Source organism: Lissotriton helveticus, chromosome 2_1 (genome assembly GCF_964261635.1).
Source record: "Lissotriton helveticus chromosome 2_1, aLisHel1.1, whole genome shotgun sequence".
Classification (NCBI taxonomy): Eukaryota; Metazoa; Chordata; class Amphibia; order Caudata; family Salamandridae; genus Lissotriton; species Lissotriton helveticus.
In genome coordinates, this window is record NC_136059.1 from 419,358,863 (window position 1) to 419,430,951 (window position 72,089).

A 72,089-nucleotide genomic window follows, 5' to 3' on the forward strand; every position below is an offset into this window, starting at 1 on the left:
GGCTATAGCGATCAATCCATGCTTCATGAACATGTCCTTATTAGGGGTGCCTTCCGGTGGAGCCGGATGGTTCATCTCTAATAAGCGGTCCGGGCTAAACAGGCTACCGATCAGTGGGGAGAAGACAGACATGACGGCTCGTAATGAGGGACAAAAAGTCAGCACTGCCTATCTTATCACTGTGTGCAAAGACTAGACAGAATATTTCTATTCTACGTTGTTTGCAAGCAGTGAATACCTCATGGACCAATAAAAATAAAAAAACAATTCAGTGGGAAGAATAAGTAGGCTCGCAAAGGTCTGCGTTACCTACCCTTTCACTATCTGCAAAAAGGGGGGAGAGGGGCTCTTCCCTGTTTGCAGACAGAGAATCTCCAGAAAACAGTTTGTGAACAATAGTTCAGTTTCAAGTAATTGATCAGTGGGGGAGAAGGATAGACACGACAGTTGTATTACCTATCCTCCACTGTTTGAAAAGGGAGAGCCTGTTGTTTCTCCGTTTGCAGACAGAGGATCTCCAAATAAATCAACAAAGAGTAATACTAGTATTTTCTGGACAATTCAAATAATCATTTCGCAATTCGTCGTGTTTACACGACCTTACCCGGACCGCATGGACAGTTTCTTGTCTTCCGAATCCAGCGCCCGATCGTCCTCTTTTCCTCGTATTCCTCACGGCACTCCTGATGGTTCCCAGTCAGGACCGTAGATCACTCGAGAGAGGTCTGTTCGGAACCAGTGAAGTTCGGATGATCGGCTGTCAGACGAGGGTCTATCGGACAGGCGCGCTCCCGATCGTTGCAGTCGTTCACTCTGTCGTCAGGACCTCTCCCACTGGATCCACGAGTCGCTGATGGGCCCCACGTTTGGGACGCCAATTGCTAAAGGTCAAGGAACCAACCAGAATAAAAAGGTCCTTAAGTATTGCCCGGCGGTGTCGCCTCTTAAACCCACAAGAAAATAATCAAATGAAGAGGCAGGCGCTGGAGACTGGAAGGCAGGAAACAAGGGTTTTATTCAGCATTTCTCCGGAGGAGAACACATCGGTTCGGACAGCGAGTATCGTCACGAGGTGCTCTGCCCGCATCTCTGAGGCCTGGTCTCTTATACATAAGTTTATTGCTTTATTACATACAACACATCCTTGGCAATGCTTTGATGTACGGAGGGATATCCTCCGAATCTCCCCTTCATACCCGTTCCCACACACATTTACAGTTGACGTCCCCACCCCGGTAACAACAGGTGATGATTACCGCGCAGCTGGACATTCCGCCGATTCATGGAATGTGGGGGTTTGGTCGGATCTCATAGGGTGAGGGCTTTGATCAACCCGGGGATCCTTTGATAAGGGAAGCTTTCTACTGTACGGGGAGGGGCAATAAACAGTATCGGCAGGGCTAGGTGTCGGCCTGGGAACGGGGAGGACAAACGGGCACACAGGAAAAGGGGTTTGCATCAAAAGGGCCTGGGACCATGAAAGGAATGAAGGGAAGTGTCGCGCTGGGAGCAGGGTGGGGTTCCGAGGCAGAGCCGCGCTGAAGAGGGGTTTATGACCCAAGACGTGTGAGAGTGGAAAAGGGGGGGGGGGGTTGTCAGCGCGCGAGGGGTCGCCTGCGAGGTCGAGAGTGAGAGAGACGCTGGCTATCGGCACGGGGCAGGGAGGCCATGTTGTACAAAATGGCTGCCGCTTATGCGCACAAATGGGCCCAGGGAGAGCAAGATGGTGCCGATAATGTTGACATTTTCGGTCTAACCTTTAACAGAGGGAGGCGGCGTCGTAGGTCCGTCGTGTGGGCAGGCGTTGTCGGGGGCCATGGGTCCTGGTGCTGGGCGCGGTCCAGGCGCGGACGGGCTTGCCTTTGGCACGCCTTCGGCGCACAATCGGCGCGCCCGCTGCTCGTACGCATGCACTTTGCCATAAATGGAGAGTGGGGGGGCGGGCGAGGGAGGAGCAGCTGGGAGGCGGGAGCGGGGTGGCGAGGGGGGGGAGCATGCGGAGATGCTGGAGGAGCGGGGTGGGGCCACGGGGGAGCAGCGGCAGGGAGCGGGTTGGGGCAAGGAACAACTGGAGCGATGGACAATAGCACAAAACACTTACAGAGCAAAATACTACAAAACGAAAAAAACGGCAGCGAAACAATAAGAGAGATACAAGCAGGCACAGAGGGACAGTCAGGGACAGGGGCCAAACCTAGACAGGGGCAGAGGTCCTAACTCGGCAGCGGCGGCGGTAGCGGGAGGAGAACGGGCACACTCGGGGTGGGCCACGCGGCAGGAGGAGCGACCGGACTGACCAGGTCAGGTCAGGTCACAGCTCCTTGCCCCGTGAGCCTCGCCTTATCTACCTATGTGGGAGGGAGGAGCAGCTGGGAGGCGGGAGCGGGGTGGCGAGGGGGGGAGCATGTGGAGTGCTGGAGGGAGAGGGGGTGGGGCCGCGGGGTGGCAGGGAGCGGGGTGGGGCTGGGAACAACTGGAGCGATGGACAATAGCACAAAACACTTACAGAGCAAAATACCACAATACGAAAAAACGGCAGCGAAACAACAAGAGAGATACCAGCAGGCACAGAGGGACAGTCAGGGACAGGGGCCAAACCTAGACAGGGGCAGAGGTCTTAACTCGGCAGCAGCGGCGGTAGCAGGAGGAGAACGAGCACACTCAGGGTGGGCCGCGCGACAGGAGAAGCGACCGGACTGACCAGGTCAGGTCAGGTCACAGTATGAAACTTTGTTTACAATTTTGGTATATTTTTATTGTAACTGGTTCAGAATTTGATGCTGCATTTGTTTATCTTGTTTTAGTGGTTTTATATTACAGTATATATTGTATGTATGTCGTATTGTAAGATTCTAAGTAATCAAACAATAAAGAATTATTAACATTGTTGTTTAAATAAGCATTTGTCATAAATCTTATACAGAATATGTATCTCACATTTTCATCATTACCATTGTAAATAATCAATGAATTTAAAGTGATAATAATGTCAGGACAAATGTTGTCAAAATAAAATAGAAAAAATTATGAATAAATGAGATTTTTCTCTCATATTGAATATCTTTATTTACAAAGCATAAAACTGGAAACAAATAAACTTGTGCAGCACTACATCCTATTGGACTGTTTTACAAAACTTGCCTCCTAAACGGACTGCCAAGGGGGAACCTCCTCAGGAAATGGCATCTAGTGGGCAAAGAGCAGGCCCCTCAAGAATCTGTCTTGGGAGGGATGGGTTTGGGTTTCACAAGGGATAAGGACAGGTAAGTGGTAAATTCCTCATTAGGAGTAAGGGTGGGAGGGGTGGGAGAGCGTTGGGTTTGGGAGGCAGAGGGAGTTGCAGTGTTTTTGTGCTTGTGTCTTTTGGTTTTGCAGTCGCATGTGGGTCTGGTGTATTTTGTGTATATTTCGGTGTTCGTTTCTTTGCAGGTGTTAGCTGTTCAGGTGAGTGTGTGCATTTGTGTTTGGTGGGTGTTATTTTTTGTATAAGTGTGCTTGTGAGTAAGGGTGTTCATTTGTATGAGTGTGCTGTTGAGGTGGTTGGTGTGGTTGCGGTGCTTGTGGATGAGGTGGTGCTTGTGGTGGTGATTGTGGAGGAGTTGGTGTGCTGGTGGTAGTGTTCACTGTGGGCGTGCTGGTGGTTGTGGGAGTGGTAGTGGTTGCAATGCGATGCTTGTGGGTGTTCTGGTGGTGGATGTTGTGGTGGTGGTTATGGGTTTGGTGGAGGTTGTGGTGGTTGTGTGTGTGGTGGTGGTTGTGGTGGTGGGTGTAGTATCAATAGTGCCTATAGGCTGTTTGTGTGTCTGCTTGTGTTGTTTGCATGTTTGTATTTATGTGTGTGTGTGAGTGCGCTGCGTGTGTGTGTGTGTTGAATTGGGTGCCTGCAAAAAGTGAGTGTGCTTGGGGCCCAAGTTTGGTCTGCTATGAAGGATGTGGTCAATGAGGAGGATAGTCCTGTAAATGATCTCTGCAGGCCAGAAATAGAACAATGAATGCCTTCAGGTATGCTACCATTTGTTGGATCTGGTAACTAGGGCCCTCTATGGTATGCAGGAGTGCAGTGTGACCTACACAGTTGCTGTGTAAGAAGTCAATAGCCTTTTCACTCAGCGCAGCTGGGAGTGACAAGGGCAGGGGGATGCGGTGCCTGTAGTAAGGAGACCCCAGCCATTTAATGGGAGCGGGCTTGGCCAAGTGGGGGGAGCAAGAGGAAGGGTGAAGATGGGTTTCTGGTGGTGGACATGCAGGTGGTACAGTTTCTGTAGGGTCTGCCTCCACTAGTGATTTCTGACATGTTTAGGCCTCCGAAGATAATGATGATGAGCTTGTAGCTTTTGTTGCAGTCCCCTCAATCTCCGTGCCACTGTGTCCATCAGTGTCAGCAGTCTCAACATATGAAACAGAGTGCCGAGCTGCTTTCCCTCCTTCATGGCCACTGTTCATTTTGCCTGCTCCTGAAGATGCTGAAAAGACAAATACAATACCTTTCTTGTATCTGTGTAAATAGAACAGATCATTAAGTTTTTTCTCAAAATATTTTCACATTTATCAGAACTCACCTGCTTCAAGGTTTTCAAACTTGAGTTAATTTTTATCATTATCTACTCCATGTAGAGAACTTCTTCAGAAACCATTTGGTTACAGTTTAGTAATTTCAAAGGCTGGCTGTAAAATTCCATTGCCCCCGTGGAATTTGCGGTCTGCGGAGAATGGGAATATGTCGAAATGTCCGCGTTCCTTGGTGTAGCGGAGATTTTTTTCATGTTCGCGCTCAGAAAACGCTTTCTTTGCGTGCTGTCGACTTACCGGGATCCCTGCATTCGCCAACGAGTTTTCCGATCCATTCACGTGCACCACGAGATGTTGGTAGCCGGTCGCGCTATCTCGCAAGAGTTTACAATCGCAATCGCGTCATTTGCGGCGCCATTAGGCACCGTGAGAGTCTGAGATAGCAAACACGTCATTCACCACCGCAAGAGAGAGCGTGAGATCGTGACATCCGCAGGAAATGTGGTGCAGCTCGTGATCCTGAACACGCAAAGTTTTCAATCTGGAGAAGAAGAATATCTCTAGCAGCATAAAACCTTCTGTAAATGATGATTTGGATGAAAAAAAACTTCTCAGATTGACATTTGGCTGTCCTTTTTTGTGCAATGAGTCCTTTTTAAAAAAAAAGACTGTTTGGGGGGAGATGGAGGAAGTGCCACAGAGTCTCCAACTTCCTGTTCCTGTGCAGCAGGCTCCTCCCAGTGCTTTGTCCATCTCCTGTTCATTGTGCCTTTGGATTTTTAGCTGGAAGGATCACCCTTTGTGTCTGCTGCATCATTATCACTGGATTTGAGGACGTTTGAATTTGATATTATACAAGTAAGTTGGTGTTGTTGTTTGTTTGATTGGGGCATTGCAGTTGCTGCAACTACAATTTTGGTACTTATCATTATTTTTTTTAATTGTTGTAGGTAGCCAGTAGGCCCAGAGCTAGTCATGGGTAGGTGCTTGATGAAGCAACTGTTGCTTTGGTGTGTGTTACATTTATTTCAAACATCATTTAGGGCATTTATAGCATTGGATTGAATTGCTAAATGTGTTTTTGGGGGTATTTCTGTTTTTGGGAGTGTGTTAAATAAATGCCTTTGTTGTGTGTGTGGTGTGTTGTTGTGTACGTTGCAGACCTTTTTTAGCCCGAAGGATTTTCGTTTTTGCATTTTATTGCATTTAAAAGGCAAAGCAGTGTGGTTTAGAATGCATCCTTTGCCTGGCTATAATAGGCCTTTTGTCAGTACATTGTTTTCCAGGCCTCCTGCTTGTTGCTTGTGATTTGTGAGTGTCCATGTGGCTAGTGGCCATTTCTGGTGGGAGTTATTAGTGTGCTGCTTTTGCCATATAGGCCTGCATGGTATTCCTTTGTGGCCTAGGCTTCTTGTTGTGGACCTGGCCGTAAGGCTGGCGGCTATTTTAAAGAAAGGCAGCGTGCTTTTTGCAATAGGCCTGCATTGTCTGTTTTCAGTTTCTTGTAGTTGTGTGGGCCTGGCCATGTGGCTGGTGGCCATTTTGAAGCCTGGTAGTGTGCTTTTGCCATAGGCCTACAAGCTTGTGTGGCCTACTCTGCCAACATGCCTTTCATCCAGTAGGCTCAGAGGTAGACACAGGTGCATGAAACAACTGTTCCTCTGTGTTTTGCTGAATTTAAACATCATTTAGGGCATGGATGGCATTGGATTGGATTGAATTACAAATTGTGGTTTTTGGGGGTATTTCTGTTTTTAGGTGTGTGTTAAATAAATGCCTTTGTTGTGTGTGTGGTGTGTTATTATGTACCTTGCAGACCTTGCTTAGCCCTGTGGATTTTAGTTTTTTCATTTTATTGCATTAAAAAGGCAAAAAAGTGTGGTTTAGCATGTATCCTTTGCCTGGCTATCATAGACCTTTTGTCAGTACATTGTTTTCCAGGCCTCCTGCTTGTTGCTTGTGATTTGTGAGTGCCCATGTGGCTGGTGGCCATTTCTGGTGGGAGTTATTATTGTGCTGCCTTTGCCACATAGGCCTGCGTGGTATTCCTTTGAGGCCTAGTCTTCTTGTTGTGGGCCTGGCCATGGGGCTGGAGGCCATTTTTAAGACAGACAGTGTGCTTTTTGCAATATGCCTGCATTGTCTGTCTTCAGTTTCTTGTAGTTGTGTGGGCCTGGTCATGTGGCTGTTGGCCATTTTGAAGCCCGGTAGTGTGCTTTTGCCATAGGCCTGCAAGCTTATGTGGCCTAGTCTGCCAACAGGCCTTTCATCCAGTAGGCTCAGAGGTAGCCACAGGTGCATGTAACAACTTTTCCTGTGTGCTCTGTTGAATTTAAACATAATTTAGGGCATGGATGGCATTGGATTGAATTCCAAAATGTGTATTTTGGGGGGATTTCGGTTTTTGGGTGTGTGTTAAATAAATGCCTTTGTTGTGTGTGTGGTGTGTTGTTGTATACCTTGCAGACCTTGGTTAGCCCTGTGGATTTTCGTTTTTGCATTTTATTGCATTAAAAAGGCAAAACAGTCTGGTTTAGCATGCATCCTTATTATAGGCCTTTTGTCAGTACATTGTTTTCCAGGCCTCCTGCTTGTTGCTTGCGATTTGTGAGTTTCTATATGGCTGGTGGCCATATCTGGTGGGAGTTATTAGTGTGCTGCTTTTGCCACATAGGCCTGCATGGTTGTCCTCTTGGCTTACTGCTTCACCCATCCCCTTTGCCAGCTGCAGGTCCCTGAATGATGTGATGAGCAAATAATTTAATGCCAAACAGGGGTCCACTTTCATTACATTTGTATTTTTGCTGCTGTTCTGCCTCTTTCCTATCCTTCCTGAGAGTGTAGTGTGTACACAGTATACCATGAAAGCCCTTGTTGACAAAGTCTCACAAATGGCTACACTATATCTTTTATTTGTTTGTTTGTACTAGTAGTAATTGAACCACAACAACATGCGCAACATTTCACTGATGTTCTTCTCCTTGGTTCTTTGCTTTTAGCTGCACAAAAAGACAGAGGAGGAGGTATCATCATCATCACCTGTTGTATTGCCAGACAGAAGTCCTGCCGTGCACGACGTCATATCCACGTGTGACCACAGACATGTCTGCAACTTGTGGACATGCGCCCTGCTGACATCTGAAGATGATGGGCCCAAAGAAATGTAACAGGTCCTCCAGTACCAAGAAAGTTTCCAGTGAGAAGAAGAAGGAACAGAAGAAGGAAGTGGCACTTGCCAAGACTGGTGTGCCGCCCTCTGTGTTTTTTGGGAACAAAAAACTTACACCTGCAGCAGCGGTGTCCGGTGGGGACCAAGCTGGGAGCAGCACCTCCACATCAGCAGGCCATTCCCACCAACTTAGGCCCAAGCCCATGAGTGTCACAGAGGTAGCCAGTCTACTAACGAGCAGCGATGTTGAAATGTCATTATCACAAAGTAATACACAATCAATACAGGCGGAAACTAAGCAGATAAGTGGGCAGCAGCAGCCACAAGAACAGCAGCAGCCAGCAAGTACAGCAGCAGCTGCAAGGACAGCCGCAAGAACAGCCACAACAACAGCCCACAATAGTAGTTGTTCCTCCTGAAGTAGGGGCATTTCAGGAAGTCCAGGATGTCGGACCACCGGTCAGCTGGTTATTGGTGCGCCGGACACCAGAGCAGAGAAACACTGCCCAGCGCACCTTTCCCCACTGCTGCCGACGCTCCCGGGGCCAGTACCCAGACCCAGGCCGGCGGCCTGCTGCCAGGGTTAAAGAGAGGAAGAACAAGTGCGGCCACCTCTGCCTCACCAAATAAGGCCTGTGCATGCACCCCATGTGGTCGCACCCTTCCGCAGGGAAGGCGGTTGCGGCTGTGGCTGCGAGCAGTCCTGCCCTTGCCTTTTGCCTTCCCTCTGCCTTGTCCATGGCTGTGGGAATCTGGGGGGATGGGGCAGATAAGAAAAGGGAGGTATTGAAAAAGTAGGTAAATGAAGTTATAGTAAAAGAGTAAAAAGTAGAAGAAAAAGTAACAAAAAGTAGAATAAAACTCAAAATATAGAAGCAGGAAAATAGAGAGATATATAATAAATAAAAAAGATTTTTAAAAAGTGTACAGAAACAAAGGATTGCAAACATAGAGAGAGGACAGAAAACCAGGCCCAGAACAATAGAATAGAGTGAAAAACAAGATGGCCGCGCCCATTGCGACCTCGTGGGCAAGTTTGTGCAATATTTTCCCTCGAACACGCAAAAAGTGTTGCAAACACGTAGTACTTGTTCCGGAACAGGAAATACTCAACACGAATGGGCGGGAACATGCAATACGTGACCCGAAACAGGAAATAGGCATCGCAAATGGGCGAGACAAGTGAAAACAAGATGGTCACGCCCATTAGTGACCGCATGGGCAAGTTGGCGACACATTACCAACGCGATCACGCAAAACACATCGCAAACAGGTGAGGCAAGTACTTCCGTCACTTTGCGATATTTCCGCATGTTTGTGGAGATTTTGAGCGTTTTCGCTGGGATTTGCGTAACGCGGTTACGCAATTATCTTCCACCCCTTGTAATTTCCCCATATAGTCCCTATATCATTTATGATCTTTTCCCTTCACCTTTTTAAATTCTCTCCAGGATCAGTTTAATACCTTTAAATTGTTCAGATTTGTTGTATTGAATAGTGAACTTATGTCACTAAAAATCTTATAAAGCAAAGCTACCTTTGAATTTTAGGGACAAATCGGTACAACATCACAGTAAAAATTGCATACATTGATGCATTTCTACAATTTCCTCATGAGTCTTGAGTTGAGCCTGGCTTTGAGTATTCCAGATGAGATACTCCAACATATATGTGACAGAACATTCCATCTGCCAAAGTCCCTTTATATCCTATTTTCTCTATAATTGATCTGTCATCTGGACATAACAAAGGACATTATAAAAAATGTTCTGGGGTATGTGTACACATTCCTGTGTGTCTTTCAAAAAATGTATGCCCATCAATTTTCTTTCTCAAAAATCAGACTGGCTAACTTGCACTTTTGAAAAGGAGTAAGACATCATGCAAATCTGTCACTTTTAACATAAATTAAAATGTATTTTGGATGCAAAACATATTTTTTAGCTCACATGCTCACTATTGTGTCTCTAAAATACCAACTCAAAAATGTGATGTTTGGAACATCCACTGTATCATAAGCGGATTTTATACTATGCCACCTGTTATAGGGCTAACATAACATCATTCATTCACAAAAGTGATGGAGCATGACACCTGGCACAATTATAATTTGTGTCCTGTTTGGTACAACTGTCCCTTATAACATCACAGAAACTCATGTATATTTGTTGTTTAGGAAGGAATGTGTCTGCTTGAAAAAGTCCTTTGGGTGGGATTAGAAATCTGGTGGGATCTTTTTTTACACATCAATATCCATAACAAATCATCATACACCGTGTGCAAAACTTTAACCTTCAAAAACTCTTCTTGTGTGTTGGATATGTGTTAAGCTTAATGTTGATGCCATATTCCGTTTGTGTATAAAAAAATGTATTTAACATGTTAATCTCAAAGAAGAACTTATCCCATTGATGCTACTGGTGGGCTCCTAACTACCCATCTAACTGGGGATAGGCCACTACAAGTATGGGGGCCATTGGAGGGATCAGGGTACGGCGCACATGCTTCTCATGTTGGGAAGACTGGCCTAGATGGACTTCAGCTTTTGGCCCAGCGTCGTAGGTCCTTCCACCTTTTTCTACAATGGATGATGTGCTACTCATAGTCCACACCTTCTTGGCAATGGCCTTCCTCATGGTCCTCTTTTGATGGGTGTTGACCTGTATGGATGCAAAAAAATTAAGAAGAAAAATGTTTTGTGACTTTTTATTAGTCTACATTGATTTATGACAAGTTAGGGAAATCAATCAGAAGCATTTGTAAAAACACCATATTTTCTATATTTTTTTATAAGAATAATATTTTTTCTAGTAACCTGTGAGTACCCTTATCTCTTGTCATGTCCTAAATGTAATTGTCCGGGCCAATGACATCATCTAGGCCTGGGGTCTCCAACATTCTCTATAGTGAGAGCTACTTTTGATCAGTGAAAATCATTGTGAACTTCTGATGGCTAAACAACTTGTGCATTGTTACAAGGCACCCCCACGCCCAGCTTCAATGACTTTAAGCCTAATGTCCATAGAGCCAGATGCTATGTTTTGAACAAACTACTATTACTAAGGGCACTTTGAAAGGTCAGCCATGCAAGTCAGTGAGAAGGCGATCTCTGGAGATGCATAAACATTTGTGGGTATGAATGGAATATATCTGTGCCAGTGACTGGGAGCCTGTGTTGTATGTACTTGAGGCACATACCATACTTTTCGCCATGTGTGGCGCCGTTAACTGAATTACACAAATATACAACATTTTTTTTTACATAGGAGTAATATGAAGTGCAGAAAAATATTATGCAAAAAAGATCGTATAATGGACCGTTTATCTGCACTTTTTAATTGTTCTCATATTAAAAAAGGCCTGTTTATTTTCTTTATACTTATGGCACAGTGTCTACTAGATGCTGTTAATTAGGGGTCTGTGAGTTATAAAGGGGTTGCCCTGTAAACTCAAGGACCTGGGGTCGTTAATAAGTACAGAAGGGGTAGTGGTCCGAGTTGACAATTTTATGTATACACAAGTTTATTACTTTGTACCAAAAAACACCACATATAATTCAATTGAATGGATTATAACTAGTGCAATATTCATAGTCAAATTGCATTTATTATCCACAAGAAATCATTCATTGATAATCTTGAACAGAGAATTCATCATATTGTAATTGAAGATCAATCATTCAATGTAATTGTAGATTCATTACATTCGAATAGTGCTCTCAGTGAAATAGGGAAAGGGAGTGAAAGGTATGTGAGGGACTGGGTAAAGGTGGTGTGGCATTAGGACATCACAGTAAAATCAAAAACGCCTTTACAATCAAGGTAGTATTAATGTTCCCAAATACATCACACATAGGTAAGAAAATATTCATTGCTTTGAATCCTATGGTGTGTCAGGTTGGCGTAGTCTACGTTTCGACCCCCTGTATACTGAAGGGTTAGTGACCCTCAGACTGATCGAGGACTCGCGAAGCACTGACGGGTTCACACAGACGCCCTTCAGAATGATGCCAGATTAATTCGGCAATTATCACCCAGAAACGACAGCACGACCCTCCGTCCTATGCTGCTGCATGAGGACGTACTGCCCAAATTTCTAGGAGCCTCACAGCCCCACACCAGGACGGAACATCTAGTGACCGTTACTTCCATGCTCTCCACCATGTCCTGATGAAGACCCCAACATGAGGCCACACTAACCCTTCAGTATACAGGGGGTCGAAACGTAGACTACGCCAACCTGACACACCATAGGATTCAAAGCAATGAATATTTTCTTACCTATGTGTGATGTATTTGGGAACATTAATACTACCTTGATTGTAAAGGCGTTTTTGATTTTACTGTGATGTCCTAATGCCACACCACCTTTACCCAGTCCCTCACATACCTTTCACTCCCTTTCCCTATTTCACTGAGAGCACTATTCAATGGTAATGAATCTACAATTACATTGAATGATTGATCATCAATTACAATATGATGAATTCTCTGTTCAAGATTATCAATGAATGATTTCTTGTGGATAATAAATGCAATTTGACTATGAATATTGCACTAGTTATAATCCATTCAATTGAATTATATGTGGTGTTTTTTGGTACAAAGTAATAAACTTGTGTATACATAAAATTGTCAACTCGGACCACTACCCCTTCTGTACTTGTTAATTAGGGGTCAGCTGTTTGTAAAGGCAACACTTTCAAAAGGGAGAAGATAGAAATTAAGAGTTATCTTGGGGCCTGATTACGAGTTTGGCGGTAAGGGAACAGCCATCGAAACGGTTTTGGATTCCCCAACGCCTAGTTGGCGGTCCGCCCAGTGTATTATGATGTTGGTGGTTTGCAGAACGAAAGACTGCAGAAGCACTGCTGCCACTGCCAGGAATTAACCCACCACCTCAACAGTGGCAGGGGTAAATCAGCTGTCAGAGGGTGGTGCAGGCACATTCACCACCATCAGAATTATGATTTGGCTTATATTCAAGCTAACCAAGGTGGGAAGACTGCCTTTTTCGACTATGTGGAATCAAAGGAATTGGGGTGCATACTCACCCATTTCTTTTTCTTCTCTCCAATCTCCTATCTGTATCCTTTCCTCCAGTGCCCCCTTTCACAGCAATGTCTTGATCCAGAAGAAAAAGAAATCCAGGAAAGTCCTTTTTGCAGTATTTACTCATTGACTGGATTGGACACATATGGTCTGGACTCCAGCAATAGGAAAGTTCTGGTAGTAGGTATTTTCTCACATGGCTCTACGATTGGCTGGGATCTGCTGATTCCCCCCAGCGCCTTAAGACCCTCACGGGCGAGTAATGGGCTTTTAATTACCCTGATTGACATGTGTAATGCAGTGTACATTAAATACTTGTGCAATCAAAATATAAACACCTGCATCAAAACATATTAAAGAATATTTCCTGCCATCAGAAACACTGCCACTGGCCCAGCGGTGACATCATAATACGACAGGCAGGAGACCACAGCCACTGCAGTCTTCTTGGGACCGCTGTCACAGCTTTATGGTGTTAAGACCACTGAACTTGTAATCTGGCCCTAAATCATTACAGTAATGTTCATTTTATTTTTCTTCCATTTAAAATAATTCAGAAGCATCCTTTTGGTCACAGCTCCTATATTGAGTTGACTAGGACTTTTATTTAAGAGTTAAATGCCTCAGTACTTCAGTTGTTCACCTCTGTGACCCAGCCCTAGCTTGGGGCATGAATGTGACTGAGCACTGCTCATTATCAGGCTCTGCTATCTGCAGCCTGATGAGTATAATGTAAAATGAAGACAGCCTTCCCTTAACTCTGAAAGCAAATTATTACCTTGTGCTCATTCAAAAATGAACTCAAGGCTGTGAGCTACTCTGAAGGTGTATGGGAGCTACTGGAAGCAGGTACTCAGAGATACATGATCTAGGCTGAGTGATTTGTGGGATAATACAAATAGCAAATTATAATTTTTATTTGGTATGTAAATTATAATTACATACCTTACGAGTTTGGCGGTAAGGGAACAGCCATCGAAACGGCTTTGGATTCCCCAACGCCTAGTTGGCGGTCCGCTAAATGTATTATGATGTTGGTGGTTTGCAGAACGAAAGACTGCAGAAGCACTGCTTCCACTGCCAGAAATTAACCCACCACCTCAACAGTGGCAGGGGTAAATCAGCTGTCAGAGGGTGGTGCAGGCACATTCACCACCATCAGAATTATGATTTGGCTTATATTCAAGCTAACCAAGGTGGGAAGACTGCCTTTTTCGAGTCTGTGGAATCAAAGGAATTGGGGTGCATACTCACCCATTTCTTTTTCTTCTCTCCAATCTCCTATTTTTATCCTTTCCTCTGGTGCCCCCTTTCACAGCAATGTCTTGATCCAGAAGAAAAAGAAATCCAGGAAAGTCCTTTTTGCAGTATTTACTCATTGACTGGATTGGACACATATGGTCTGGACTCCAGCAATGGGAAAGTTCTGGTAGTAGGTATTTGTTCACATGGCTCTTCGATTGGCTCGGATCTGCTGATTCCCCCCAGCGCCTTAAGACCCTCACGGGTGAGTAATGCGCTTATGATTACCCTGATTGACATGTGTAATGCAGTGTACATTAAATACTTGTGCAATCAAAATATAAACACCTGCATCAAAACATATTAAAGAATATTACCTGCCATCAGAAACACTGCCACTGGCCCAGCGGTGACATCATAATACGACAGGCAGGAGACCACCGCCACTGCAGTCTTCTTGGGACCGCTGCCACAGCTTTATGGTGTTAAGACCACTGAACTTGTAATCTGGCTCTAAATCATTACGGTAATGTTCATTTTATTTTTCTTACATTTAAAATAATTCAGAAGCATCCTTTTGGTCACAGCTCCTATATTGGGTTGACTAGGACTTTTATTTAAGAGTTAAATGCCTCATTACTTCAGTTGTTCACCTCTGTGACCCAGCCCTAGCTTGGGGCATGAATGTGACTAAGCACTGCTCATTACCAGGCTCTGCTATCTGCAGCCTGATGAGTATAATGTAAAATGAAGACAGCCTTCCCTTAACTCTGAACGCAAATTATTACCTTGTGCTCATTCAAAAATTAACTAAAGGCTGTGAGCTACTCTGAAGGTGTATGGGAGCTACTGGGAGCAGGCACTCAGAGACACCTGTTCTAGGCTGAGTGATTTGTGGGATAATACCAATAGCAAATTATAATTTTTATTTGGTATGTAAATTATAATTACATACCTTACGAGTTTGGCGGTAAGGGAACAGGCATCGAAACGGCTTTGGATTCCCCAACGCCTAGTTGGCGGTCCGCCCAGTGTATTATGATGTTGGTGGTTTGCAGAACGAAAGACTGCAGAAGCACTGCTTCCACTGCCAGCAATTAACCCACCACCTCAACAGTGGCAGGGGTAAATCAGCTGTCAGAGGGTGGTGCAGGCACATTCACCACCATCAGAAATATGATTTGGCCTATATTCAAGCTAACCAAGGTGGGAAGACTGCCTTTTTCGAGTCTGTGGAATGTATGTATTGTATGTATTTTATTTTTATAAAGCGCAGCTTACACTCCAGGGAGCATCTTGGCGCTGAGACATTCGAATCACAAAGAGATGGACAACAGTGAGCCAGGGGATCTAAGTTAAGGAAAATCCTATATGCCTGAAAGGGAGTTTAAATTAGGGAAAGACAAAAGGTGTCAGTGTTTTTAAAGATCCATGTTTTGAGCGCTTTTCGAAAAAGATTCTCCGACGGGATCTGACGCAGCTGAAGTGGAAGTTTGTTCCAGGCTCTTGCTCCTAGTACTCCAAGGGATTTCCCCCCTTTTGTAGTGAGTCTGAATTTGGGAGTCACTAATAGGTTAAGGTTGGAGGATCGAAGTGCACGAGGGGGCACGTATCTCCCAAACCTTTTGGACAGATAGGTGGGACCCAGCTGGTGGTAGGCCCTAAAAGTAATCACTAGGATTTTGAATAGTACCCTCTTGTGGATGGGTAGCCAGTGCAGTATCTTGAGTGCTGCTGAGGCAGAAGATTTTCTAGGCCATCTCAGCACAAGACGGGCGGTGGCGTTCTGGACAATCTGTAATTTATGCAGTGTAGCTTTGCTGGAGCCTGCATAAAGACTGTTACAGTAGTCCAGACGAGATGTGATAAGCGCCACCGCTACCGTTTTTCTGGCTGTTAGGGGGAGAAGGTCGAAAAACCTTCTTAGGCCTTTGATTACATTAAAACAGGATCCTGCCACAGTACCTGCTTGTTGTCTGAAAGATAGTGCCTCATCGAACCGTATCCCAAGGTTACGGGCAGTTGAGATGGTGTTGGGGGGGACTTCCGCATCCTGAGGCCACCAATCTTTAGGAGAAAAAAGATTTTTTGGGCCAAAAGGGAGAATTTCAGTCTTGCCTGAATTGCATTTGAGATGGTGGTTTCTCATCCATTCAAAAGTTGCGGACAGACAGTCTCTCAGGTTTTCCTCTGCCTTGGTTGTGTTGTTATCCAGGATGAGGATAAGCTGAGTGTCGTCAGCATAGGACACTGTGCTGATGTGGAAAGATGAAATCAGCTCTATCAAAGGGGTCATGTAAAGATTAAAAAGTATTGGACTTAGGCTGGAGCCTTGTGGTACCCCTGTTGTTAGTGCTTTTTCATCTGAGCAGTGGCTTCCTAATATTGTAACTTGCTTCCTATGGCTGAGGAAATTTTTCAGCCATTCGAGAGCAGTTCCTGCTATTCCTGATTCTGCTAGGCGGCCAATTAGCACGGGATGTGAAACCGTATCAAAGGCCGCCGATAAATCCAGCAGAACCAGGACAGCCTTTTTTCCTTGATCCATTGCTGTCTTAAGTGTTTCTACCGTATGAAGCAGTGCTGACTCTGTAGAGTGTCTAGCTCTAAAACCTGCTTGATTGGGATGTAGGATGTCGTTATCCTCCAAGTACCTGGTCAGTTGTTTGTTTACTGCTGCTTCCGTAAGTTTGAAGAGGAGAGGGAGCAGTGAGATAGGGCGGAGGTTAGAAAGTGTGGTGGGATCAGCTAAGGTTTTTTTTTGTAGAGGTTTTACCGCGGCTAATTTCCATGTAGATGGAATGACTGCAGTGGCCAAGGAGGAATTGATGATAGCATTAATGTTTGGATTTAGAGTGTCCACTAAAGCCTGTAACAGCAGAGGGGGGCAGGGATCGAAAGGGGAGCCTGACTTGCTGGCGAGAATGGCCAGGCGGGTTTCTTCCAGACTAACTGGAGAGAAAGAGTTTAATTTAATTTTATTATTTGTTGGATTCATGTTTTCAACAGAAACAGACTTTGGAGGGTCAGGGAAGTCTTTGGTAAGGTTAAGTATTTTCTGTTCGAAATAGTTTGCTATTGAATTGCATAGCGGAAGTGATGGAGGAATCTCTTGTCTGAGGAGTCTGGGGTTCATGAAGTCATTGACTATTTTAAAAATATCTTTCTGTTTGTTATTTGAGAGGTTGATGGCTTCTAAGAAATACTCTTTTTTTGCGTCTTTTATCATTGTATGATATTGCCTCCTAGACGTTTTGTAAGTGGTGAGTTCATCAGTTTGATAAGTACGTCGCCATTTCTTTTCCAAGGCTCTAACCTCGTTATGTTTTTCTTTTAGAGGAAAAGAGAGCCAGGGGGCGGACTTTTTGTTCCGCTTTTTACTTATTTTTTCCATGTCCGCTGGTCCACAGAAATCTGTGACCCAATTACAGAAAGTATTGAATCAAAGGAATCGGGGTGCATACCCACCCATTTCTTTTTCTTCTCTCCAATCTCCTATTTGTATCCTTTTCTCCAGTTCCCCCTTTCACAGCAATGTCTTGATCCTGAAGAAAATTACCCTGATTGACACGTGTAATGCAGTGTACATTAAATACTTGTGCAATCAAAATATAAACACCTGCATCAAAACATATTAAAGAATATTACCTGCCATCAGAAACACTGCCACTGGCCCAGCGGTGACATCATAATACGACAAGCAGGAGACCACCGCCACTGCAGTCTTCTTGGGACCGCTGCCACAGCTTTATGGTGTTAAGACCACTGAACTTGTAATCTGGCTCTAAATCATTACGGTAATGTTCATTTTATTTTTCTTCCATTTAAAATAATTCAGAAGCATCCTTTTGGTCACAGCTCCTATATTGGGTTGACTAGGACTTTTATTTAAGAGTTAAATGCCTCAGTACTTCAGTTGTTCAAAATGTATTATTTACACATTTAAAAATAAAAATGATAACATGTGAATAATGATATTTAAAGAGTGTATTAATGTTTTGTATAAATATGTAATAGAAAATATATTTATTTAGAAATTAGATGAAATGTGTGTCATAATTTAAAAACATGTTTGCAAATATATTACAACATTGTTATGATTTTACATGCAGACACATCATCCCAGGGAGAGAGCAGACGATAGCCTCAAGTGTTAACTATATGAAGCTGTTGATGTGTCTCATCATTGAGGGAAGAACTTTTTGTCGCACATCACTTAAAGTTGATTGTGACATTCCACCAGATTCTACAACAGTGTATTGGAGTGATCCTGTGTCCACAAAAAGGAGAACTGACATTATTTGCACTCATGATGTTAATAATGTGTTTTTACTACTGTGAGGCCGAAGATCAGGCTCCAGCTGATGATACCCATCAATACCAGTTTACCTTTTAGATCTTATTGTTTTTATTAAAGCCTGTCCTTGAATTAGCATCAAATATGAAATATTGCTTTATTCAAATTAAATCATATCTTAGTTTTTCATTTGCGTTTTTTGCCATTTTTTCTAATCTTTTTAAAGAAGTGCAAAACTTTACCTACATAGAACTTATTTTTTAATTTCTTTTTTTGAAATATATGATGTGAGTAAAAACATTAACAAATTGAGAAAAGATATACAACACCAGTCTTTGAGTTTCTTATTTTTTATTTTATTCAACAAAAACAAATAAACTAAACCAGGATGAAAAGAAAAAAACACAAATTTGAATAAACAATCATGGTGAAAGAAACTATTGTTGAAAATCCATAATTGTTTCTAGGCCAATGTACAAAATACAACTGGAATCAGAAAGGTAAATGTGTCCAGAAACGTTTCCACAGAGTGAATGGTAGTCCCACACTGGAGGAAGTTAGACTCTACATCTCTTGCTGGTGGTGGTGGAGGACTTGCCATCCTCTCCTGCTGGTCCGATGAATTTGTGTACCAGCCGAGGGCTGGTGAACCCACAGTTGCAGGGCCTGAGGTGGAAGCATCTGTTTCCTCTTGTGGCAGGGCCTCCCTTTCTGTGGCTAAAGCATAGATAGTTGTGCCCGATGTTGCTGGACCACAGAAAGGGGAAGATTGCTGGAATCGTCCTGCACAATATTGTGCAGGACTCCAGTCATGGAGCCTACATTTCAGTTCACATTCTCCATCTGTGCATTGTATTCCCTCTACAACTTCTTCATCTCCCGGAGTTCTGTAAGAATCTGGCCCATCATGTCCTGGCACTGATGGAGGGATCCCAGAACTTGGTTGATGGTGGCCTGGTGACAGTGGGCCCAGTGGCCTCACTTTGCTGGCCACCAGAGTCCCTCTCACAACCCCAAACGCTGCTACCCCGTGCCCTTGACCCAGTGTTCCCCATACCACTGGGTTCTGACTGAACTGGAGGTTGTGGTGGTGGCGGGTAACACCAGCCACTACTGGGGAACACAAGATTAGGGTGATGTTTGTTTGGACACAAGAAGTGGAGGTATCCATATGCTGATGTGTGGTAAAAGCTGGAATGGGAGTTGTAGGCGTGAGCTGAGTAAAACTTACTGGAGCGGTCTGCCCAGGCAGACCAAATGGACCAAGCAGCTCCTCGTCATATGAACCTGCAGGAGTGGAGTCCTCACTGAAGGCGTGTTCCTGATCAGGAGTGCAGGTATCCTCAGTGAAAGATTATTGTCCAAGTACTCTTGGTGTAGGGACTATTATACATTTTTACAAATAATATTGTTTTAACAGTCTGGATTATATATCAAATGTGTTTGAAACAAAAAATGAAGCAAAATAATAGGAAAAAAATACATTGATTAAATATTTTACCTTACAGTGGTATGATATAAAATTACACAAACAGTTTAAATTACGTACAATGCTACTTCAAAAAGCAGGTAAAATGATGACCTTAAATAAAATAATTAATTAGAAAGAAGACATCCCATATACTAAAGATTCGACCAACACAGTAGACGGGGGATACATTTGACAGACACCATTTCAAGGCATAGCAGCCTAAAAATCTGACAATTACACAACTCAGAAGGATATATTGCAATAGTTGTTATATAAACATTGCAGAGAAACATTTTAAAAAATATAACAGCTTTAAAACTTCTATTTGTGGAACAAATTACAATATTCAATATAAGAACAAGGATTGGATAAAATACTAAATTAAAAATAAAAACATTTCAAAGCATAGCATGAAATAAAGGCTGATAAATACATAACACTTTAACATATCTGAAAATTATAATAGAAAATAGACAAGGAGCAAGATAACATTGCAATAATATTTTGACAAAAAAAGGCTTCATGGTAGTTGTAGTCCTTTCTATTAAACATTAACAACACTTTCCAAATAGTAAGTTAAACCTACCTATTATAAATATGTGGTTAAATAGGACAGACATTTACAATATAAAGCACACATATAAAATTAGTTCTTTTGAGTGTAACCTTTTAGACGTGGCACGAATTCGGCCACGGAGTGGGCGGGGCTAGGGGGTGGGCGTGGTGCTCCCTTACTCATGAGTCGCGGGCGTGGAGCCGTCATGACCCCACCCACATACTAATTCGCCCACACAGGTGGGGAATTAGTGCCCTGGAGCGTGGGCGAGCGGCAGTTGCTTGACGGCTCCACGCCGTCATGTGCACACGCCGCCCGTGGCTCATGACAGCGTGCAGCCGTCATGATCATGGAAAGGGATAAACATGAGCACAATTGCATCATGTAAACTATAATGGAAATTGAGACCTGTAATCTTGAATACAACAAACTACATTGAAACAAAGAAGTGTAAAAACATGTTACAAATAGATATAGGTATCTCTGTTTCCAAAAGGACAAAACACATAAAAAACTGTTAAATGAAAAGCAAAAATTACATTTAGGTTTAGTGACACATTCAAAAGTACAACCTACCAATCTAAACTCCATCAGGAATTCCTGTCTAGCCTTCAGGATGTAGGATCGGCAAGACATTCTCTTCCCAGGGAAAAAGGGTGCTGGGAGAATCACCACCAGCCCTCTGGGACTCCATGTGACGCTTAAAGGCCAGGGAATGCACTCTCCCTGCAGGTCTTTCCACCTCTTCCTAATTTCCTCCTGTGTCCACAGGTTGTTTGCTGCAGCATTCACTCTGTCAATTATTCTGGTCCACAATTGCCTTTTATGAGCCTTATGAGTACTTGCAAAAAAAAACAGTTGATGGAAAAATTGCAGAATAGTGGCATACATTCACTCCATTAGAGAGATCTGGGCCTAAATCCATTTATTTTTTTGCTCATCATGCCATTCTAGTTTGAACACAGCCATATGCAAATCAGTCTTCACCCTGTGCCCCATGGGAACAGTCCAGCCCGAACTGCCAAGCCAGGTCCTCCCTGGACTGGAAACAAGCATCCTAGGACCGGTTTTGGGCTTTCAGCCCTCATCAGCCAGGGTAGCTTGATTCCAGTGGCATGCAGAGCATGGGACTCACATCTGAGCATACCCGTCTCACTCGGAGTGACAAATGCAAAAACAACAGTTGATGGACAGAATGCAGAACAATGTCATACATTCACCCCAGTACAAAGATCTGGGCCTAAATCCATAATTCTTTTGCTCAGCATGCCATTCCAGTTTGAACCCAGCCATATGTAAATCAGTCTTGACCCTGTGCCCCATGGGAACAGTCCAGCCCGAACTGCCAAGCCAGGTCCTCCCTGGACTGGAAACAAGCATCCTAGGACCGGTTTCCGGCTTTCAGCCCTCATCATCCAGGATAGCTTGATTCCAGTGGCATGGAGAGCACAGGACTCACGTCTGAGCATACCCGTCCCAATCGGGATGACAAATGCAAAAACAACAGTTGATGGACAGAATGCTGAACAATGTCATACATTCACCCCAGTACAGAGATCTGGGCCTAAATCCATCATTTATTTGCTCACCATGCCATTCCAGTTTGAACCCAGCCATATGCAAATCAGTCTTTACCCTGTGCCCCATGGGAACAGTCCAGCCCGAACTGCCATGCCAGGTCATCCCTGGACTGAAAACAAGCATTCTAGGACCGGTGTAGAGCTTTCAGCCCTCATCAGCCAGGATAGCTTGATTCCAGTGGCATAGAGAGCATATGACTCACGTCCGAGCATACTCGTCCCTCTCGGGGTGGCAAATGCAAAAACAAGAGTTGATGGGCAGAATGCAGAACAATGTCATACATTCCCCCCAGTACAGAGATCTGAACCTGAATCCATCCTTGTGTGTTTTGCTGTTCGCCCTATGTGGGAAGGGTATGCCTAGACGTGGGTCCCGTGCTCACTACGCCACTGGAGTCAAACTATCCTGACTGATGACGGCTGATAGCCAGAAAACGGTCCTAGGATGCTTGATTCCGGTCCAGGGAAGATATGGCTTGGCAGTTCGGGCTGGACTGTTCCCATGAGGCACAGGGTCAAGACTGATTTGAATATGGCCATGTCTGAACTGGGGTGGCGTGGTGAGCAAATAACGATGGATTAAACCCAGATATGTGACTGGGGGTGAATGTTTTGCCAATGTGTAACATTCCGTCCATCACCTTGTGTGTTTTGCTGTTCACCTTATGTGGGAAAGGTATGTCCAGACATGGGCCCCGTACTCACTATGCCACTGGAGTCAAGCTATCCTGGCTGATGAGGGCTGACAGCCAGAAACCAGTCCTATGATGCTTGATTCCGGTCCAGGGAAGACATGGCTTGGCAGTTCGGGCTGGACTGTTCCCATGAGGCACAGGGTCAAGACTGATTTGCATATGGCCATATCTGAACTGGAGTGGCATGGTGAGCAAAATAACGAAGGAATAAATCGAGATCTGTCACTGGGGTTGAATGTTTTGCCAATGTGCGACATTCCGTCCATCACCTTGTGTGTTTTGCTATTCGCCCTATGGGGAAAGGTATGCCCAGATGTGGGTCCCGTGCTCACTACGCCACTGAAGTCAAGTTATCCTGGCTGATGACGGCTGATAGCCAGAAACCGATCCTAGGATGCTTGATTACGCTCCAGGGATGACATGGCTTGGCAGTTCGGGCTGGACTGTTCCCATGAGGCACAAGGTAAAGACTGATTTGCATATGGCCATGTCTGAACTGGGGTGGCTTTGTGAGCAAAATAACGATAGATTAAACCCAGATCTGTGACTGGGGGTGAATGTTTTGCCGATGTGCAACATTCCGTCCATCACCTTGTGTGTTTTGATGTTCGCCTTATGTGGGAAGGTAATGCCCAGACATGGGTCCCGCGCTCACTACGCCACTGGAGTCAGGCTATCCTGGCTGATAGCCAGAAACCTGTCCTAGGATGCTTGATTCCGGTCCAGGGAAGTCAATGCTTGGCAGTTCCGGCTGGACTGTTCCCATGAGGCACAGGGTCAAGACTGATTATGGTCATGTCTGAACTGGGGTGGCGTGGTGAGCAAAATAACGATGGATTAAACCCAGATCTGTGACTGGGGGTGAATGCTTTGCCAATGTGCAACATTCCGTCCATCAACTTGTGTCTTTTGCTGTTCACCCTATGTGGGAAGGGTATGCCTAGATGTGGGTCCCGTGCTCACTACGCCACTGGAGTCAAGCTATCCTGGCTGATGACGGATGATAGGAATCTTGATACCGGTCCAGGGAAGACATGTCTTGGCAGTTCAGGCTGGACTGTTCCCATGAGGCACAGGGTCAAGACTGATTTGCATATGGCCATGTCTGAACTGGGGTGGCATGGTGAGCAAAATAACAATGGATTAAACCCAGATCTGTGACTGGGGGTGAATGTTTTGCCAATGTGCAACATTCCGTCCATCACCTTGTGTGTTTTGCTGTATTTTGTACTTGGGCTTCCAAACAATTGTGGCTCTACTGTAAGAACTTAATCCACCATGACTGGCAAATTTTCCCTCCGGTACTACTTTTGAAGTAGTTTGTGCATGTGAAGTTTCGGGCTGATTCATCAAGTGAGGGCCAGGAAAAAAGAGTGGTCCCAAAAAGCAAAATCCCCATGCATTTGCCATTTTCTATAGAATTCTGTAAGAAAGGCTACAGCAAAAACTGCTCAATGGATGACACAAAATACATCAGAAAGCTAGATCTTGGTATACAAGTTGAGTTTTTCGTGATTTGGTTTTAATCCATTCAGTAGTTTTTGAGCAATTAAGGTTAAAAAAAATATATAAAGCTGGGCGGTTGGGTTCGAGAGACTCTTGTGAGAATCCCTTGAACCCAATTTTAAAACATGGAGCATACTGATTGGCCCAGGTAGCTTTCTTTCCTTTGGGCCAGTTAGCTCCCACTGGAATCAGATTTCCACAAGCGTTCTGATTGACTCCTAGCAACAGTAGAAAAATGTTGCTGGTAGCCATTACCGGACTGATTTGAATATGGAAAGAAATATATATAAGGGAGAAGGGTAGGGATTACCTGACCGCCTAGACCCATGGGGGAACCCATATAGACCCCCTTAGGTCAAAAAACAAAAATTGCAGCAGTACCAAAAATAAAATGGTAGCTGGGGCTGCTTTGTTTTCTTAATGGGAAGGGGGCACAAACAATGCCTTTAAAGGTGCTGAGGAGACCTCTCTGGGGGTCAAATCATAGTATATGAAGAGGAGGGACATACGTTTGAGCCATCACAGTCCCTCGGGAGCTTACCCCCAGGGTTGAAATTAATCCATATAGGGAGGGGAACCATGCATTCCCTTACTGAGCTATCACTGGCCCTGGAGGGCCCACTCCAGGGCCAAAACTATGGAAAATGCGGAGAGTATGGCCTGGCTCAAATCTCTGAGTCTGTAAAGGCAGCAGAGACCCCATGCCTGGGGCTGTTAAAATAATTAAGAGGGAAGTCTTCTCCTAGGAGGTAGGACCTTTAAAAATGTTCTTGAACGCTGAGAGAAGACTTATATTATGCTTCTCTGCCCTCACTGATGCGGACAGGGAAACAGATGAAAATATTGCTCCCACCTAGAGTTGCTGCTTCTTCTGGGTGGGAGAAATACTGACTCCCACTGCGAGCAGGGAGGCGCCTGGTGCCACGGTCTAGGGGCTCTCCCACATGGCTTCCTGTGACTCTAGGACACCCACCTTTAATGATGGATGCCCTGAAGGATGGAGTATCTGGGTCCAGAAAATGCTTGGGGAGGGGAAACGTGTGGCCCCCTCCACTGTCAATTTGGTAGTGGCCCTGGGGTATTGAGTCCCCAGGGTGGAAAAAACTCAGAGAGGGGGGCCATATGGCCCACTGCCCTTTCATTAGAAAGAGGCCCTGGGGGATTGGGTGTCTAATAAGGTTCAGGGAGGTGAGAGGGATCACACAGCCACCCTCCTCTTTCATTTTAAAAAATGCCCTGGGGGATACGGTCCCTAGGGCCTAAAGAGACTCTGGGAGGGGGGCATATGACCCCTCCACTTTTTTGTACATTGTGGCCCCAGGGTTGGGCTCCCAGGGGCCTATAATGGCTGGGTGAGGGCAGCCGGTGGCCACCCTCTACTTTGAAAAAAAGACGTTGGGCGATTGCCCCCATGTCAGTTGGCCGACCTCCCTTTAAAAATACATAGGGCCCTGAGGGATAGGGTCCCCAGGGCCCAAAGAGGCTTGGGGTGGGGGGACATATGGCCTTCCTCCCCTAAACAAAACACATGGGATCCCAGGGCCTAATAAAGCTTGGAGATGGGAAAACGTGCTCCCCTTCCCTTTTAAAAAACATACATGATTGGGGATGGTGTCCCTAGGGCCTAATGGGACACAGGGAAAGGCCCATGTGGCACCCACCTCTTTAAAAACAAAGGTCCAGTACATGGGGTCCCCAGGACATAATAGGGCCGGGAAGGGGGGGCACTTGGCCCCCTCCCCTGAAACACAAGGCCCTGTTACCAAACTCATCACCACGCATCGCCGACACAGGCAGTGCACGGTGGAGGGGTTGGCTTTACGTAATAAAAAATTACTTTATATTTAAAAAAACCTTTAAAAATTTACTGAAAATGGTTAAAGTAATGTCATAGTTAGGTGAATAAGTCAGTGACAACATTAACTTTTGAACTAATAAAACACAGAGCTGACTATAACCTGGGCCCCCCATGGACTGCTTATGACTTCACATTTTGCATCACTCATGAAATGTTCTATGACATAATTTATGACATCAATGATGACATCTCATACTTCACTTCCACTGTCCCTCCTAAGCAATTGGTCAACTCTCACCATCAAAGCAAAGTTCAGGAAAACTTCCCTGGCAGTGTAAATCAGAGATGTCAGTTTTTTTGTCCGAACCCTCACAAGGAGAGTTGTTAGTGAATTTGCTGACATGGGAGCACATCGAGTTTCTCCTCACCACTGTAGTGGTGTAGCTCTTGAATCCAGAAGCAAAATCTTGGCATACCTGCTGAAAGTTCTGCCATGTCTCTATACTAAGTTGGCAGACAGTAATTCCAACAGTCCCTTCTGGGACTGATTTTAGACAGTTCTGCCACTTTTAATTTTTCCTCTCAGACTAGTCCAGCCAAGGTATTTGCCATGTGTGCAATTCAGCCACTTTTCATTATTTTAGGCAGACTGGTTCCGTCAAGACCTTTGCCAGGAAAGTCAGAGGAATATGGGAGTATGCAGGCAGGGGATCCCAAAATAAGGCTGCAAAACTAATGTAAGTTGCCCCACTTAAACACCATTTAACCTATGGGGGTAGACATACTAGATAATAACAGGACAGGAAAGGGCCAAGGGAAACACTAGCTTCAAATGGACTGTTTGTATTCTCTCCTTACTAACACCCCCTCAGTCTGACTCCTAGAACATTTTAGAAAGAGCCCTGCAGTTCACATCTGCTGCCTGGGTGCTCTTCAACCCTCCATCTTAACTACCACTTTAATGTAGTATATACAAAATGGATCCCAATATGGTTACAGCAACCAGTGCCACAGATGCTTCATGCATACATTTTCGTTTTCAGACAACATTGTACAACCTTACAACATTCATGTGCCATATATCTGGGAAAAGGACCTGGTTGCATGGGACTGGTAGACCACTTTAAAAAAGTGAGAGGGGCCTGTATATGTTGCTACTTGGTTCTGATGGCTAAAAAGGCCTGCCTATCTACTATGAACATCACTGCTGTCACCAGGGCCACTCTTCTATAGCCCGATATGCAGACAGTAATCATGCTCTAAATGAGGTGTGCTCCACATAACCACAAAGCCTCACTCTGGACCTCAAACCATGCAACACAAATAACTCCAGTGACTGTTGTGTCATCAGGTAAGATTCAACAAATATGCCGCTTCCCATGGTAAATATGAGGCAGTGGTGCACATTTTTTTAGCCTTGTGGAGGATCCCTCTGCCAATATCATGCAAAAGCAGAAGTACCGTGAAGGTTCTTCTTCCAGGTAACAAAAAACTTTAATGGCTTTAGTAGTTCTTGAGTTGACTGACTAACTAAGGAGATGTATGTAGTTCATACTACCCATATGGATGTCTTGGTGCTGGTGACCTAAAGAACCTTACAGCAATAGAACAAGTAAGGCTGTAAAATAATTTGAAAGGTGGAGCCCATCAGAGAAGACCTGATGGCCATGGGTGTCTAATACATAAAGCCTGTACAGAGAAACAAGTACAAACCTAGTTAATTCAAATTGAAAAAGCAAACTTTGAGCAGAACTAGATGTCTTTTAATCTAATTTAGGAATGATGAGTGCCAGATAAGGACTGATTGGTCAAGGATATATTCTTAAATGTCATCCTACTGTAGTGTAGTTCCTATAGTACCCCTGCAGGACCTGCACTTTTGGATAACATACACTGTGGGTTTGGCGGTAGACTGATTCTGTGCACCTCCACCGCGTATGTTAGCAGTGTTTGCATTAGCTTGCTCACAATGCCACTAGAATCTCCTTTTATCAGAGAGATTAGTTTTTGGCAACCTCAGCACATAACAAACCCTGATTCCTCAGATTCGTGGAAACAATATAATACTTTTCAGCCAGTCACTCATGCTTGCTCATTTGGTCTTAGAGAGATACATGGAAGACACAGGTGAGCGTGTTTAAAATAAGAATTTAATGCACCGCTGTTCTTCTAGTGTAAAATATATGTGCTGCTACAACTGTTACACAGTAGCAGAGATATAGGATCAGAAGTACAGTGAATAAAATGGAATAGTACAGTTCCACCATCTTGCAATAGTCAGGAACATATACATGAATATAAAATGCATTTATAAAATAAAGCGCATACTCCTACCATGCCTGTCTAGATGTACCTAAGAGTACCTAGCAAGTGAGTAGGTACAAAAGAGTTAATAACCCTAGGAGCAAAGAATCCTGCTAGGATTTAGTCGAACACTATTACCTGTCTAATAAGAGTGAGATGTTTAGACCACTGTCAGCTGGAGCGACTGCATGCAGGAGCCTCAGCGTCTCTGGTCAGTGTGTTGGCCTTGAAGTCTTGGTTCCCTCCAACTACTGATAGAAAAAAGTGCTGTATTTATACAGTCCTTCTGCGTGTGTTAGCAATTGTAAAGTACGAGGATGACGTAAGGGGAATAAACCTTGTGTGTAGATAGCAGAGGTGAAGTGTACCCCCTGGGTAGTGTCCTCATAAATTATTCATATGTGCTAAGGATGAAGTATTAGCATTATTGATTGGAAAAACCCTCCCTCTGCAGGGAACTAGGTGAAAGTTTTAGTCCATAAAAGGTGTCAATCCTTATAAGGCGTTCTGTCCCTATAAGGCATTCTGTCCTTATTAGGAATTATCCTATAGATTCATCAAGCATCCATTTTGCGATTCCTTATTAGCGAAAAATAAGGATTCGCTAATAAGGAATAGCAAAAGGCTATGCATGAAGAACTCACTAAAAAAATAGCAATTACTTAAAATTCCTTAATTGCGACCCGCAAATTGCGAGTCGCAATTAAGGAATACCTCCCCATTCATTCCTATGTGCCTAGAGGCCCATAGGAATGAATGGGAAGACTTTCTCAATTTGCGATTCTCAATTAGAGAATTGCAAATTGAGATTGCAATTTCAAGGGTGCCAGGGTGTCAAAAGGACACCCTGTTGCACCCTTGAAATCTGCAAATGGGTTCATCTTGCACACACACATGCCCTAAGGGCATGTTTGTCTTTAAAATGGAAATTTGAAAAATGCACTTTAGTGCATTTTTCAAAGTTTTTGCAAATTACCATGAAGTTCAACTTCATGGTAATTTGCTCCCCCTATTAGCGAAATCGCAATTTTTTTTACTTTAATGCATTGCATTTAAGGAATCTCAATTTGAGATTCCTTAAATGCAATCGCAATTTAAGTAATCGGAATTTTGCGATTTCTTAAATTGCGACTTTTGCATTTGGGATGATGCATCCCAAATGCAAAAATAATGGTCGCAAAGGGGCAGATTCTGAGAATCTGTCCGTTTGCGACCGGTTTTTAGCTTCATGCATCCAAGCCTTGGTCCTTATAAGGCTCGTTCATATGAAATGAAGGGGAGATGATGTAGTGAAAGAGTACGATGTTCCCTGGACTTATATTAGGGTACCAATATGAAATATAACACCCACTCCTCCTAATACTCAACAATAATAATACACAATTGAGATACACATTTTTAAAGGTGTCAGTGCATAAAATTATCAATGAGCCATTTAATATGTTTCTAAAAACGAAAAAAAAATATTCAGAAACAGTTTAAAAAACGAGGAGAGAAAAATGTTCTCTTGAAATATGATTTTTGTTTTACATTTCCACTTATCACAGTCCTAAATGAGTTTGATCATACATGTTGAACTGCTGCAAGCGTACTTAGAGGGCCATGCTTTGTTATTGAAAGTGTCAATTTGAGGAATTTTGTTGGAATGAAAGGTGAAATAAAATCCGAATTCATTCCCAGCACAAAATGAGCCAGATTTAGATCAAATGTCCTGGCTGGGAGACGCAACATTATCGCTGCCTGCAGCCGCAGGGGATAAGCATTGTAATACCTTGCATAGCACGGCATGGGTGCCTAGATGAAATTCAGTGCTGCCAACAGCTGGTGGAGAGGCAGCCGGTGCTGTATTCGATACCTCGGTGCTATTGGAGGAGCTGAAATTCAACTCAGATGAAAAGGGCACCTGCGGATACTCGAGGAATGCATTTGTCAAGATGGGAATATGCTGAGGACAGAGTCGAGCATGGGACCGCAGTGGTTCCAGCCTGGTGTCTAAGTCCTCTGGCGCCTCCATTAGAGGTGTCAGACAGATGTACAACTCACATTCTCCTCCGCAAAACAGGCATTGGAACACAGGAACAATGCAGTTTTCAAAGACTGGTCAGAACAATAGGAACCAAGAAGCACTTAGTTCTCGAAGGGAAGGTGTACCCAGATGATGTACCATGCGCTCACAGTAATAGCTCTCCAGGAGAGCTTTTACCATCTCGCTGGTGGTTGGTACGTTCATTGCGTAGCAGGTAAATGACAACCAGGATTCCCGCTATTGCGAGCAGGATCAGAGGTAGACCCACAAAAATGCTTCCAAGTACGGAGTGTATAAAGTTAGGAATAACTCAGAGGATTGTTTGAAAGGTGCTGAGGAATCCTGACCCTATGGTCTTAAATAGGTGTACAATACCACTCGTATATGACATATTAAAGATACAACCCACCATTTCAATGAAATTTACGGGGCATTTGGTACATAGAGGCACCTGTATCTCTGTCGAGGTCCTTGCGATTTTATGTCCAAAAGTTTCTCGTGCAGAGGTTAAGGGTAAGGTCTGCTGTAAAAGCATGGCTTTCGTTCTGCTGAAAGCATCAAACTGTATAAAAGAAACATTTAGTGAAGGCCATAGCTGCACCTCCCTGAGTGTATATGTCAGTGGAAAAAAAAACTTGCATACAGCAAGTAACCCTGGTGTTCACGGTAACCAGATAGGCAATACCGGGAAGCATACCACAGCAACCTTGATCATTCAGCATCAAGTAACTTCCATTTGAAAGTAACTCTAAACTGGCACGATCATAGCAGCTGGAGTTCCTTTCATGTGGCAAGACAGATTCAATATTGAACCATTACATGCTCTGTGCAAAACAAATCTTGGCACATGAGAGAACCGCTTAAAGCGTTCTTGCAGTATGTACCACTAAGAAACACTTCTCGATCCCCACTCCAGCACCGAAATCTATATGGTAAATCCCAGGATTTCTTAATGTATTCTTTACCCAATTTTTCATATTTGCCTGCTGAAATGGATTTGTGTAGGAAATGATGATCATAATGTTGGTAACAGTACAATGTTTCATAATCTGAAGTACCCTCTAACATTTCATTATTAGAAAATGCAGCAGTATTCTCTAAATCAGACAACATGTTATTTATTCTTTCAGTGTCCCAATCATCAAAAAATATACTTTAGGTAATGATATCACTTAATGAAATTTTCAATACATGATTAATTTTTTTAAAGTTTGGTCGGGCTGAATATGTTAAAATCAACCTTGTTCCATACTATACCATCCGGTATAAGAACTGCTATAATGTTCACTGATGACAATCCTCTTTGCTCACGATATGATGATGGATGTGGCTTCAGTATGATGATGACCTTTTGGGCTGTGGAACTTTGTCAAAGATAGCGTCCATTAATAAACATACTAAAAGTTAGTACTAAGCCTAGCCAGAAAAAAAAAACAATATCCTGGAAATTACCCTGAGTTCAATACAAGGTGCCACCAGGTATGTCTTTTGAAGAAAAGAAGAAAGTTCTTTAATTATTGCTTGAATGGTGTTTTGGCTGGCGTTGTTTCCGGCTCACTTTGATCCACAGTAAACGTATCACAGTTCATGAAATAGCCAGAAGCAGTTCGATCAATTGTAGGAATTGTTTTGGGATTAGCTGAAATGTTATTTTTCTCTCAACGAGACATGTTGATGTAGACGTCTGTATTAGGTCTAATTGCAACTTGTGAATTATTCTGAAGTTCATTTTAAATTTGAATGTCTGGTTCATTTGGAACAAATTCCATAGCATTGTTGCTTAGACCTTCATTCCTTAGAGGTGGCTCTTCAAATGTGATGAGTCTTTCTGTTTGAACTTCTTGGATTGTAGCAAGTGGAGGGTGTCTGCTACAGTGGAGTCCACGAGGCCTACTGTTTAGTATCGGCCACGTAGTGTGGTTTGATTAAGTTGAGTGAGACAAATCTTTTCTCCTTTTTTCCGGCAAGAGGCGGGAGCAGCACCGTTATTGTTCTTTGTACTGCAAGGAATGGTAAAGGTTTTCTATATTAAGATCCAAATTCCTTTTTGACCGCAATTTTCTCTCTGACCAGATCCCCTGCTTTTGGGATCCAGGCAGGTCTTACCGTGACTGCCTTGACTTCCCCAGTGGCGATCTGCTTTAGATGGACAGTGCTTTGTTTTGTGCTAGATTCATTTAGATCCTGTAAAACAGCCAATCAATCATAGATATTAAATGGTTTTTCATCTGCCACTGCGCCTTCACAATCAAGATCAGGTACCCACATTTGTGTCCCAAAGAGAACTTCATATGGAGTGACACCCACTAGAGCGTTTCTTGGCTGGTTGTTTAACGCCCACTGTACCCCATAAAAGTGTGTGACCCAACTACCGACCTTGCCTAATACCCTAGCTGTTAAAGATTTCTTTAAGTCCCGGTTTTTCCTCGCCACAATCAAGTTTCCCTCAGGATGGTATGGAGAGGAGTACCGCAATGCTACGGGCATTCCTTCCATGGCCTCTTTGTAAGCCCAAGAGCTAAACTCAGCTCCGCTGTCAGAATGCAACATGCTAACTGCGTATGTGCCTATAAAGACTCACAAATCTTTGATAAAAGTTTGAGCATCAGACGAGCGCTGAGGCCATACCCATAGGAATCTCAAGTATGAATCCACAGCAGCCATGTTATATTTGTTAGCCCCATCCATTTGTAAGGGGCTGCAGTGGTCCAAGTACACACATGCAAGAGGTTTGTCTGATTTTAATTATGGCGTCTGCATGAGTTTTGCTATCGTGGAGCCTTTCATCTACTGGCAGATGTCGCAATTCAAGACATAGAGAGCCCATTAGGATCTCGGGCGGATCGCCATGGCCCGCATGTCGGTGGCGATCCGCCCGAGATCCGACCCCACCTACCACCCATTTCTCTCCCACCATATTACTATGGCGGGGGGACCACGACCGACGGAAAGACCGGCCGCCGCTTTTTTGCCGCGTTGACAAGCCGACCGGACGGAAAAGAGTTTAATATGGTGGCGGTGTCTGTTAGACACCACCAGCCATATAACTATGGGGCGGAAACATGCCTTTCCGTGGAGCATTGCCGCCATGGAAATGCATGCGGGAATTGCTTGCGGGGGCCCGTTGCAGGCCCCCAGGGACTCTGTGGTACAGGGGGGTGCACAAGGGGGGTACCTATGGTACCCCCGTGCAGTTCCATGCACAACATGGCAGTCACAGCGCAGTGCCTGCCATGTTGTGCATCGAAGTGCACAACATGCCTTCCAGGCATTGTGGTGGGTGGTGGGGAGTGCACCGCCTGCCACAATGTCAGGAATGCAGGATGCGCCCGCCACTGTGGCGGGCGCATCCTAATGGCCGTCATGGGACCCCCGCCCTTATGCCGGGCGGTCCCATTTCACAATAGGATGGTTGGCGGACAAAGTCCGCCTGCCATCCTAATGACCTCCATAGTCTATAGTTTGCTTGGGTAACCCTGGCCACCAATAGCACTGTATCAGTAAAGAAATAGTTGCTGTAATGCCTGTGTGCGCAGAGCCCAAACCCTTGTGTGCAGATAATATTAAATCTTGCCTACGATCCATATTTGGTATTACTCTATCCCCCACTACAGGAATCTGAGCATATGGAATGATTTATGTATCTAACTTGTAAGAGTATTTGAGTGGACATTGTTTAGGTACTGCTGTGCTGCCTTTGCGTGATGCGATGCCAGCTATCATAATATCTCCATCTATTCTTGCTTTTGAACGAGTGAGTGCAGCTACAGAAGATGTGTGAACAGCCCCCTTTACGGCTTAATCAGCCAATTCATTCCCTACAGCGTGAATTGTATCATGTTGAAGACTCGGTGTATGGATCAGGTGAGTCCTTGGTAGCTCGGTTTTTTACTCTGCTACCTGTTCCCATAACATTTTATACTTAATTGTGCCACCTTTCGCATCCTTAAACCCGTTTTGATCCCAATTATATAAATATTCATTGTACGACTGTACCCAGTAAAAGGAGTTACACACGTTTAGTGTGGGGAATTTGTGACCCGTATGTACAAGTGTCAGTAACTGTGCTAATAATTCTGCCAACTGAGCCATGCAGTTTCCTAGAGATTGCGTTTTTGTGCAACTAGGATGGAACTTGCCATCACGCATGCGACCTTTAACGATAGCACACACCGAGCTGTATTGCTACTTACTTCCAATGGCCGGTTGAGCAGATCCGTCAGTGTAAATAATATATTCATACTGATCTAGAGGCAAGATTTCATTTGGTAGAGGATAGGCTTGTTCGTATTGCAGGAATGCTTGTGTTTTTAAACTATATTCAACGTCTGTTACAGTAAGAAAATTAGCCCATTGTATCCATCTTGGATGTAAGGCTTTCTCATTTGGAATGCTAGCCTTTGTAACAGCTTCTAAAGACGGTACCGGGGTTACAACAATAATGCGTTTCCCCTGAGCCAGTGCTCTTTCTCTTGTTGCACCTGTCTGAACAGCTGTCAATCAATCAATCAATCAGGCGTTTGTAAATCGCGCTACTCACCCATGAGGGTCTAAAGGCGCTGGGGGGGGGGGGCGGCTGCGGGTCAGTCAAAAAGCCGGGTCCTTCCTGAACGTGTGCTTCCTATAGTACCCCTGCAGGACCTGCGCTTTTGAATAACATACACTGTGGTTCTCAGTGGCAGACTGATTCTTGTGCACCCCTACTGCGTATTTTAGCTGTGTTTGCATTAACTAGCTGACAGTGCCACTAGAATCTCCTTTTATCAGAGAAATTCGTTTTTGGCATCCTCAGAACATAACAAACCCTGATTCCTCAGACTCGTGGAAACAATATACTACTTTGCAGTGAATATTATAGTTTTAGCTATCACCTGAGCCGGGAGAGCTTTGCCGTTGAGGAATGTTTTGATATTTGATACTATATTATTCACTGCACTCTAGAATCTTGTACCATAATGCTTTGCAGGGCCTTTGGTTGGAATTGTATTTTTGAGCACAACTGTGCTTGGGGTGGTCCTAGGAGGATGGGACCACCACCGAATCGTTCAGCATAATATGCGCTTTGTGTTCAAGGCATCTGCTTGGTTCTCTCCCTAGGTTAGGGAGGACCCCAAAATTAGCACCTCTCTCACTGTTTGCTATTTTTCTCATTTTCACTTTTGTGAGATGACTATATGCATATTAGCATGTAAAGATAGAGTTACTTGTTTTGCCAAACGTATGTGAGGTTTCTGGTTTATTAATTGGGCCGGGATGGACTGGAGTTACGGAGCGGTACTCTGCCAACTTTGCCCATCCTTAGTCCAAAGATGAAGGTGTTTTCTCTGAAAAACTTAAGCCTCATTCATTATGCATGAGTATTATTGGAATCACAGCAGGACAGCAGGCCTACCATCTCCTGAATATTAACTATGTATAAGGGTCATTCATTCCCTCATCCTAGTTTGACATGACACAGCAAGGTATATCCCTAGGGGGTGCCACTTTGGGTATATATATGCACTGTTAGAAGGTGGTTCTGACACTATGGGCCGCCCTGATTTTTCGCTTTTTGAGCACCTAATTGTTGAGCTCTTACTGTGGGGGAGCCTCATGAGTTGGAACTCAGCCACAGTGAACTAATAATGAAAGGGACTTCATGGGGATTTTACTGGTGTCCCCCTCACTTGACCAGGCCACTGCACAGCCGCTGGAGTAAGGGACACTGGGCTGGTTACATGCAGACACATGTGTACATACATGTGCACACCTGTACGGGCTGCTCAGGGGAGATTCCTAGTGTGCGCAGCCAAGGAGCAGGGCAGATAGACTGGTGTGGCAGGACTTATGCAGAATGGGGTGGTGACATGGAATAGGCTTTATACAGTGGAACGAAACATGCCAGGGAAAGTCAGTGTGCTTTACAGTGTGTATTCCATTATTCTCTTCTAGGGAGCACATGTGCTAGTTTTACTTTCCTAAGGCCTGGAAATTCCAGACATGCACTAAAGTCCATTGTAACGGTTGTGAGAAGAAGTATTCTGCAAAGTCCAAAGTCATTTTTGTTCTGCTTTTGGGTCATCCATAACTGTCATATTTCTCTGAACCAGCCATAACCAGGCTTGGGGCTGACCTCAGCAGCCTGGATTGATGACCTTTCTTCCCAGAGTGAAGACCTCCTCTCCACAAAGAGAATACGGGTGTGGCTACAGGCTCATCCATCAGCAGCTATCACTGGGTGCCAGGCACCAGGCTGCACCAAGGAAGGAAGGCAGCGAGGGCGAAGGGGCTTTTTCAGAGACCATGTGTCCAGAGACCTTGGACAACGCCATCTTGAACCAAGCTAGAGGCCTGGGCAGGGAGGAGGGAGCTGGGGCAGGGAAGTGATGTGTTGCTGTGTGATAGGGTCAACAGAGACTTCCTGCCAGCCCCTCTCCTAAAGTTTGAAAAGTATTTGCACAGGAAGAGAAGCTCTCTCTGGGGTGTGGTCGGCTGAGGCAGAAGGTGCTGGAGCCTGGTGCAATGGGCAGTTGGAAGGAGGAACCCCCTGACTGCCCACAGGATCCTGAACAGCACCAGGAGAAGAGTCCAGGCCCAGTGTGCAGAAGCAGGGGCCCTCGGCGCAAGGAGAAGAGAGACCCAGGAGGAGAGCCACGTGAAAGACTGGCACAGGGAGCCAGTGAAGACAGCTACATGCGGAATGCACCCTCCTCGAGACCAGGAGGGTAAAGGAGAGCATTCCCAGTGGCTGAGGCTGGCCAAGAGGAACAAGGGGCCACCCTGGCCCCCACCAAAGATGGAGGTGGGTAGGGAGCGCTGTCGCGCCCCCTACAAAGAGGTCTTAAGGCGCTTGGGACCCATCCCCGGACCCGTAAGCAAAATCGGGGAGCGCCTTCGTGCCACCTGTGAAGATATTCCCCACAGGGGCCAGGAGCCCACCCTTGCCACTGCCGATGACGAGCTGCTGGGGAGCGCTGTTGCACTCCCAGTAAAGAGAAGGAGGGGCCCGGGACCCCATCTCCGGGCACCACAGTGACCGTGATGGGGAGCTCCGTCGCTCCCCTCGAAGATGTCTGGGGCTCCGAAGAAGAGGAGGAGTGCCGTCGCACTCCCCTGAGGTCCCGACTGGACTGTGGAAGTCCTCGTGTCTGCCCGCAGACCAGAACTGCTGTGCCGGCTCCTGCGGCACCACACAAGGGTGCTGGCTGCTTGGGGAGCCGGCGGAGGCAGCCGGGGGTGGTCTCCTCAGACTGCCCTCCAACAAAGGAGGCAGTCAGGGGTCCCGGGTGGGACTGGGGCACGGCAGAAGAGTGGGTCATCGCCGGGCCCGGGTGGGACCGGGCCCCCGCAAATCAGCCGATCGGCCGGGGTGGGCTACCTGAGCCGTTACCCACACCTGGGGGCCTGGGTGTGACCGGGCCCCCCACCGAGGTTCAAGAATGCGGTGAAGCTGCCAGCACACCAGCTCGGCTCTCCCTGGCACAGCGGGAGAGCCCCTCATATAATTTGCAAGGAAGGAGCCTGAAGCGCCCCATAATGCCTTACCAGGAATGAAGAAACCTACAGTTTTGGGGATTTTAGTGGGCCCCAGGGGAGAGGTACCACCCCCATTAGCTGGAAAGGTGCTGGGGGAGCTGCAGGAGCAACGCAGTCTCTCACAGCACGAAAATGGTTGTCCCCTCTAAGTTTCCTGGGGATTTGAAAGAAAGGAATAACCCCTCAAGGGTTCAGCCAGCATTTTAACTCCTCTTGGCCTGGAATCTACAGCTGGAGGAGGGTTGAGAAGTACATCAAGGAGTGAAGGGCTGAGTTGGGGATGTCTGGAGGAGGGCATCATCTGGAGGTGAAGAGGTATAATTTCTTTTTTTTAGAGGGACTGAAGTTCACCTGTGTAATGTGAAGTTCCTTGGTAAGGTGATGTCACGAGCAAGGTTATGTTGTCAGACATTAGTGGCGGTATATGCAGTAATCCTGTGATTTCATCTGTGATGCCTTTATGGGATGTAATTGCAATGCATTCTAATGATACACAAATGTGATGAGTACTGTTATTCTAAAGTGATGCTTAAACATGATTTCTTGCTGCTGTGCTTAGGTGAAGAACCCAGACTGCTAGCCCTTAAGATGTAGAGGTGTTATGTTATACAGGGTTTTGTAGCACGCTCAAATACTCTAGAGTGTCCTGGTGCATGCACAAACAGTGAGAGAGTGGGCAGAAAAAACTTACTTGACCATTTTGAAGAGATAGATTTTTAGTGTTTTTTTGAAAATCCCAAAGTCCTGAGTATGCTGAAGCTCCACAGGAAGAGCGTTCCAGGCACCAGCTGCTTTTACAGAGATGGACTGGCCACCCAAATGCGCCCTACGAAACTGTGGGATGACCAGCCAACACTGAGTGGCAGAGCGAAGACGGTGGTTGGGTGTATACAGGACAAAGCGTCTCCTCAGATACGCTGGCCCTTGACCATGAATGGCCCTCTGAGATAAAATGAGGGTCTTAAATTTCACCTGTTGGGCCACTGGTAACCTGTGCAGATCATGCAGATGTTGCCGGACACTAGATCTCTGCGAGATGTTGAACAGGAGTCTAGCCACGGCGTTCTGTATGACCTGGAGTTTCTTAACCAGATAAGCCAGAATGCCAATGAACAAAGTATTGGCATAATCGAGGCGGGAAAGGATGAGAGCACGCATTGCCATTTCTTTAGGCTCCCTTGGATGCAAAGGGAAGAACCTTCGTAGGGCCTTGAGGGTACCAAAGCAAACTCCAGTGAGTTTTTAACGTGCTCTTCAAACCGTAAGTTTTCTCCAAACCAAACCCCCAAGTTTTTTGCCGGATCCCCCACAGAGCTGGGACAAGGAACATTGGGATGCCACATTTCCTCATTGCACTTAAGTTGGGCATTTGCAAGCCAGCAGAAAACCGATGAGAGGCAGGTCTGAGCGGTCTTAGTATCCAGATCCGAGCCCCGCCAAGTAAATAGCAACTGTGTGTCATCCGCGTAGGCTATAATTTTCGCACCCAGTTTCTCTGCTAACAAACTCAGGGGGGCAGATAGATGTTGAAAAGCAAAGGGCTTAGCGTTGAACCCTGAGGTACTCCAGTGGAAAGTTTCCTGACAGAGGACAAATAGGGGGCACCCAGACCTGCTGAGTAGGGTTGTCCAGGAAAGATACAATCCATTCCAGAGCAGGGCTGGTAATGCCAATGGATGACAGCCGGGCAAGAAGAAGTTGATGGGGCACCGTATCGAAGGCGGCAGAGAGGTCCAACAAAAAGAGAGCCGCCCTGCCGCCTCCATCTAGGCACTCCCTGATATCCTCAGTCATTTCAACCAGCGCTGCCTCCGTGCTGTATGAGGCTCGAAACCCAGATTGAGCAGGGTGCAAAGCATTGGATGTTTCCACAAAAACCTCCAGCTGACGAAATACCACCTTCTCACAAACTTTTGCCAAAGCTGACAAGAGAGAGATGGGACGATAATTAGATGGAACCGAGGGATCAAGTTCCGATTTTTTGAGAAGGGGTAAAAGTTTGGCCTGCTTCCAGCACGTAGGAACAGTGGCCATCTGAAGGGAGAGATTAATGAGCTCGGCTACCTCTGAGCTAACCATCTCTGCTACCCCAGCTAAAACTTGAGCCGGGCATGGATCAGTGGGTGAGCAAGACTTCAATGAATTCAAAATAGCTAGAATATCGGGCTCAGCCGCCGATAAAAAATGCCTGAACTGATCGGCCCGAAGTCTAAGGGTCAGCGGGAATGCCGGGGAAGCACTCTTCTGATCAGAAAAAGCGCACCCAGGCTGTCCTGAATCCTAGCTATTTTGTCAATGAAAAAGAAAGACAAGACCTCACACCATTGAACAGAGGAAGGAAGCGTTGTTTGCTCTGCACAGGGGGAAAGGATGCTGTTAACAATTGCAAAAATCTCCTTGCTGTTGTTATTAGCCTTAGTGATACTCCCAGCAAAGTAATTACTTTGAGTTTTCCTAATGGCAGAAGAGTATTCCTTCTGAGCAGTACGAAGTGCCGACTTGGCAGAGGGGCAATACTCCATCCGCCAGCTGCGCTCCAATTTTTTGCAGCCCCATTTTCAATTCTTTCAAGGCGTTTGAAAACCAGGGCTTTGAGGGTGAAGAGCGCTATTTGCCACTAGCAACTGTTTGGGCAGTAGAGCTAACCCCTCAGCTAATCAAGCTAATCAAGGAGTTGAAGCTATGCACTGCCCCAATGAGATCAGAACCCAGTAACGGATGGGTCCGAAGTAAAGCATCAGAGCGCTGGAAGACTAATCTTCTGAGGACGAGTACAAGATGAAATGGCAGAAGTACAAGAAGGCTTCCCTATATACCAGGAAAACCTGATCAGATGGTGATCGGACCAAGTAACATGGTCTGGATCAGTTAAAGATAGATCAAAATTCGAACAGACTAGATCCAGTTGATGACCCCCTGAATGTGTCGGCATCTTGACACACTGGGTCAGCTGAGCTAGGTTAAGAGAGTCCAGAAGGGTTCAAGAATCCAGGGCTTCATGGGCGTCACGGTGTAAATTAAAATCCCCCAGAAGTAAGAACTTCGGGAAGTGGAGGGTGTGCGGTATGATAACATCCTCCGAGGCATTAAGAAAAACGCCGGGCAGGCCAGGGGGACGGTACACCAGCGTGCCTCCCAGCGTGAAATGAGGGGAAAGAAGGAGGGTGAAATGCAGATCCTCGCCCTCCCCCAATTCCTCTGACACCTCACTAGGGAAGGACCAGGTATCCCTGAACACCATCCCCCTTCCTCCGTCTCCCAGCTAACCGGTCGGCCCGATGATTTTGAACCCTCTAGGAATAGCAAACTCCACCACCGGGGTGCAGGAGTCATTCAGCCATGTCTCGGTAAAAAATTTAAAAAAAAAGTTTACCATCCGAAATAAGCTCATAAATGTCTTCTGCATGTTTCACCATGGACCGGGCATTTATAAGCGCCGCTGAGATCATAGTCTCATTACTAACTTGGTGGGCAGGATCCGCAATCTTTTGCTGAAAGTAGAAGTTGCAAGAGGGACACGACTTAGAGAGACTGTCCAGAACTTCCCACTGCACACCACCCTTACAGTCAAAGGTGTTGAGCACCATAAGTTCCTCGCAGTTATACACCATCTTACCTCCCGGCAGCTCAGCAGAAGCTCGGGCAGCATGGCTGGCGCTGGGCGCACCCGGGGCATGGACGGGCGCAGACGGGCTTACCTTTGGCGCGTCCGCTGTGCGCGTCCAGGGATAGCATGTGCAATTTATGCAATGGACCTCCCTCCCCCAGCTAGACCGCAACCACCAGTCGAGCCAAGATACGGGACTTCCCCCAAGATGGCGCCCTACCCTCCACACAATCGGCACAGCAAGCCGCGGTGGAACGGGGCAGGGGAGGCACACCTCCTTCACAAGTAAGTGGGGAACAAAGGTGACAATGCTATCACCAGCGAGTACAGTAAAAAATGTGATTTTAAAAGTAAATGCAAGCGCCTTAGCGCGTGACTCATGGGCAGTTAAAAGAACAACAGTAGTAAGAACAGAATAAAAGTAAAACAATCGTAAGCACTGTAAAAACAGGTCAGGGACAATCAATATTTGCCCGGCGGTATCGCCTCTTTAACCCACAAAATATTAATCAATGAAGAGGCAGGCGCTGGAGACTGGAAGGCAGGAAACAAGGTTTATTTTCTCCGGAGGAGAACACATCAGTTCAGACAGCCAGTATCGTCACGAGGTGCTCTACCCGCATCTCTGAGGCCTGGCCTCTTATACACAGTTTATGAATTTTATTGCAGGTAACACATTCTTGTAATGCTTTGAAGTATGAAAGGACATCCTCGGAATCTCCCCTTCAGGCCCGTTCCCACACGCATTTACAGTTGAAGTCCCCACCCCGGTCACAATAGGTGATGATTATCGCGCAGCTGGACATTCCGCCGATTCACGGAATGTGTGGGGTTGATCGGATATCATAGGGTGGGGGCTTTTGATCAATTCGAGGGTCCTTTAATTGGGGGAAGCTTCCTACTGTACGGGGGGGGGGCAATAAACAGTATCCGCAGAGCTAGGTGGCGGCCTGGGAACGAGGAAGACAAACGGGCACACAGGAAAGGGGGTTTGTATCAAAGGGCCTGGGACCATGAAAGGAATGAAGGGAGGTGTCGCGATGGGAACAGGATGGGGTTCCGAGGCAGAGCTGCGCTGAAGAGGGGTTTATGACCCAAGGCATGCGAGAGCGGGGGGGGTTTGTGAGGGCGAAGGGCTGTGCTAGGGGCCAGCGGCGTGCAGAGGGTGGTTCTGATCGAGGCACCTAAAATGGCGAGTGCGCACGACAAAAAGTGTGGCATCAGGGGAAAAGGCAAGATGGCGCAGATAATGTTTACCAAACCGTACTAATTTTCCACAGTCCTCCCTTTAACATATCCAAGACATCTTGCTGGCCTATTTCCTATCCATGTCTACTGTGGTGGTCATAAGTAAAGAAGCAGGAACCCAGGTGGAGGAGCTATAAACATTACATTTAAAATCTTTCGTTTTAGGAGGCGGGTCTATCGATAAACTCGTTTGCAGGAAAGTCATAGTAATGCAATATCGGACAAAAACGATTCTGTAGTGAGAGCATTGAGTACAGTTCATAGATGCTTATAGTCATTCGGAATGTGAACTGATAGGTTATTACATATGTAAGTTCTGTTCATATTTGGTTGGAGCATAATCAATACAATGGTGGCTGGGAGAGAAATGAGACGTAGGAAAAAAACAATAATCAGGGGTGTCATTGTTCGAAGGGGAGGTCCTATTGTCATGGACCATTATTAGTGAGTTCTCAGCATTCTTTGTCGTCTTCTGTTGGCACGGTGGAGCTATGTGTCCAGCTCTATTCTAGGTCCCGCGTTGCAGGGCATGACCTTTTCCTCGCTTTCCTGGTCTAAAAGGTCCTTTTCGCCCTGTGTCCTTTTTGAGTCGATTGTCAAAAAGTTCAGGTGGAAGAAGTGTGTGTGTGAGTAGTCCTTAGGGTAGGTCGGAGAAAAAGGGATGGAGCAGGGCCAGATCGGGAACAGACCAGAGGGACGGAAAATTTTGGTAGGCGGGCCCATGACCGAGTTCAGAGAGCGGGGACTTTTCGGCACATGTTGATCATCGAGCAGGGGCATCAGGTCAGCCCTTTCCTCTCATTTTGTCGGAAACAGTGCCTCGTCCTGCAAATCCTTACTGTCGCGGTCTCGCCTTGGCCAATGTCGCAGATGTTCCACGATCTGTAGTCAGGCCGCGTGCTCCCACATCCGGTCTCTCTCTCCACCGACAGTGGTACCCTTAAATGAGTTTGAAAAGACAGTCTTTAGAGAATTGGCAGAGGAAGGTAATCACATAAGTCTATTTCTCTCCCAGCTCCAAGTAAATGAGAAACATCCGTTATTTTGGGGTTCACAACCAACATATAAATAATTGATGATGGGCTTGCTGGATTTACTATAACTTTCCTTCGTAACTATTTCTTTGGTGTTTGTTGGTGTTACATTCATTGTCGTGGTACGAGATCTGGTACCTATTCATTGCATTTTGTTTATTACAATTACGTCAGTTCTTCTGGCAGAGACCCACTTTCCTAGTACGAGCCTTACGAAGCTATACCGTTCTCCAGGGCTTTATATTTTACGAAAAAAGTGCAACGTGCTATCACCATGGTCTGATAGGTATCTTAATGAGGAACGAACATAGGCTAAACAATTTTCCGTTCGATCAATGCATCCTACCTTTCAGCTAAACATTTTACTTCTAACAGGGTTTATTGCAACAATTTTCTTCATTTTGGTCTAATCTTAACTTTGCAAACATCATTCTAATTCCTACATGGTCTCTTACAACCTGACTACTTCATTAAAAAAACCGAGGTCTTATGGAAAACAACTAGGAACATAGCAAACTGTGGTGAGGGACTATCGTCTTGCTTTGTGTTATGAGGGCGTTATCTAGCAGAAGGCCACAGTTCAGTTGGTAAGCGTTCAGTGACATTTCTCGAATTCTAAACTCTGTAGCTTGCTCATCAACAAATCATTTCTAGAAACAACGGCTGGCCTGTGTTAGTCGTAAGACGACCCATCTCTTACAACCGAGGGTGAGGGACATTAAAAAAACTCTCGCCCGGGGCAGCTGATACAAAACCGAGGGCGTTCTGGGAAGATGGGGATGTTTCGGTCACTTTTACTGTTTGGGTATTGAGACAATTCGGGACGGGGAAGGTCGCGTTATCTGAGGCATTTTTGTTTATCATAGAAGCCACTGACATGTAGTTCCCTTATTACGGGTCAGATTAGGGAACCTCAGTCGTCTTACCTGTCCTTTCCTTTTTGGCCAATTCTAGGTTTTATCAATATTTAGCAGAAAGGAGAGGTAGTGACACGGCATCAAGGTGATTTTTATTTAAGACAAATTTTCGCAAATACTTGCGGTAGCTGGAGCCAATTGGGTGGTGCACCAGGGGTGGCGGCTTTGCCAATTAGGTGCTAGTCGTTCAGGAGAGTGAGAGGGTGGAGGAGAGAGAGAGAGAGAGAGAGAGAGAGAGAGAGAGAGAGAGAGAGAGAGGAGAGAGAGAGAGAGAGAGAGAGAGAGAGAGAGAGAGAGAGAGAGAGAGAGATAGAGGGAGAGAGATGTGCAACAATAGGCTAAATAGTACACGTGCGGCATGGGGAGTGGCCGTGTATTAAGATAGGCTATTCAGTGCATTACACAACATGAGACATTACGGGTCTGTGTTAGAATTTTGAAAGCATGCAGTTTGGGACGGACGAGCATTAGGCCGGGTACAGGGGACATGCATTGAGTAAAAAAAAAGGGCACCGTTGTGTCGCACTTCTCGCACTCTCGGTCCTTTGACTAGTTAAGTCAACGCCTCAGTCGCATAAAAACGTTTTCTCATAGTCTCAGACATACGTGACATGTGCCCATTCACGCAACACGGATTAGGGGTGATCGTGTTTCATCATATCATACAACTTATTGGCTCTTTCGTTACAAGAGCAGTTTGTGGGCGTGTTTAGGTGCCACCTTGCAGCGTTAGTCCGCTTCATGTATCAGACATGGCGAGGCTTCAGATCTTCACCATACCTCAGTCGTGATTCCAATGTAACCTGTAGAGGGAGGAAAAGAGGGGAAAGGAGGGGGACAACATTCGAGCATATCAAATGCATGGGCACGAAAGTCCTTTACTTACCACATACTCGTCTTATCTCCTCGGGATAGAATCCCTGGGGTCTTGGTTTCTGAAGCCAGGGGGGGGAGGGGCAGTGTGTCCTTATAGGCCGTGTGTAGGGAAACGTTAAAAAAAAATCGGAGGCACTTAGTGCGAGGTATCTAGTTGGTAGATGTATCTAGCTGTCGGGGTCCTTAAATCTTTTTCAACGCTGTGATGTTCTAAGGCATATCAGCTCTTCGGCCAACTCTGTTCCCTAGTACCTTTGAGTGCCGTACCTTTATAACATTCTATCATTTACACCGCTTCACTTTACCCGTCCTCAGAAGTCGAGGTCCTTCTCCATGCGTTAGTTCCTGAGCCAGCCGCATACTTGGAGGCAGAGTATCGTGTCTTAGATTCGATCCTCCATCTGGGGCTGAGCAACCATCTTCTAATAACCTTAAAAAGAGAACAAAGCAGGGTGCACAAAAAACTCTCCCGCTGATCCCACATTTTTAAAAAAAAAACATGCAATACCTGTTCATAGTTTGGAAAACCTTTATTTGCACAATCGTTCAGCATGTAGATATGAGAGTGTAATCGTATTTGGCCGGACACGACGATGGCTGAAGCACGTACAGTAAGGGGGGGTATTTTGCAGCATTGAAAACATTAAAAAGGGTTTATGTAGTCATTTGCAGGAAACTAAAAAGGTCTATCGATAGGTGAGGGATCAAGGAGCATTCATTTCATAATTGGAAGCACAGTCAGGCTAGTTGTAATCAAATTTCCTATATGCATACCGTGGGCGTGTGTCACAAGCGAGGTTATGTATCGGCTACAATAATATCATAATAAATCGTACATTGAAAACAACATTTTTCACGGGGTCCTTTTACATGTTCGTCGAGTGAACCCTCCCTCGTTTTCGTCAAGTGTACAAAGGATCATATATATATCTCAGAACATCGAGTCTTTTTAGCTAAAAACACCACGAGGTGTTCGTAAGTTCTCATTGATACCGGCGCCATTTTGGGCGGGGCCGGGTTAGTCCGGAAGTAGCATCAGGGAAAAAATGTTTCCTACAACCGGCGGTTGGACCAGAGTCCCTTTCGGCAGTTCAAAAATTCATGCTAACAGAAGGGGTGGCTACGTCGTGGTTATTTCGTTAGCGACCAAGGCAGTTGTTCCTCACCGGAAGCCGGCAGGGGCCGAGGGCTCCTGGGACTTTTGTAGAATCTTCAAGGCTGTGGGGATGCTGTCGGAGGTGGGGGCTCGTGCCCCGGTGGGCAAGCGTCCGGGTTACACTGCTGGTCAGAGTTACTTTAGTGGCCTAGACCCGCCTTCCAGGGGGCCCAGATGCCATTTTGAGGCCCTGCAGCAGCCGCCCTTCGTCGAGTCTGCAAGAGTGGAAGAGGCCCTTTGGGGTGAAAGAAATGGAACACCGTGCCGTAGGAGCAGGACATTCGGCTAGGGTGCAGCTGTGGTGCCCCACCGGGGGGGCGAGGGAGACTCGTTCGCGCCGTCTCCCTCTCCCAGTGCACCCCACGCCGCCCCTTCTCACGGGCATACATGATGGCCACTCCACATCCCGTGCTCCACAAGTACTCTTGAGGGCCATCGTATGTCTTGTGCTGCGCAAGTATGGCCGCCGTTGTATGTCCGGTGCTGCGCAAGTATGGGCACCGTTGTTGTATGTTCGGTGCTGCGCAAGTATGGGCGCCGCTGTTGTATGTTCGGTGCTGCGCAAGTATGGGCGCCGCTCGGCTGGAGGATTTCGGTGCCGGGCCGGGGGCTGGGAAACCTCCTATCCGAGGAGGTGGGAGAGGCCCGTCCGCGTCGCCTCTCCCTCCCAGCCCACCCTGTACCAATTTCAGCAGAGGTATTTGTGATGGCCGGACCGGGGCTGGGAAACCTCCTATCCGAGGGGGTGGGAGAGGCTCGTTCGCGTCGCCTCTCCCTCCCAGCCCACTCCACGAAGAAGAGGATGGAACAGCCATTTCATGCCGGGCCCGTGGTGCCTCCTGGACATCCCACTGGCGATTCGATCGATGGCTGTCAGCAGGCCCCGCCCCACACGTGCTATGTGTTTCACCTTCCGGATGGGCGTGACCGGTGACCTGCGGCATTTCGGGAACTTCCGGAGTGGGGGTAGGTATTTTGTTTGGACAGGCATGTCTGGGTAATGGGGGGGTTGTCTATGCAGGCCTGTAATTGCTCCTTTCTTTTACAGAGTGGGGGGGGCAGCAGAGAGTAATCAGTCCTATTGCACTCGAAGTTTGAGTTCATTAATGGAATGTATACTAATCTGTCCGAGACTACTCTGTGTATTGTTTCTGTAAGTTATCCGAAAGGGGTGGCCTTTTTTTTTTTTGTTAGGGAACAGTAGCGGTAGTACGGGGTTCGTCACCGTGTAATTTAGAGCTAGACTGGGTTTCCCGTCTTAGTGTTGTTCGATCTATGAAGACTCAAACATGTCGCTGAAATTGGTCTGGCGAAATCTGTGCCATCGGGCATAATCAAACGTGGTGGTTCTATCTGGCCTGTCCATGTCAGTCTGATTCATCTTTGTCTCGCGCCTTTTCCCTTTCTGCCGGCCTGTTATTCCTGTCGGCCCTCTGCTCCTACCCTTGTTCAGTAGAGTCGGGCATTGGGCTTTCCAGTGCCCGGAACATTTACAAAAAGCACATTGGTTTTGCCCTAAGTCTGGTCGTCCTGTGCGTAGTGTCGGGAGATTACTTTCGGGTCGTTGTGTCTTGGGGTTGTCCTGTCGATATATTCCTTTACCTACTCTGACTTCGTCTCTTTTCTTTCGTTGTATTGCTTCTTTGCGCCACATACCGAGACTGTCGAGCATAATAGGCGTTGTCTTATTACTACAAAGGGCTATTTCTAACGTTTCTATTTTATCAAGATCGAAGGATCCTATCAGTGGCCACTGTTTCTCTTGATTTTCTTTGGTATACCTGTGCCACAGCTTACTATAGGCTATGGTAACTAATCCATAGTTTGTGAACATGTCTTTATTAGGGGTGCCTTCCAGCGGAGCTAGATGGTCCACCTCTAATAAACGGTCCGGGCTGAACCAACTACCAATCAGTGGGGAGAAGACAGACATGACGGCTCACATTGAGGACAAAAAGTCAGCACTGCCTATCTTATCACTGCGTGCAAAGACTAGACAGAATATTTCTATTCTACGTTGTTTGCAGGCAGTGAATACCTCATGAACCAATATCAAAACAGTTAATAAACAACCAGTGGGGAGAATAAGTAGGCCCGCAAAAGGTCCGCGTCCTCTACCCTTTCACTATCTGCAAAGGGGAACCTGTTCTTTCCTGTTTGTAGACAGAGAATCTCCAGAAAACGATCCGCGAACAGTAGTTCGGGGAAAAAAAAACAATTAATCAGTGTGGGAGAGGGAAATCTCCCGAAAACAATCCGTGAACAAATAATCAATCAGTGGGGGAGAAAGATAGGCACGCTGGCTGCGTTACCTATCCTTCACTGTTTGCAAAGAGAAAGAGCCTGTTGTTTCTCCGTGTGCAGACAGTGAATCTCCAAATAAGTCAACAAAGAGTAATACTAGTATTTACCGAACCATTAAACAATCATTTCGCAATTCGTCGTGTTTACACGACCTTACCCGGACCGTATGGACAGTTTCTTGTCTTCTGAATCCAGCGCCCGATCGTCCTCTTTTCCTCGTATTCCTCGCGGCACTCCTGATGGTTCCCAGTCAGGACCGTAGATCACTCGAGAGAGGTCTGTTCGGAACCAGTGAAGTTCGGATGATCGGCTGCCAGACGAGGGTCTATTGGGCAAGAGCTCTCCCGATCGTTGCAGTCATTCACTCTGTCGTCAGGACCTCTCCCACTGGATCCACGTGTCGCTGATGGGCCCCACGCTTGGGACGCCAATTGTAAAAACAGGTCAGGGACAATCAATATTTGCCCGGCGGTATCGCCTCTTTAACCCACAAAATATTAATCAATGAAGAGGCAGGCGCTGGAGACTGGAAGGCAGGAAACAAGGTTTATTTTCTCCGGAGGAGAACACATCAGTTCAGACAGCCAGTATCGTCACGAGGTGCTCTACCCGCATCTCTGAGGCCTGGCCTCTTATACACAGTTTATGAATTTTATTGCAGGTAACACATTCTTGTAATGCTTTGAAGTATGAAAGGACATCCTCGGAATCTCCCCTTCAGGCCCGTTCCCACACGCATTTACAGTTGAAGTCCCCACCCCAGTCACAATAGGTGATGATTATCGCGCAGCTGGACATTCCGCCGATTCACGGAATGTGTGGGGTTGATCGGATATCATAGGGTGGGGGCTTTTGATCAATTCGAGGGTCCTTTAATTGGGGGAAGCTTCCTACTGTACGGGGGGGGGGCAATAAACAGTATCCGCAGAGCTAGGTGGCGGCCTGGGAACGAGGAAGACAAACGGGCACACAGGAAAGGGGGTTTGTATCAAAGGGCCTGGGACCATGAAAGGAATGAAGGGAGGTGTCGCGCTGGGAACAGGATGGGGTTCCGAGGCAGAGCTGCGCTGAAGAGGGGTTTATGACCCAAGGCATGCGAGAGCGGGGGGGGGTTTGTGAGGGCGAAGGGCTGTGCTGGGGGCCAGCGGCGTGCAGAGGGTGGTTCTGATCGAGGCACCTAAAATGGCGAGTGCGCACGACAAAAAGTGTGGCATCAGGGGAAAAGGCAAGATGGCGCAGATAATGTTTACCAAACCGTACTAATTTTCCACAGCACAGACTGCCACTGCAGTGCAAACGGGGTTGAGTAGGTACTGCCACCACCTACCCTAGCTGCAAAGCACCTCAGGCCGCAAGTCAATTTATGCCAAAACCTCCCTTCCCCAGCTAGACCGCAACCCCACCGGTGTATACGTCATGTTCAGTAGGAAAGGCTCAGTCAGGACAATGTGTCACCAAGGCAGGGTTACCTATTTTAAATGTTTGTTGAGATACTGGGGGCGTTGTCACTGGGATGATGCCAGTGCACAGGGCCCTCGCTCCAGGTTTTGTTCAACTAACTGCATTGGGCCAAGATGATGTGCATACATAGAAGTGGCAGGCAGGGGTGCAGATGTTATGCAATGTCACAAAGTAATTCCAACAGCTTATGTGTATTTGTAAATTGGTGCATAGTATTGAGTAGTGTGGGTGTTTAATAAATGTACTCTTACTTTTATGAAGCAGAGTACAGTTTTATTTTTGCGCACCTGCAAATGGCGATTACTAGCCCACACCACCTCCCTTGAGTAAGCCTCAGACTGCACTGCAACGCTACCCTCTGAGAGTCAGGCGCTACAATTCAGTGTTTGGTTCCCAGTGAAGGACAACTGTAGTCATGTTATTTGTGCAGGCCTCACAGATGCTGCCTATTTTTCCAAAATACACCATATCTTGCTGAGGTAGTCAGAGGAGAAAAGGACTTCCATACCAAAACACTGATCTGAGACGCTGAGGGTCCTGCACGCCGACACTCCAGCTCGCAGTGGTCTGATATCCTTTGTGGGGTGTCCATCTTGAGACCAAGACGGTGTCCCACAGTTTCTCTCTTCAGGTAATGGGGTTGACTTTATCCTAGAGGGATTCTTGGCTTTACACTTACATACAAGCTAGGTACACGTAGATACATCTAGTTAGGGTTGCATCATAGGAGTATGCATTTTACTGTCATTTATGTTATATTCTTGCCTGCATTCATTGAATTAGCACAATGGTAGAAATCTACCATCCTTTTACTCTGTTAGTGCTTTTAATCATTTATATCTGTTACTGTCTAATGGTTGTTTCAGCACACCTATTTTACACTAGAATGAAACTGGTTCAATACATGCGTATTGAAAAACGTCCCCACCGTTTATTCTGTGTATCTCTCTGAGACGAAGTGAGCACGAGTGACTGAGCGAAAAGTTGTACACTGTTTCCACGATCGCTGATGGGACAGGGTTGTCATGTTTGCCAAGATCTATTCTCTCCTTGGTAAGAGGGGTTTCTAGTGGCACTGTGAGCTAGATGGTTTACAGGCTAAAATACCTGATAGGGGTGTCTAGAATCAGTCTGACATCAATCCTTCAGTGTATGTTGTCTAAACACACAGATCCCTATATCGGTTTCTAGGAACTACACGACATGGCGCCGCCAACGTTGGTTTGGTACGTATTTAACAGTCAAATCTGAGTAGTTCAGTTGTGCTTTTCTCAGAGACCCCTACTCACATTTCCCCAGAGACGTCTGGAGTAGGAAGGGAACAATCCGCCACAGATGAGTAGGCAAAATTCCTATTTATTCTCTATAGTTTTATCTTGCTTGAAGGACAAACAGTTCCTATTGTGCATAAAACCTTATCTCAGTTTCCTTGAAACTCTTCTTTGAAACCTTTTGTCAAACAAATGGCTGATGAAAATGCTGCTGGGCGAGCACAGCCTGCTGCAGTCAGGGTGGAAGAAAAATAAGGGGAAATTAAAATTTCTGAAAATGTTAGAAATGCCCTTACTCAAAAGCTAACAAACAATGGAGTCACAGCTAGGGGTGGGACAGTAACCTTTGTGATTGAGGCTCACTAATCATATAGAACCCAGATATTTTATTAATGAGTTAAATTCCCACAAGCAGATGCACAATCAAATAAATGTCATTCTTACACTGAAGATGAAACACCAAATGAATACTGTTTGTACGAGGACATTGAAATTCCGCTCACCTACCAGGAGCACATAAACTATTTTAAAGGCTCCCTCCCTCATACATAAGGCAAAGTAAGACTAGGTCCACTCGGAAGAGATGGAGCCACTTGGCCAGTCCTTGTGGTTTACACACTGCATCCACAGAAATTGATACAATGCCAGTAACAGACTGACGTCCACTTCATAAAGAAATCATAAAACTTTACAGAAACCGGACACAGTTTGTGATGAGAACACTGACACTTCAGCCAAGAGCTACACAAACAAATCAAATTCAGGGTTCTACAACTAAAACTACACTACAAACGCTATATGAAATTATGGGTAGCATGCCCACTAAAAGTGAGCAAATGCCATTCTGATCGCTCAAAAAATAACACAACTAGAGGAAGTATTTCCTCACACGAGCCCTCAAGAAAAACACAGAATGCTTACAATCTCCTTGCCAATGGGGATAGCCCCCCCGTTATACAGAATTGTAACACTTGGGGTACAGTTTTCGCTGCCATATAAACCAGAATTCATGGTATCCGGCATTAGCAGCAATATCAGACTTATTAAGACAAATGCAAACTGAGTATGGATCAGAACCTGCTTTGAACTTAGTGATGAAATTATTAGGTAATTTTACCCAGTTTTCAGCTATAATATTAGCAAATATAAAAGGGGAGGCAGCAGCAGTGGCAATATGCCAATGCCTGAGGGATTTCACTCCTTTACAACAGGAACGTGAATTACCTACAATTATCACAGGCACCTATGCCGAATTAGGTAGAGATAGTTTGGGAGTTAGAGCAACAAAACATCAACTCTGGGGTGGTCCTGAATAGGATGACACCAAGTAAGCACCTGATTCTTCCAAGATGAAATGTGATAATAACAATAAAAACAAAAAAATTAGAGAAAATAGTTCTCTATCTAGGAGTGGTTCTCGTCAACAGGAGCCCTCCGAAAAGAGATATAACCTTAGAAATAGGGATAACATTAAAAAACCTGACAGGTGTCAGGATACTGAAACAAGTTCATCTCATTCCTTTCAGAGTTCACTAAGAAACTCCGATAGAGAAGGACAGTCAGAACACAGACAGAAAGAGCATACCAAGTCCTGAGACATGCCAGGAGCTTCAAGCAATCCTTCCAAAAAAGAAGACAAGCCAAAACCTAAACCTCAATTTAAAATGAAAGTAGCAGGTCTAAAGGTTAGATATGCCCAGACTTCTGAGGACTCAACTACTGAACTGGGAATGAGCTCTGACAATGCTAGACAGAGCAGCAGAAGTATCAATAGCTCATCAGAACCTGATAGAATTTCTGGTGACAGTGCAGTTGAATGAACATATCACAGTGGAAAAACCTGATACAAGGGTAAGTGTCCCACATAGGTTACATGAGATAACGCTCCTAATGAGGGGGACAAACCTAGAATATTTTGAGGTCTCTTTTGGGAGAACTAGTCTTATGACTATGATATCCTTTTAGCCAAAAAATATTGGCTGCCTGAAATTTTTATGGATTGCCCAAAAGGGATAAACAGTAATTTTACCAGCTTTTTCCAGCCAAGTGGGTGGTAGCCCTTGCTCAGGCACTTAATTGCAACCATGTTGGGTGGGAAGCTGAGTCACCACACCATGTAATCCCAGTAAAAACTACTCCAACTACAAAGAGACAGTACCCAATAAAACAAGAAGCAAAAAAATAGGTCAGCGAAATCTTTGATCAACTTGAATACCAGAGTGTAATAGGACCTTGCACCTCTGCAATGAACAATCCTTTGTTTCCCGTAATGAAACCCAATAATTCATATCATCTAGTTTTAGACTATAGACATCTGAACACATGCACTAAAACATTTGCAGTACAGAATGCACACATGGGCGCATTATTAAATAACATTGAGCAGAAAAAATACAAAACAATACTAGATTTCTCAAATGGATTCTTCTGCCAAAATAGTGTGCCTGAAGTCCCAGCATCAATTATGTCGACTCCCCCTAGGGTATAGGAATAGCCCTGTGTTGTTCAGCGCTAGGGTAACAGAATTACTTCAAAATTTGAATGAAGAGGCCTTATCTTATGTAGATGATATTTATCTGACAGATAATGATTTACAGAATCACATGACAGAGTGAGCACCATCATTTTGGGTTTTCGCCTCTGAGGGCTACAAATTCAACTTTAAAAAATCGATAATAGCCCACCTCATTTTCCTATTTTTGGGATAAGAGCTTTCAAGTGAAGGGAAAAACCTGGCAACTAACTTTTTAGAAAAGTGTGCGCTGCTCCAAACTCCCAAATCTTTGAAAAACTTACAATCCATATTGGGATTTTTTAATTTCGGCAGTACATACATTAAAACCTTTCTACAACTTAATCAGACCTGATTTTTCAGTTCGGCATTGGACACAGGAACACACCAATATCCTTTGTTCTCTACAAGCTGACATGATAGCTTCAAAACACTTGAAGACACCCGTAAACATATGCAATCTGGTGATCCGCGTTATAAATGGTCAATCTGGGTACACTTACCTAACCTTCAATGAAGGCGAAACAGTACCCATAGCTTACAAATCACATTTGTACAAAAACACCGAAATGCGCTTTGCTTTGCAGAGAAAATACTGACAGCAGTACAGACTGCTGTACTGAAAGAAAGAGCACTGACTCATGCAAAACAAATAATAGTAGTTACTCGGGTACCAGCCTTAGAGGATGCTACAAAGGCAAGTGATCCTAATGCCAAAGCCTTACATCCAAGATGGATACAATCGGCTAATTCGCTCACTGCAACAGATGTAGAATACGATATGACCTAAGGCTAAAAACACAAGCATTCCTGCAATATGAACAAGAATATCCTCTACCAAATGAAATAATGCCTCTAGATCAGTATGAATACATTATTTACTCTGACGGATCTGCTCAGCCTGCCATAGGAAGTAAAGAACAATACAGCAGCGCTTGTGCGATTGTAAAAGGTCGTATGCGGGAAGACAAGTTCTATCTCAGCGATACGAAGACACAGTCTCTAGGAAGGAGACTTCATGGCTCAGCTGGCAGAATTAAAAGCCCTATTTGTGGCACTAATACAGATCGAGAATTCCCCATACTGATTGTGTGCGATTCTTTTTATTATGTCCAATCATACAACGAATATCTCCATTACTGAGGTCAGAATGGGTTTAAAGACTCAAAAGGTGGCAAAATTAAGCATAAAATGCAATGGGAACAGGTGGCTGAGTTAAAAAAAAAACTACCAAGAGCTGACGTGATACATACGCTAAGTCATCAACATGATGGCATTCACATTGAAAGGAATTCATTGGCTGAGGAAGCCGCAAAGGGGGCAGTATGTACTGCTGCCGTAGCTGCAATCACTCATTCAAATGAGAATAGATTGGCAGATAATGGACAGATAATAGTAGCTGTCATTGCTTCACTGAAAAACAGCCCAGCCTTACCGAAAGGCTTTCCACTCAAATACTCCTACAAGTTAGATGCAAACAACATTCCATATGCTCAAATTCCAGGAGTGGGGGAAAGAGTAATACCAAACATGGATCGCAGATTAGGTTTAATACTAGCTGCACACAAGGGTCTAGGTTCTGCACATGCAGGGATTACCGCCGCAGTTTCATTATTGAAAGAACGCTATTGGAGGCCTGGTATTCCTAAACAGATAGAGAATTTTGTCCTAAAATGGGACATCTGCCAACAGATGAAGAGTTCCACTGTGCCGTGTCCAGCACAGACGCCATTACTGATATCAGGCAGACCACTCACTTGTGTCTACTTGACCACTGCGGCCCCTTACAATCAGATGGGGCCTACAAGTATATCTAGGTGGTAGTGGATTCATGCTCCAGATTTCTATGGGTATGGCCTCAGCGTTTGGCTGACGCTGGAACTGCTGTAAAAGATTTGCTGGTCTTTATAGGGCCATACGCACTTACACTCTGACCGTGGCCCTGTGTTTAGCTCTAGGGCTTACAAGGAAGCCATGGAAGGTTTGTGTGTAGCAGTACGGTACTCCTCTCCATACCATCCTGAGTGAAATTCGGTTGTGGAGAGGAAAAACCGGGACCTAAAGCAATTTTTAAAAGCTAGAGTATTAGGTTTAGGTTGTATTTGGGTCAATCACTTACATGGGGTACAGCGCGCCCTCAACAATTTGCCAAGAAGTTCTCTAGGGAGTGTCACTCCTTATGAAGTCCTATTTGGGATGAGAATGTGGTTACCTGATCTTGATTTTGAAGGCACAGTGGCGGAAGAAAAACAATTTGACATCAATAAATGTTGGCTGTTTTACAGGATTTGAATGAATCCAGAGCACTGCTAAGCACAGTGCAAGTAAAATGGACCGCCACAGGGGAAGTCAAATCAGTCAGGGCAAGACCTGTCTGGGTCCCAAAAGTCGGGGATCTGGTCAGAGAAATGATTGAGGACAGGAAAGAATATGGACCATCCTAAAGAAAGCCTGTACCTGTCCTGGCTGTTGAAGGAACAAGAACAGTACTTCTTCCACCTTTGGCAGGCAAAAAAGGAAAGAGATTTGTCTCCATTGATCTTATCAAACCACACTATGTGGCCGATACTGAATAGTAGGCTTTGTGGGCTCCTGGGTAGCCGCCACTCTCCTTTTGCTACTTTACAGGATCTGAATGAATCCAGAGCACTACTAAGCACGGCGCAAGTAAAATGGACCGCCACAGGGGAAGTCAAATCAGTCAGGGCAAGACCTGTCTGGGTCCCAAAAGTCGGGGATCTGGTCAGAGAAATGATTGAGGACAGGAAAGAATATGGACCATCCTACGGAAAGCCTTACCTGTCCTGGCTGTTGAAGGAACAAGAACAGTACTTCTTCTACCTTATGCAGGCAAAAAAGAAAAGAGATTTGTCTCCGTTGATCTTATCAAACCACACTATGTAGCCGATACTGAATAGTAGGCCTCGTGGGCTCCTGGTTAGCCGCCACTCTCCTTTTGCTACTATACAGGAAATTAAGACAGAAAGAGTCTTAACAGTCAAAGAGTCACCAATTTTAATTGAGGGAATTTCCAACAATGAAATGGAACTTGTTCCTCTGGAAACAGAACTTCAAACTACAAATGAAAGACAAATATCAATTCGAACTAACACCAAAGTCTACATCAACATGCCTCAACAAGAGGCACATAACAGTTCAACACAACCTGCCGAGTTACCAAAGATTAATCCAACTGCATCTGGCTACTTCATAGATTTTGATACCTTCTCTCTTGATCCCAATGAACCTGAGACAATGCTAGCTCCAGTTTCCCATAAGCAACACATTTGTGAATTCTACACTTTCCTGAAAAAGACTTACTTAGTATCACCTTGGGTCCAGCTCTGGATCATAACTGGAATTTTGTTTTTTCTGTTCTGGATTGGCCTATTAGCTGAGTTTTGCCAACTCATAAATGGAAAATATCTCCCAGAACACTCTGCAGTATCCAATTTGAACTTGGTTCTGAACTCTCATACATCATCTCATCGTGAACAAAGAGACGTGTTTTCCGTGAACATTACAGCAGTTCCAATTCCTGATGGTATAGTTTGGAACAAAATTGATTATTATGTCTTTGACCCGAATGAACATTTGAAAATTCGACATGTATTTAAAATGTCTCTAAATGATATCATTACCTCCAGTACATTTTCTGATGATTGGGACTTTCAAAGTGTGAATAACATATTTGGAAAAATCTTCTGCATTTTCAAATAATGAAATGTTAGAGGACACATCTGACTTTGATAGCATGTACTGTTACCATCATGATCGTCATCACTTTTTACTCAAATCAAGTATCCCTCATAATGTTTTTCCTTACCACCAATGGGAACATTGCCTAACACCACCAAAAGGTAGTTTGAAAATGTTTGCACAGAAATTTTCATATTTTTCAGCGTTTAACACTTCTGACATGACCTCATATTACTGTAAGGTTGCACCTACATCTGCACAGAAAAATATGCTGACTGACACCAAACAGATTTATTCTGCATATTTTATCCCCCAACTGTCTGGACATGGTTTTGACTTATGGAAGGACACAATAGACACAAAATCAGTCTGGGGTTCTATGGAATAGCATGTTCAGGGAACAGAAGCACTATTTAGAGCTTGCCTCATTCAACAACAAGTAATATTTCTGAATGAAAGTGTGCAACAGACTTTCTGTCTTGGACTAGCCAAGAACAAGGATTTGAACACACCACTGTTTCCCAAACCTTCACACATCAATTTTACATCACGTGGAGGCGATACAATAGATGACATCATGCAGGACAATACATCAGAACCTAATTGGAAAGGATAGTTAGTTTGGCCCACAGACATAAACAGATGTCAATCAAGATTCAGGGGTACAACCAAGGGGTTAAGTATCCATAGGCCAGACCCACGATATGTACTAAGATAACATCCGGGAGTAGTGACATCATTCAGTGTTGGGAAGTTGTGCCACGATTGGCTTAAAACCTCAACACTGTCCCAGGTGAAACAGAACTTATCCTTATTCTCAGGTGGATTTAAGGGAATTTTTACTAGGTCCCCGAAAGCCACGTCAGAAACATTTCTATTTCGCTGTCTATAATGAAATATGGAAAATCTCTCAACGATAAGCTGTGGAGAGACTTCATCAAATAGATAAAAATTAACTTAAAAAAGGCATTAGCTGTAGTTGACAATGATATGACTAGATTAACATCCAGGATTTATTCACAGGGTGACATTGTATCTTCTGCTATTGATATACTAGGACAGAACTTGTCCATTCCACAACACAGACAATCTCAACTACGTTCTATTATGTTACTAAGCTGGACGCTGCAATCATTGCGTGCTGGTTATGTGCCTTGGCGATGCATCAACAGTACGTCCTTATTTTCTGCATACAATCTTACAGAAAAACAGATTACGATGGCACAAAGAGGAGCAAAATATACAATGTTGCATATTGAAAAACTTGACAAATTACCTTTTACTCTGACAGAGTCACCGGCCACAGAATGGTTAATTGATGGTCATATAACAATACCGGTCACAACTTTCCAGTGTCAATAGTGCCTAGAACCACAACAGGCGGGCAGATATGAAGCGATGCATAGGGAATTCATCAAGGAATCTTGGGAATTGCCATACAGATTTCGATGCAGGAATGGGGACACAGAAGTGTTTCTTAGTGGTACCAACTGCAAGAATTCCTTAAGTGGATCTCTCATATGCCAGGATATCATGCTTCTCCGGGCCTGTAATCGTTCAATTGCTAACTTGTCCTGCCACTTAAAAGGTTCCCCAGCTGCTGTGATTAATCCGGTGTTCGAGTTGCTTTCAAGTGGGAGTTATTTGATGCTGAATGATGAAGGTTGTTGTGGGATGCTGCCGGGCATTGCATATCTTGTCACTGTAAGCTTTAGGGTTACTTGCTGTATGTTAGTATTGTTCCACCAACCCATGAAGTCAGGGAGGTGTCGTTATGGCCTTAATTGAATGTTTTATTTGTATGGTTTGATACTCTGAGCCGAATGAAAGCCATGCTTTTACAGCAAACCGTGCACTTAACCTCTGCCTGAGAAACTTATGATCACCAGGTTGCAAGGTCCTCGGCTGAGATACAGGCACTGATAAGAACAAACTGCCCTTTCCATTTCGCAGAAATGGTACAATGTATCTTTAACATGTCTGATACAACGGGTATTGTCCACCTATTTAAGACCATAGGTTCCGGACTGTTAGGCACCTTTCAGACAATCCTCGGAGTTGTTCCCAACTTTATACACTCCGTATTCTGAAGCATTTTTTGAGGAAATACGCTGATCCTGCTTCTTATAACAGGTATCCTGATTGCCATTTTTCTGCTACACAATGGACGTCCCATTCACCAAGGAGATGGAAAGAACGGTCTTGGAGTGCCGATACGGTGATCTCATGATAATCCATCTGGGCACACCTCGCCTATGTGATCTAAGTGAATCTTGGTTCTTGTTATTTAGGCCAATTTATGTCTACTGCATTCTGCCTGTCCTCCGGTGCCTGTTCTGCGGACAATGCGCCACTGGACCTTGATGCTTTACTGGACCTGATAACGGCCCATGTTCTGCAGTGTTCTCAGCGTATCTCAATGTTTATGTCTCATTTTTTGAGCCACCACTGGATGCTTCAGCTCCTGTCGGGAAGGCTACCGGCTCTTCAACAAATGCTCAGGCCTTGGATAAAACAAGTACATCCCCAGCAATGGCTGTGGTGAAAACTGAGGAACATCTGTGCTCGATTGACCTGATCTGCGAGGTGGTGCATGGACCGTCATCTGCGATTTACGGCAACAGTAATGTTGCGTCTCCAAGCCAGGACACATAAACATTTGGCTCATCATGTGCCGGGAAAATTCGGCCTTTTTACAAAACAACCAAATTGGGAATTCTAAACAATAGACAGTTTTTCTAAACTGCATGGCTTTCAGTATCTTATTGTTCGGACTACATATACGAACTTATTTAGTACAGACTTCTATTGCATGCACTATTTTCCTTTTTAGCATTTTTTAGAAATGTTACTTTTTTTATTAAGAGTTTTATTGAGTTTTATTAAAACAAACAGACATGAGACTCAATATGACAAAGTGGCAATTGCAATGACATACGTTGACCAGGAATATGACAGCAGAGTACCATTATGTCAGTAAATTGATCTATTGCAGCGATATCAACTCAACTATCTGTATTACCACACCCGTACCCAGAGCTTTCCTCCAACCACAGTCCTGGTGTAATTTCAGCGTCTAGCTGATAGTCAAAATGTGCCACTCTCAGTAAGTCGACCAGGGGCTGACGCTAAATGTCAATATGCGTGTAGGGGATCAGGGAGCAGCTGCTGAGGACTGGCACGTCGATACGCGTCTTATAATTCAACCCTTGGGAGCGAAACACCTACCCCGCTGTCTCTGCTCCTGAACCCCTTGATGATCCCTCTTTTTTTTCCTCTGCGTACATATCAGATAGGGATTGATCCATATTGAGCCTCTATCACGCCTTTTTAAATTTATCTTATTGTGAGCTTGTACACCACATATCAGGTGGTTGCTCTACTGTTCACAGATGGCCCGACAATATTGAAAGTACATTTTCGCCCTGAAGGAGGAACCACTGTATGTGTTTTAGTGTTCCGAAATGCGCGTAGGCGTTTTGTCAGTTTAGGCGTTCTGTTATCTCAGTTTAGTCTTATTGTATTATTTCTTCATTGTAATATTGTATTATGTGCTGTCTTTTGTGCTTGATTGTTTATGCCTTGTGAGTGTTGGTTTCTTGTATTATATGTAGTGTTCTTTGCCTAAACCCTGTCTTTTTAAATATGGGCCTGTGTTTACTGTTGTCTGACAAATGTTTGAGAAAAACAAACAACTATTTTAAATGTAATTGTCTGCGGTTTTGCTATCTTTTTGATATCAATAAAATATGAGTAAATAACATGTTGTAATGTTTTAAGTCTGCGGGACAACCTTATGTAAATTTTGGATGAATCACCAAAGATGCTATACCTATAGGAGGAAGTTTTTGTAATTTGCTTGTGTCTATTTCCTTGCTATTTTCCTCCCCATTGAGATTTCAGGGACCCTCTACTGTGGTTTTGTTGGGAATCAGGTCGGTCCTGCACAGTGACAGCAGCTGTCACTCCGCCATCCGTCCTAGTTGCGAGGTAAGTTTTGTACAATTCCCAAAAGTTTTTAGATCTGCTCCGTGGAGGTAGGAGTTCACTAAAATGTTCCATTTGTGTGCTAAAGTATATCATGTCTTGTGACCACGTTGCTATCGTGGGAATAGGATCACATGACCAACATATTGCTACCCTGCGTCTGGCCACTATCAGACCCATGTCCACCAGGCGACATACCCCTTTAGGTATCTGTTTTGAGTAGCCTAGTAGGGCCAGTGCAGGTTGTGGTGTGAGTGTCATTTCAGTAACCCGTCCTAGTTTCCTGAAAACCAATTCCCAAAAGTTTGTGATCCCAGGGCAAGAACAGGCCATATGTAGGAAGTCAGCTGGCGGTGTAGTGCAAAAACAGCAGGCTGGATCCTCAAGTAGGCCATATCTATTTAATCTCTCTGGGGTATACTATACCCTGTTCAGGTACGTAAAGTGGATCAATATATGCCTACCATTTAGTGAGATGCGTTAGGTGCTAGCACAGCAGTAAGTCCACATTGTGTCATCTGTGTTTCTATTCAAGTCCTGTTGCCAAGCTAGTCGGGCTTTGGTGTAGTGGTTTTCTCTATCGGACATAGATAATTTATAGATTGTGGAAACTATTCTGGATGGGGATTTCACCTTTAGGACATAAGTTAAGGCTGGTAGTTCTGGGGGTTCGAGTAAGTCATCTCCCAAAATGTTTATTAGTGCGTGTTTTGTCTTGTGGAATTGAAATTGTGTGAGCATAGAGGGTGACGTGTCGCCGGCGTTCACATCACCCCAAGTCTTGGCAATGCCATCTGTAAATAAATCGCCAACAGTCTGTACTCCCAGTAAATTGAGTGCACATGTGACACCTTTATCCCTACATGGGGGTAGTCAGCGACACCAATCGAGCAATGCGGATGGTGAATAGAGGATAGCTCCTGCCTGTAGTTGTAATAAATAGTGCCACACATGCGTTGTCGTGTTAGTTGAGTGCATAATGATCATCCGCTTGGAACATTAACGCCGGCAATGGTAGCGGAGCCGCCGCAACTGTTTTTATGCGGAGATGCGGAATACCTGGAGAACCATGCATCCAATAGTATGTGTGTGCGCTCTGCGCAGCTCTGTAATATAAATCAAAGTCAGCGACCCCAGCCCACCCATGTGATATGGTAGGGTAAGAATCTGCCATTTAACACGTGCCTGCTTGCCCACCCAAGCTAACTTCACCATCAGGGTTATGAGTTGACAAAAGAATGAGCATGGGAGGACCATTGGGATATTACAGAATAGAAATAAAAAAACATGGCAATACTACCATTTTCATGATGGAGATTCTGCCCAGCAAGGATAGGGGTAGTCTAATCCAGCAGTCTACATAATCTTCTAATTTGCTGATAGCTACTCCATAGTTTTCTCTGAACACTACTTCGGAGTCAGTGTGCACTCTTATACCTAAGTACCTCACCACATCTTTAGACCACTGCAAAGGATAATCCAGTTCGATATGGGGCGTGGCCGGTGTGAGTGGGAATATAATGGACTTTAGCCAGTTATTCCGCAGGCTAGACAGTGCACCGAAATATACCACTTTGCGCAGGGCCGGGGAAAGGTTGGATTCTGGGTTTCTAACATATAGAAGAATGTCGTTTGCATAGGTTGAGTCTATAAGCTGATAGCCCGGGAACGCAAAACCTTGTGCCTATAGTATTCTCTAAGCGCACAGGCAAGTGGTTCTGCCACCAGCGCGTACAAAATGGGAGACGGGGCAGCCCTGATGCGTGCTTCTTGAAATATGTATAGCTTCCGTCATCAGGTTACCTATTTTTATTCTGGCTGTGGAAGCGTTATAGAGGACACCTAATAATTAGAGGAAAACCTGTCCTAATCCCATCCTGGTTAAAGCTTGTCTCATGAAGGGCCATTCAACGGAGGCAAAAGCTTTCTCCATGTCGAGGAAGACTGCAACTGCCGGCGTCTCCGGTCGGGTGTGTTGTAGGGCACCAAACACTGTGTGCAAGTTGTAGGTCAAGTTCCTGCCATGCGCAAATCCCGTCTGTCCCGGTGCAACCAGGGTCAGGACTAGAGGGACCAAACGGTTCACTAGGATTTTTGCAAATATCTACATTCAGTAGTGAGAGTGGGTGATATGAGGCACATTTGTTCGAAGGCTTGCCCGGTTTTAGGATGGCTACAATCACAGCTTCTCTCATAGAGGGTGGCATAGTACCCAAAATGTACATATCGTCAAAGAGTACAGTCAGCTGTGGGAGTAGTAGATCTAGGAAGGCCTTACAGAAGGCAAATGTAAGGCCGTCCAAATCAGGAGTGCCCCCCCGCTTTCATGTTGGAAAAGGCTAAGAGAATTTCCTCTCTTTCAATAGGTCTCATAAGAAACTCCCTATGAGTGTTCGTGAGCCATGGCAATTTTATGTGTGTAAGGTAATCCATGATTTCCTCCACAGTGCCGCTGCTATGGGAAGTGTAGAGCTCAGAGTAATATCGGCAAAATCTATCCGCCACATCTGTATCTTTAGTCAGGGTCTCGTCATCCGCTGATCAAGTTTCAGCCAGCATTGTTTTTTCCCAGCGCTTCTTGAGCAATTGGTCTAGTACTGTCCCCGGACGTTCACTCTCACTATGTGTCTGCACTGTGGCGTACTTACCGAGGTGTTTAATTTCATCATCTGCGGTCGCATGATATTCCTCTAACAAATCTTTAAGCTCCTGCATGGTTGTGTAATTCAGTTCATTCTGGTGGCGTTGTGCTAAGATCTTTAGCTTCTTTTCTAAGTCCACCAGGCGTATCCGAATTGCTCTGAGAACGACAGAATATTTGGACATTGTGACCCCGCGGATGTAAACTTTGAACATTTCCTAGACGACTTGGTAGCTATCCACCGAGACCAGGTTTGTCTCAAAAATCATTTCGATTGCGTCAGCCAATTCTTCTTTAAATACCGCGTTGAGTAAAGAGTATGGTGGAAACCTCCACGTGAAGGGAGGGATGGTCTGTCTCGGGGTGTCACTCACCAGCAAAATCAGGGAATGGTCAGAGAATGTGCTGGGAAGTACTCTGCAAGAAAGCACTCTCTCGTTAAGTAACCTAGCTGCCAGCCAATAATCTATTCGGGTGTGCAAATTATGATATGCTGAGTAGTGTGTAAAGCCTCCATTGCTCGGGTATCTCTGGCGCCACACATCGCATAAATCAAACCTAACCATCGCCCCCTCTACTGCTCTGGCTGCCGCCATGATGTGTCTCTCCAGCTCCCCCGATCTATCTAGTCTTGAGTCCCTGACCAAATTAAAATCACCCGCCCAAAGCTGCAGTCCCTCGCCACCCCGGTCTACTCTATCTGACAGTGCTGAAAAGGACTCAGGGTTGTCGAAATTGGGGCCATAGATATTAACTATGAGTAGGTCCATGCCCTTTCCCCTTCATCTAGTAATGACATATCTGCCGTCTCTGTCCGTGTCAACTGGTCCAAGAGTGAGGGCCGACTTAGGGTTGACCCAAGTGATTACCCCCGCGCATGACTGGTGAATACAGCTACACAGCATAGGGCTGTTGAGTGAAAGATGGGTTTCTTGTAGCAGTAACTTAGAAGTGGGGCGTCATAACACCCCAACCAATTGCACAGTTAAAATGCGCCACTTGGCAATAATATTCCTTCATGATAATCCTTGTATTCCTCATATTTCCTCCTGTTCATTCATCACAAATTTTATAAACTTTCCTTTGACCACTTTCTGAGTCCACACACAGGATGTGAAATGCCATTTTCATATTTTCTAATGTTCCCACTGTGTCTATCTGTGTTCCTCTGTGTATTTCAATGAGCCAATACACAGAGGAACACAGATGATCTTAACGATTCACCGCAGTGACCCCTGACGAAGGGCGTTTGGCCCGAAATGCATTGGGGTTTTATTGAATAAAATGCTGTCCGAGATGAACTTTTGCTTCAGCAGTGTTCTTTCAAGAGGTCCGGATGGACACAGTGGGAACATTAGAAAATATGAAAATGGCATTTCACATCCTACTTGTGGACTCAGAAAGTTTAAGCTGTCTGAGTCTCTTGTTCCCCCCACCCCCCACGCACGTTGGGCCATCCCCAAAGAAGTTCACCCAGAACCCCCCCCTAAGCATAGCGTATGGACTGAATTTCTAAACAATATAACAATAGTTCTGGATCTCCCCCTCCTACCACAAAACAATCCCCAAACAGTGCTAAACACATGTGGGTGGACGCTGCTTGCCTAGTTGGGCAAAGCATACAAATTAGTCTCTATTCTTACTCATTCCGCCAACTTTCCACTGTAGTGCATCTACCCTTTAGGGCAGATCAATCACTATATCTTATAACTTGCACTAAGCCTGCTAGGCTACAAACCCCCCAGCACAGATTGAACACCTTGCACATATTTCAGAACAACTGCACAGTAGAAATTGAGGTCAATCCTGTAAGACTAAGTACGTAAAATCCCAGTCTCTTTGGGAGTCCGTATGGCAGTAATATATCTGCCATTGGCATCTAGAGTCCCAACCGCCCTGTACTGGAAATCAGGTAGGCAGGGAGTCACTCCTGCTTGTCTAAGTGCCCATCAACTGCATCCTCCAAGGTGCTGTGCTCCAGACTAGCACGCCGCTCTTTGCCCCACTCCTTCAAGGTCAGTGAAGATTCGGGCGTGTTCATGGCAGTTCACCCGTAGGCGGGCCGAATAGAGCTTGGCATAGTCTATGTGCTGGTCTCTCAAATGTCGATTCAACATGGCAAACTGTCTTTGTGCCTCCTGAACCGAGGCGTGAAAACTGGGTATAAAGAGATGTTGGCTCCTTCATATTGAAGTGATTGTTTTTCTCTGGTTGCTGACAGCGCCATCTCTCTGTCCCGATAGTTTAATAATCTCACAATTATCGGCCATGGAGGGGCATCAGGGTAAGGGTGAGGGCCCAGGGATCGGTGCTCTCTTTCTACCACGAACCTGGGGGAAAAAGTCTCACTGCAAGGAGGGTAATCAGAAGTTTCTCTACAAATTTCTCCATGTTGCCAGTCTGTGCCGACTCCGGCAGGGCCCGGATTCTCAGGTTATTGCATTGGGAACGCACTTCCAAGTATTCCGCTTTATCTTGTAGCACCTGTAGGACTTTTCCCAGCCTTAGCCCGAGGTCAGGCGAGTGGTCCCAGTCAGAGTGTGATGTAGGCGCCGGTGTTCCGAGTTAATGCAAGGAGCAAGCATTGCTTCCTGCGCTATGGGCAATGAGTCTCTTGTTGTGTACTAGTCACTGGGGAGCAAGCCGACCCTGCCCCAAGGCACCTCTATGCAGGGTTTCGCCTAGGCCAGCAGCTCCAGACCAGGCACTGTGTGGACCCTATATCTCACACCACAGACAAAATGACGGCACATGCTGAGGGAATACAGCCAAGTGTTACCAGAAGTCAGCCGGGAACAAGGCACACAACGGTTTTGTCTCACTTACAGGCTCCCAGAGGCTTCCAAGATGCATCGCACCGCAGCTCAATCTAGGGGCCCAGCACGTCGTGGTCAGACCACCACCTTCCCCGAGAGGGGTGAATCAGACGCCCCCCCCCATGCTGCGGGTACTCACTGCGTCTCAGCCATCTGCTGCGATAGGCCTTCTAATTCGGGCCCTGCGGAGGGGTGCCACCATTCACTGTGCGTCCCTCGCTGGCCTCCGGGGTTGCGTTACTGTTTGGCCGGGGTTGGGCGCCGGGGTCGCAGCCTGGCTCTCCAGCAGCGCGCCACCGGCACAGACGCGCCGCCGCTTCCAAGGTCCTATGCCACCGACTCGTCCTGCAGAATCAGTCGTTCCCACGTCTACCCTCTTTAGATGGCAGTGCAGTGGCGGTGGCTCCCCCAAGCACGGCCAGGAGTTCAGCAGCCACAGAGGCATGGTATAAGCAGCTTGTTTGACTCTCCAGCCCCTCCGGCATCAGCTGAGGTCTATGGCAGGTAAGGTCCTTAGTTTAAGGATATATTGAGGATTGTGCCGGCCCTACGAGGAGCAATGCCCAATGATGAAGCATGACATCCCTTTGGATATGTGAGGGCAACAAGAGACAACATTTGTGATTATCTCATTTTGATAGAATAGAACCTAGAAATTCCTTTCCCCACTTGTCTTTACTTTTCTCTGGACACTAGTCATGCCCTCATAGGAACAGTAACTCATTCTTTGGATTTATATTCTTTTTTCGTGAACTATTTTACTTCAACAATATGGCTTGAGGTCTCTTGATGCGGTTTGCGGTTCACAGCATTTATCTTTACTTCAATACTGTGCGTTTTTGCCTATTTTGGGAATTGTTGCACTTTATTTTAATTTTTGATTCTTAAAGTCATGTGCATATTTTTGCATGCTGTTGCTACATTATACGGGCAGACTTAAATCTCTACAAAAGTCAACACACCACCCTCTTCATTACCCCAAAATGGCCAGTGATATTCTAGCTACTGCTACGCCCTCTGACTCGCTGGTACTACACTAAAATGGGCAAATAATGATCCCATTTTGTCATCTCACAATCCTGTTATTGACACTATACTTAATGAGTTGTGGGATCTAAAACCCTTCATGACTGCCACTAATGAAAAGTTCCAACAAATTATGGATAGATGGGTGGCCATGGAAGCTAAGTTGTTTGGCATGGAGCAAAGCATCAATGATCTACATATTGCCACTACCAGTATTCCTCTTCTGGAACAGGAAATTTAAAAGTTCATACAGAGGCCCTTGGAAATAGAAATAGGTGTAATAACCTATCTATATACAGCCTTCCCAAAACTTTGGTGGGTCCTGCACTCCTTAGTTTCTTGAAAAAGTTCCTCCCTGAGCTTTTAGACCTGCAACTAGAACCACCATTGAACATTTAACGTGCACATCTCCTTGGTCACTTCCAACCTCACTCTATCAGACCTAGAGGAAGTATAATGCTATTCTTGGAATTTCTTGATCCGTATGTTGAAGGCAGCAAAAGAAAAATCTCATCTTATGTGGTCTGTTCATAATATTTATATATCTCTAGATCCCTCCAATGCCACTGCCAGAAGGAAGGGATTTCTTGCTCTGCATTCACAAATGAGACAATTGCACATTTCTTGTGGCATATTGCATCCCTGCCTATGTAAAATTACATATGAAGGCTCCATATGATATTTTGATAACCCTGTCAAACTAGAATCTTTTCATCAAAGCATTTCACCTCATGCTATGGCACCCTTTGCCCAGCACTCCTAACTAACTCTCCTCACTCTTACATATTCTTTCTTTTCTTCTTTCTCATTGTATAATTATTTTCATTGTATAATTCTGTTCTGTCTTCTATATCCTTGTCTTTCTCCGTGCTGCTCATCTTGCTTTTGGTACTAATACGTCCCATGCTCATTTCCTCTGCTCTTCATTTTAGATCTGGATTTCTCTCCTTGATCTATCTCTTGATCCTAATATCATGTTCTCATTCCTTCTATTTTGTTTCCCTTTATTCTTTTTATTCTTCTTGTTTGGTGAGTACCATTGTGTTTTCTTACTTTACTTTTGATTTGTGTACATGTTATATATTGTTGATTAAACAATTGGGAGAAATGTATCGCCTGAAGTTATTGACATAGGACAAAACTCACAGACTGGTGAAAAGAGGGCATATATAATACTTTGCATCAATTTTTGATCCATGGATGGTATATAGTTGTTGTCTTGCAACCATCCATGGTTTTTTATACAAAGCCCTATCTACTAACAATAGGAAACAGATCTTTGCAACAAAAAATGACACCTCCTTGAAGCAGGTGCTAAGCTGGAGAAATCTTCCAATTTCCCACCTTGAATGTGTGTTGCAATGCACAGTGCATATACTATGTGGGAAAAGGTTTAATGTTAGGGCCTCTTTTACAATACTTTGGTGTAGGACAGCACCACAAGTCTTTTTGCTGCGCTGCCCTAAACCACATTGAAAGGGCTGGAATGTGCAATATTTACAAGATACGTTGCATTCCTGTCCTTTCAGCCAGCGCTGGCACACAATAGGGTGCCTAGCACCAATGTAGACACCCTTGTACCGTGGTACAAAAGTGTCTGCGTTGTTAGCAGGATTGCATTTGTACAGGAAGGGACACATGGCCTAATGCAAATGAGCGAACACCCTCTGTTGATTGCGCTGGCACTTTAAGTGCGCCAGCGCTATCGGTACTATAGAAGGGGATGCGCAAGCATCTTCAACCCCTTCTACAATACCAAAGAGCCCTGGGGGCGTGCAAAGAGGGTGCAAACGCCCTTTGCGCCTCTGGGGAACCTTGTGTAATAAGGCTCCAGAAGGGACAAGCAATGTTGGACAACACACCAACAACAGTTAATAGTACCAATCTCTTGGTCCCAAGAAAGGCAAAGACAGCTGATTATTTCAAATCTGCCTCAGAATAAGCAAAATGTCCCTCTGTGTGCAGTTGGATCTCTCAGGCTGATTTTACAGTAAACCTCACTCTCCAGGTCATTCCTAGAACGTGGTCAAGAACATAGACAGATCCCACAGATAAAAGCCAACAGCCACACACCCATGGCAGACACTGGGCAAATTTTATTGCAGGCTACGCTGACTTAGACAGGGTGTATGAAGGTGTCAGAACATGATACTGTGCAATAACGTTCATGCCCCCTTAATCTTGCAACAAAGCTAAGCAAGTGCGCTCATCCCAGGCCCAGGTTCATTCCACTGCGCAGGCATCAAATCATAAAAGCTTTCAATAGTAAGCTCAAGAGCTCCGTGCACGTGGTCCCCATGCAATCTTATGTGTGGGCTCTTTCAGCAGGACGGGTGGCAATCACCGCCTTGGATGAGTCTTATAGGTCAGTCCTCCAATGGATGACATAAGGCACAGCTGGATTAGGATCCTCAAGCCTCTGCAGTGTGGCGAGGGATGCTTTTAAGCCTGTTTGATCAGTCTCATGAACAGCCTATAGACTGGTTCAGCATATCCTACATCACCACTCCAAAGCATGAACATAACACTTTGCTTCCACTTATTATACTGCAACCAGGGAACCAGATCACCCTAATGGAAACAAGACCAAGTAGCAGGACTATCAAAGATGGATCGCTAAAGAGAAACCTTGTTCCATCCTTCATTTCACTATGACTTAAGGAGGATCAAGCCAAAACTTCTAACACTCCACCCGATCAGACAGAAAGGCTGCTCTCAGATTCAATAGCCCCCCTTGCAGCTACATTGATCTGCTCTTCTTTGTTGAACGCCAGGGGGGTTTTATAGTCAGCACCAACATTTCACGCAGACAAATTGGGAATACAAGTTGATCTGTGAAATTCCTTTGCAACTCACGTTCAGGGCATTGACCGAAAGCTGCAGGCATTGAACAACATGATTGAAAGAGTACAAGATCCAGCCAGGACATATTTATTATTCCTGCCAATGTGCATCGACACTGGATTTACTCTTGTCAGTCCACAACATTTTATCAGAAATACTGGATGAAGTCAGAGTGTCAAAAGCTTGTCCTTCCTGTCACATCCCTCATGCCTTGTGGGAACATCATTATCCTAAAAGACCATCAAAAGTCTAGCCGAACACTCATTACAAAGAGCATGTCTGAAACTGAGTCAAATTTAACAACGGGGTCACCAAACATCCACTTTCCCGGTAACCCAGCTGAGAACCAGTCACCCCTCCAAAAAGAGCAAGACCCAGATCTCCCACCAACAAGCCCAAGAAAATGCCTCACAAAAAGGGAACGCAAGTGACCTAGAAAAGCAAGAAGATAACAGAGGATAAACTACGAAAAAGCACCCTAACTTTATGTAACACTAAGCACACTTCAAAAACCCCAAAGAGAAGAAGGTTCCCAACCGAGAACAGGATACAAGTTCAAGGGTCCGATGTAGGTAAATGGCATTTACCGTTTCGTAAATACCGAATTTTACCGATTCAGTATTTACAAATCGGTAAATGCTATGTAGGTATTTTTAACGATTTTATTACCGAATCTGTAACATTCGGTAATTACCGAATGTAATTGCCATTGATTCCTATGGGCCTTGAGGCCCAAAGGAACTAATGTCAATTACCGAATCAGTAAATACCGATTCGGTAAAATTACCAAATTTACAAGGTGGACAGGGTGTCACTTTGACACCCTGTTGCACCCCTGATTCAGGCTTGTGTGCCCTGAGGGCATGTATGTGTGTCACATGGCACAGGTATGTGCATGTACACAGGAATCTGTTATTTACCATGCAATAGTATTACATAGTAAATATCGAATTCTTAGGGTCCTGTGGCAC